This window comes from Phaseolus vulgaris, chromosome 4 (genome assembly GCF_000499845.2).
Source record: "Phaseolus vulgaris cultivar G19833 chromosome 4, P. vulgaris v2.0, whole genome shotgun sequence".
NCBI classification, from domain to species: domain Eukaryota; kingdom Viridiplantae; phylum Streptophyta; class Magnoliopsida; order Fabales; family Fabaceae; genus Phaseolus; species Phaseolus vulgaris.
Window position 1 is genome coordinate 41099724 of NC_023756.2, and position 72089 is coordinate 41171812.

Consider the following 72089-nt stretch of genomic DNA (forward strand, 5'->3'; position numbering starts at 1 on the left):
TCTAACTTCTTTTCAAAAAAAATAGTTGAAAAGCTGTTATGAAAACAACAGATTCAGTTTTAAACTAAACAAATTTATTTTTGGAAAAGTGCCAACTCAGCTAACTGAAATAACTGACTGAGTTGTACCTTTGGTGCCCTAACCACCTTTCGAAAATCCTTTCAGCACACCAAAAATAAACCTATTCTTTTACAGCGAAACAGATTTTTTTTTTTGTGCAGTATCCTGATTTTTGGAGAGAACTCTAAAAACCTTTTGGAAAATCTTTTAACCACTTCAAGTGCTTGATCTATGCTTGGTTCGGCATCTAGGATAGGTCATGTAGCAAAAGGCAACCTTGAATACACACAACCCTAGAATACAAGATCATCTAAGACACATTGCAACCTACAAAGCAAACTAGCTAACATCTACATCAAACACACTAAGGCTAGGTAGAGATGAGCTTCATCCATCTTCAACAAGAGGTACAAATTTTCAATATAAAACAAATGTTATTGAGAAGCGAGGAAGAGGTGAAACCCATGGGAGAAATTAATCCCGTGTAAGAAACAAAAGCAAAGCCAAAGGTCGTTATCAATCTCACACAAGAACAACAATATCCTATTATTGTAGTAAAAAATATCATAAGAGATTTGAATGCAGATTTCTAAAGAGAGACCAGAAAGTCGGAACTGTTCATCTAGACTTAGTTGATGCAAAGAAGAAGGAGTGTACTCCAATCACAGTCGTTGTCGTAGACGATGATGTTTTTCTTATTGGAGAAGACAATTACCTAAATGTTGCATATGGTGATTCCTCTTGGATCGTTGACTCTGGTGCCTCTTTCCATATAACTCCACATGAAGATTTCTTTTCAAATTACAAGAAATGTGAATATGGTACTATGAATATGGGAAACCATGTTACAAGCAAGATTGTAGGTATTGGTGATATTATGTTACTAATAGACATAGGAAACAAGATTGTACTGAAGGAAGTGAGGCATGTTCCAGAAATGCCTCTCAACCTTATCTCAACGAGTAAGTTGGATGATGTTGGTTTATAAGCCACTTTGGTACTGGAAAGTGGAAACTAGCAAAATGGAACCTAGTCATTGCCAGAGGTTCAAAGGAAGGATCCCTTTACATTATGCAAGGAAGAATTTTTTTTCTGGAGAATCAAATGTTGCTACAGATTCCAAATATCCTTAGCGGAGACGATTGGGGCATATGAGTGAGAAAACACTCTAGATGCTCGCCAAAAATCACTTGCAAGGTATAAAGGGTCAAATCTTGGAATCCTGTACTAATGGCATTTATGGTAAACAATGTAGAGTCAGTTTTTATAGATCAGGCGATCCCTCAAGGAGACAGAAGGTACTTGAACTTGTGCATTAGGGATGGCAATGCGAACTGGTATGCCCCGCATTTGGCCTGCAAAATGTGGGTTGGGTTGGCTGATGACTTTTTTCGGCAAGTGCACCGTTGTTGGAAGTAATAATTTGTCCCTAAGGACAGATATCAAACCCACAAGGAATAGTTGAATAATCAAGTAAAAGATTCACTAAATAGAAAATAAAATAATAAAGTTTGTTGGAATTTGTTTTGATGGCAATGATTAATAAGAAAACAAGTTAAAGAGTTTGTTGTTTCAATTGGAAAAATATGGAATGAGGTTCATCTTTCTCAATCTTTTGTATTTTGATTAGCATGACAATATTGTGTCCTTTTATTGATATTGATGCCCATATAAAAATCATTTATATCGATTCATCGCATATAAAATTATTAAGATGCTTCCTAAATATCGATTCCTCGCATATTTATAAAAAATTATTATCGTTAAGATCAGACATTGATAGCAATTAACATTTCAAATTTATTCCTAACATTGAAATATGTTAAGCATTATTGTTTGGGTCAGAAACTTAGAAGTACTTTCTAGTCAAATCTAAATCTCGAGATCATGGTAAACCAAGCATTACAAACAAAACAATTATACCTGTCATAAATCAAGAACAAAATATTATGTTTAGATATCACGTCAATAGATAAGAGTTTGAACAAATTACTCCTAATCTCAAATGGTAGAATTAGCCACACATGATGGTTGTTACAAACAGGGAGAGCGAGAAAAGAAGATTTCAGATGTTTCTCCTTGACGGCTGCCTCTTATAGGGTTTCTAAAACCTTTTATTCTCCCAATTGGACTACAATTCACTCAATGGGGTTTTCCTCTCAATCTTGCACACCTACGGTTGTGCCTCAAGCCTCCTATTTAACCTAATTGGCTTGGGCTAAGTGCCTTCTCGCTTGGAAGATTGAGCGAGATCCTCTGGGGCGTCTGACTTAGGCGAGTTTGGGCGAGCTTTGGTGAGTGCTGGTGCGTTCCAGCTTTACCTTTTTAACTTTGTATATTCTCTTTTTGCCCAATTATCTCCATCCTTCCCTAGAATTCTGAAATTAAAACAAATTTGGGATTAAATCGTTCTTATTGAAATTAAAATCACAAAATATGTAAAAAGGTAGAAATTCATAAATTAGGAGTTATTTTATGTTTATTTTATCAATTAATACTCATAAGTGCCTATATTTTAATATAAAATATTATTAACATTTGGCACTTATCATTGGTCTGCCCCACATAGAATATGTGGCCTGATTTTACTAGTCCATCCCGCATAAGGGTTGGCTCGTGGGTTTACGAGTCAACCTACATAAGAAATATTTTTAAAAAAATAATAAATAAATAAATAAATAATTTTTTTGAATAAATTTAATTCTTTTCATTATTTAGATGCATTATACAAATGGTCTCACAATATTATTCTCATGACACAGTCGTAATAAGATGTGAGTAAAAATTTTGGAATGTGAAATATGAAGTTACATGAAGAAAATTTGGGGGTGCAGAAAGAAAATTCTAGATTTTTTAGTTATGCAGGTCATGTGGGTCAACCCGTCCCATCCCGCACTTGGTCCTCGCGGACTGCGGGTTATGTGGGATGGGCCTAAGCGAATGAGTGGATTGGAATATGTAGCCCGCCCTGCATTTTTTTCAACGAGTCGCACATCCCTCTTTGTCATCCCTATTGTGCATATAGATGTTTGTGTACCATCTGAAAAATCTCTTGGTGGAGCCTACTACTTTGTCTCATTTATTGATGTCACTCAAGAAGAGTATGGGCGTACTTGCTGAAAACCAAAGATCAGCATTTAAAGAATTCCATGCTCTAGTGGAGCATGAGAGTGGGAAAAAACTTAAGTGTCTGAAATCAGACAATGGTGGAGAATATGTGGTCCTTTTAAAGCCTATTGCAAAATGTATGACATCAAAATGATGGAAACACCACTAAAGACTCCTCAACTGAATGGAGTAGCCGAAAGAATGAATTGTACTATTGAAGAGAAAGTCATATGCATGTTACAAGGTGTTAACCTCCCCTAGTCTTTTTGGGGTGAAGCAATAAAGATTGCAGTTGATCTCATAAACCTAACACCTTCAAGACCTCTAGATGGAGAGATTCCAGAGGAAGTGTGGTATAAGAAGATTGTTGGTTTGAAGAACGCTTTAAGCAAGTCTTTTGCCATGAAAAACTTAGGTGATCAAAGATCACTCCAAGAAGTTGATATGGCTATCACAAGAGATGTACATTGAGAAAATTCTCAAAATATTCAACATGGATAAGGGAAAACCTGTAAGTGTTTCATTTGCCGAACATTTCAAGCTAAGCACAATGCAATGTCCAACTAGTGAAAAAGAAAAGAAAGAAATGAGCAGAGTGCCTTATACTTCTGTAGTAGGAAGCCTAATGTACGCCTTGATTTGCATAAGACTAGATATTGTCCATGTAGTTGGTGTTGTGAGTCGATTCTTGTCCAATCCTGGCGAAGAGCACTAGAATGCAGTGAAGTGGATATTGCGATATTTGAGGTGAACTACCAAAAGATGTTTATGTTTTGGTAATGAAGATCCTAAGTTGGTGGGATACACAGATGCACACATGGCTAGAGAAGTAGCTTCTAGAAAATCCAATCAGGATATCTAACTACTTTTGCAGGGAAACTGTATCTTGGCAATCCAAGTTACAAAGATGTTTTGCATCTTTGTCAAGAACTAAAGTAGAATACATTATCGCATCTGAAGTTGGAAAGAGATAAAATATAAAAAAAATCTCTTGCATGAATTGGGTTATGTTCGAGAAAGACATGTTCTCCATTGTGACAACCAAAGTGCAATCCACCTAGCTAAGAATCCTACATTTCATTCTCGAACAAAGCACATTGATTATCGTTATCATTGGATATGACATGCTTTGGAGGATGGAGAGTTGCATCTAGAGAAGGTTCATACAGATGACAACTGGTCTGACATGTTGACAAAGGAAATTTCCGCTAATAAGCTAATAGATTGTTGTAGGGGAGCTAGATTATTAAAATCCTTCAATTAAGAAAGGAATGGAGAGATTTGTTGGGAATTCCTCCTTAATTTAATGAGACTGTGACCAATGAATCTTGATAATTGATCCATTGAATATGTTCAATGATGGTCATTCCAAAGTTTTGGAATTATATCTTGAAGACTATGAAGTTCAACCTAGAAAAATGTTGATAATATTTTCAAGGTATCTTGAAAATGTGACAAGCATTAATTATTCATTATCTCTTTATGAAGAAGTTTTTCTCTTCTTTCCTATATATAAAGAGAACCTGTGAGGAAGAGAAATGCAAGCAAGTGAGAAGAGAGAGTAAATAATAGAGTTAATATTCACCATAGTGTGAGATTAAAAATCCTAATAAGAGGTTAGAGAGATATTGTATTTCATCTTGCTGGGTGAGATTAAGAGTTATTCTCATAGAGTGAGAGAAACAAATATTATAATCCTACTTTCATACTGAGACATTCTTTTTAACTAGTCCGTAGGTTTTAACTTAAAAAGATTTTCTCGCATAAAAAAATTTCGGTATCATTATTCTATTTTCTCTATTTAATTATTGCTTCCTCAAATAACAATTTTGTATCTATACCATATAACAAAGAATAATTAGTTCTGAATTCTTCAACAAGAATCATATTGTTTGATTCTGGTAAAAGATAAAAATGAGTTTTTACTGTTGAAGTTGACAGTGTTCCACATGCACATACAGAGTATTCCACATGCACAAATGTATGAGTTGTGTTTAAAGCTGGCAATTCCATAAAAATATTAAAAACAAAACACTGATATATATCAAAGTAAGTCAGAGTCTCAGAACAGAAAGCTAACGTTCTAGTGTTCCACACCGAACAAAATGGACGTCGCCGGCGCCGGAGAAAACTACGACCGTTTGCAGGAACTAAAGTCCTTCGACGACTCCAAAGCTGGCGTTAAAGGCCTAGTCGACTCTGGCGTCAACAAACTCCCACGGTTCTTCATCCGCCCGCCAGAGGACCTCGGCGACGGCGACCAATTATCAGGCGGGAAGCCCGGTGCACAGTTCATGGTCCCCGTGATCGACCTCGGTCGCGTCGCAGGAGACCGCGCCGACTTGGTGTCCGAAGTCCGGAGGGCGGCTGAAGCGGTGGGGTTCTTCCAGGTGGTGAATCACGGAATACCCGTGAAAGTGCTGGAGGAGACGCTGGTGGCGGCGCGTGAGTTCCACGAGCTGGCGCAGGAGGTGAAGGGAGAGTATTACAGCAGGGAGGTGATGAAGAAGGTGAAGTATGGGAGCAACTTTGATTTGTATCAGTCAAAGTATGCTAATTGGAGAGACACTCTTTTCTGTGTGATGGGTCCTGAGCCTCTTGATCCTCAAGCATTGCCTCCTATTTGTAGGTAACTTTGGACTTTCATCGTCCAAAGCTTCTTATACATTCATGAACTCAAGTTTCAGTGGTATTTTAACTTGGTTATTTAGGTAACAAAAGTTTATATTAATTATGAGATTAGAAATTAATTCTGGTCAACTAAGTATGGCTGAATTGGTTGACTAGAGTGTTTGAATTGTTGTAAAATCTTACATGTGTTTAAGTCATTTGGATAAAAGAAAAAAACTTTAGTTTTGAAGGACATAAATTGAAAACAAAAGGATTTTTTGTTATTACATTATAAACCAATCAAAACTTACTCTTAGTATGTTTTTTTAGCAGATATTGTAAATATCAATAAATTTAGCATATATAGCAGTTTATGATTTTAGGCAAGCCACATACACTGTTTGCTCACATTTTTTACCTTAAAGGTCCCTTTTTTGAGTCATTTGATCTGGTTTGTAGGGATGTGACAATGGAATACTCTAAGCAAGTTCATGTGTTGGGTAAAGTTTTATTTGGGTTGTTATCAGAAGCACTTGGACTTAACCCTGACCATCTTGAAGGCATGGATTGTGCAAAGGGTCACTCAATTTTGTTTCACTATTATCCAGCGTGTCCTGAGCCTGAACTCACTATGGGCACTACCAGGCACTCAGACCCTGATTTTCTTACAATTCTGCTGCAAGATCACATTGGAGGGCTCCAAGTTTTGAGCCATAATGGATGGGTTGATGTTCCCCCTGTTCCTGAAGCTCTAGTAGTTAACATTGGAGATCTGCTGCAGGTCTTCCTTTTCCTCCCTTTTAATACTCCATAAATGAAATATACAATGAGTGTGGTGCATAAGAATTACTTTTCTTCCTTAATGATGTAGTTGTAGGACCTTAATTCAGAAATGGGAGGATGGGGGAGAAGAAAGAAAGATGGTGATGAAAATGTATTCCATTTGCACCCTAATGAAATCCTATATGATTTGCATTTACGACTAGTACTTAGCCTTCTTTTAGATACCATATGACATTGTATAGTTTGATACTTTGATCATTTTAAACCAGTTTGCCATATAATATGGATGCAAATTTGTTCCATCACAACTGATAAGGAATTTGATATTTCTTTTACAATTCATAATCAAGATTGTCTTGAGAGTTTACATAAAGTTGTGAAACTTTACCAGAAACAGTTAACTTGTTTTCCTTACTTTCAAAAGTTGTTTAGAGTTAATTCAAAAGTTTGAGTGGTTTGTTCACAACTAGATTAGTACATTTCGTGTATCTAGGCTCTATTTTTCATTTTCAGCCTAGAGCATTAAGCATATCCTTACCTTATCAGTCAGATCCTCAACTTGATAAAATAAAATTTTGACTATTACTTGCAGTATATCTTCACTGTTTTTCCTATGAATTAATGTTAAGGATTAAGCAAAAACTGGAATGACTGGATAATAAGGTTCCATAGGACAGATGTGCATAAACTGGAAGTCTGTTAACATAATTTGCATGCCTAAAGATTGATCATTTCTTTCTTGTAAGTTTATCAGACACCAACACAACTCTGCCTTTATATGTTTGCACGTGTCTGATTCTGAATTTAGTTATTGGTATGAATGAATGATGAGTGGATTTTATGTTGCAAAATTAATTGCAGCTAATATCCAATGGTAGATTCAAAAGTGTGGAGCACCGTGTGCTTGCAAATCGCATAGGGCCAAGAGTATCAGTGGCATGCTTTTTCACTCTTCACCTTTATCCAACAGCAAGAATGTATGGGCCCATCAAGGAACTATTATCAGAAGATAACCCCCCAGTTTATAGAGAAACATCACTCAAAGATTTCATTGCTTATTATGATGGCAAAGGACTTGATGGAAATTCAGCTCTAAACCATTTTATGATAACACAGTAAATATGAAAGTGTAAGTCTGATTATTGGCTTTAACAATCAGTTCCTTAGTTGTCATAAATTGCAGTGAACATGAACATGAGGAGGAGAAGACCAACCAGGAAAATCCATTTTTGGTTATGAATTTTCACAAGAAAATTATGAAATAGAAACCAATTTTTAAAAACAAAAAATAATTAGTTGTTATAATGACTAAATTAGAGACTATTTTATAGATAAAAAAAAAATTGGTTTCTAAATTAGTTTCTATTATTGTTAAATAGTTTTTAAATTTGTATCTAAAACTACCAAGATTTTAACTTATAAATGTGGTAGCAAAAACTTTGGTTGCTAATTAGATACCAATTTAGAAATCATTTAACAATAATATAAATTAATTTAGAAATCAAATTTTTTTGTCTCTAAAATAGTTTCTAATTTCTAATTTAGTCACAATAACAATTAATTATTTTTTGTATTTAAAAATTGATTTCTATTTCATGATTTTCTTGTAATGAAAGATATACATTTTCAAGTCAATGAAAAAAGACTAAAACTAAATTATCTTTGTTAAATGTAGGGATTAAATATATTAAACTTTTATAGAACTAAAACCAAATATTTGATCCTTTGTAGTTACAGAAGAAACTATCATATAATATCTAAATATGATGACTATTTGGGTAATCTGTTTGCTCTATCAATTAATAGTTATAATTAAAGAGAGAATGTTATGACATTCTTATTTAGGTGATGGATTTTAATAATTAAGAGACTCAATGAAATTTTTTTTCTTAAATCATAAGGAGTTTCGGTCCCAAGCTTTTTGTTGCTATGCTATGGATATTCGTAAGAAACATTTTGGTCCGGAGCTTTACACTATTTCATTATCAAGAAAACAGTCTATCAAATTAAGTCATTTCAAACTTAATTTGCACAAATTTTTAAAATTTTTCAAACATGTCCAAAATAATTTCTAGTGAATACGAATTATCGGCATGTAAGCATGCAATTAGAATTTATTTCTTTAGCTTCAATTTTAATAAAAAGTATGTGATCATATAGGTATTTTTGCATCCTTCTTTACTAAAATGAGCCTACATGTGACTTTACCTTTGGAGTTTGCTTTAACTCCTAAACATATTTTTTTTAATGAAGTTATCCATTCAGTATATAAGTTATGAATTTTGAATTGTCATCTACAATCAATAATATTATGATATCATGTCTTCTAAGATGAACAAACATTTTCTTAAGTCAAGATCATGTCTTTGTTTATATTTTTTCTTTTTTCTAACAAGTGACATAAGAAATACAATCAAAGATTTTGAAATGTTCAACCACTAATTTTTGTACACTCCTAGTTTCCTTTGAAATCTTGTTTTGAACAATAAAGGTAGGACTTATGTTCAACACATGAATGCTCTAATTTAGGCATGATTATCATAAGGGAACCTGGATTTCACCACTTGTTTGAGCAACCTTGGATCAACAATGGAGTTCTATAGAATTCCAAAACCAAGAATGTCATTGCCAAGACAAATTGGGTTGTTGAGAAGGGAGCCTAATCTACTGTGATGGTTCAATATCTACAGCAGCTCACTTTGAGAAAATGATTTATTATATTTTTGTGTTTATTTATATTTAATTTAATTATATTAAACTTAGTTATTCAATTATATCTTTTCATTAAATTTATGTAGACTAAGAAGCCTGAACGACAACCAACTTCTTGGAAGGTTGTAGAAAGAACGACGAAATTGGAGATCGGACAATGGGTCAATGACAAGACCCGTGACCTTGCGGTACGTTTAAACTTTAAGTTATAATTTAATTTTTACTATATTTTTTCTTCACAATAATAAATTTGACTTCATTTTTAGGAAAAATATAAGCAACGCCGAGAAGAAGCCCAACAACAGCAGATACTTGAAGACTCATCTTCATAAAACTCTCATGTTGCCTCCATTGATGACAATGAAATATATATTGATGTTGTTAGAGATGCAAATACAAAAAGAAAATGTCTATGGACTTGGTGTATTGAGCAAAATGTTTAATAGTTTCACAAGTGCTCACTCCGCTATAAGCCAAACTCCAATAGTCCATCAAATAGAAAGAATGTGTGAGACTATTCAAAAGCTAAATGTTGAACTTATGGCAAAAGATGCCAAGGAGCAGACAAATTGATGAAAATATGAACAATTGATGAAAAATTATGAACAACAAAGTGAACACATGCGTAAAGAAGATGAGCAAATGCAACTCTTCTTACAAAACATTCAAATGAATAATCTCATGTCAGACCCTTCAGATCCTACTACCAGTTTGGACATCATAAAGGAGATCACATTACAGATGATAGTGCAAAAGAAGATTATTTGTCTGTTGAATTTTATAACAAATTTGACTCTTTTAACTTGTTTACAATAATTTTCGTTGTGTAATATGATTTACTTTTAATTTGTATACAACTATTTCTTAAATTATGTATTGGAGTTCATTCTTATTTAGCTTGATTGAATTTTGAGTATTTATAAGAAGGTTTGAAAATTGTTTATAAACAGTTCGAAATACCATTTAAAATAGGTATTGATAATACATATAAAAATAGCCACCGAAACAGATTTGGTGGTTGATTCTAAACAGTCGTTGTTTAGCAACTGAAATAAGATTGATCGTTGTAATTAAAAAAATATATTTAGCCATCAAAAATAAATTTGGTCTTTATAAGTCTCCAATTTAGCCACTGAATTAGCCACCACAATTTATTTATTTTTAATTAATTATTTCAACCCCTTATCGATCGAAAATGGTGGTCACTATCACCTTTTACTTTAGCAACCAATTTAACATAAAAAAAAAATTGGTCACAAATTTGGCCCCTGAAATTCAGGTGACCAAACTTTCTGGGACGGAATAGCAACCGAATTCGGTCGTTAAATGCTTTGCGACTAGGGTTTTCGCTTCTATCTTTATTTGGTGTCTATTTGGATCGCAAATGTGCTTAGCGATCAATTGTAGTGTTTTTAGTAACCGATTTTGGTTGTCGATAAAAGTGATATTTTTGTAGTGACACATGAATGCTCTAATTTGTTACTTTCACGAAAAATCTCTTCATTTTCCCTTTTGCTAATATATTCCTCACAATATTTATAATGGTTTGATTTTTCATTTTCAATACTCTATTTTGTTGAGGAGTTTATCAAGTTGTGAGTTCTCTCCTAATATTGCAGTCATTAAAGAAAATAAATTTTGTTGATTAATACTCACATTTATTTTCAGTTTTAATGGTTTTTCCTTCTTTTTTTTTTAACACACACCTTTATTCTTTTAAACAAACTCAAAGTTTTGAATTTTCTTGTAAGAAATAAATCTAAGTGTTTAAAGTATAATCATTAATGAAAATAATAAATATTTTTTACCTCCATTATATGTATTATATGTGAGATTCATTAGTCCACAACTTACAAATGAAATTCAAAAGGACATATTTTTATTTTTTGTGACTTTCCTTGTGGGAATTTGGGATGGATTGGATATTGGTGAAGATACCAATGAAAGACCTTTCATCATATTCTTTTTGTTGATAATTCTTCAATCCATCAAAATTCAAGTGATCATAATGAAAATGTGAAAGTCACGAGAAACTTTTCACTTCAATCATCAAGCAAGTTTAAGCACTTTGAACTTTCAACAAAAACATCCTCTTAGAACTCATTGAAACAACAATATGTTAATAAGAGACACTAAACATAAGTATCATTAGCTTGAAACAAGGTTGAGTTAGAAAGTTTATACCTTTGAAACCGTTTTTCTTGGGCAAGGTAGAGAGATTCGATTTCATTGATAGAGTAAGGATTATTACAATTAGTAAGAGTGAAGATATCTCGTCCTAGGTGACGTTCCAATGTGAAAAAGAAGTAACCAAGAGAAAGCGAAAGAAAAAGATGAACCCTAATCAAAACAGAAATGGTGACGATAGCGTAAAAGGGATAGAAAGATTATGAGAGAAAAGAGAATATGAATGAGTTATATACACTTATGTGTCTAATAGTAAAGTATAAAGGTGTATATATAAGAAAAAGGATTTTCCTAATACAAGTGGCAATAACATAAAAAGAAGAAGTTTGGCTAAACGGGCCCAACAACTTTAAACAGAAAATAAACAATTTAAACAGAAACTTAAACATAAAATAAGTTATGTTAACACCCCCACTCAAGTTGGGGAGTAGATATTTGTCATGCCCAACTTGGGCTTGAGAGTGCAGAACTGTGTGAAAGCAAGGGGATTGGTGAAGATATTCGCGACATACATAGCAGAGGTAAGGAAGCAGTTTGAGTATACCAGAATTGAGTTTCTCACAAACCAAGTGGCAGTCAATTTTAATGTGCTTGGTGCATTCATGAAAAACTTGATTGGAAGGAATTTGAAGTGCAGACTGGTTGTCATAGTATAGAGTGGCAGGCTGAGAAAGAGGGAGATGTAAATCCTGAAGAAGATAAGTCATTGTAGTTCACATTGCTCTATACTCAGGTTCAGAAGAGCTATGAGAGATAGTTTGTTTCTTCTTTGATTTCCATGAAATTAGATAGTCCCCTAAAAAGATGGAATATCTAGTGACTGATTTTCTTGTGGCAAGGCATGTGGCTCAGTCAGATTCGCTGAAACCACGGAGTTGAAGGGTGTTGGTACGTGAAAAATAGAGGTCATCACCAGGATTTCCCTTAAGGTATCACAGAAGACGAGAGACAACTTGTTGATGATGAGTTGTGGGTGCGGAGATGAACTGGCTGAGATTGTGGACATCGAAGAAGATGTTTGGTCGAGTATTTGTTAAGTATATGAGGCAGCCAAAAAGTCTTTTCTATTAAGAAGTGGCATCAGCATCAAGGGGTGTGTCATGATCAGGAGAAAGACGATAAGTGTGAGTCATTAGAGTGGCCACAGGTGCAGAGTCAAGCATGCCAGTTTGTTGGAGGAGATCAAAAGTATATTTGCGTTGTCTGGGATGAAAACCAACACTATTACAAGCGATTTCAAGACCCAAAAAGTATGTGAGATTACCTAAGTTTTTAATCTTGAAATGGTGATGAAGAGATGTTGAGATGACATTGATTTCCTCCATGTCATCACCAGTTAGTACCAAGTCATCAACATAAACAAGAATGTCAGTGAGTTTATTATTAGTGTATTTAAGAAAAATAGAATGATCAGCAAAAAAAATAAAGTAGATGTTAGATAAAAGAAAAGTGGACAGTTTGGCATACCATTAGCGACCAGCTTGATGAAGACCATATAAAGAGCATTGAAGCTCGCACACATGTTGGGGATAAGGAAGAGGTAGGCCAAGGAGGGAGTCATATAGACTTCTTCATGAAGATCACCATGAAGGAAGGTATTATTGACATCAATTTGTTTTAAAATCCAGTTTTTAGTGGTGGCGACATCAAGAAGTAAACACAGGATTGTGAGTTTAGCAACAGGTGCCAAAGTGTCTAAAAAATTTAAACCTTCTAGTTGGGTAAACCCCTTTGCAACTAATCGAACTTTATGACGTTCAATAGTTTCATCAAAATTGTGTTTGATTTTATATACTCATTTGCAGTCAATAGTTTTCTTTCCTGGTGGAAGAAGGGTAAGTTGTCAGGTATTGTTAGTGGCAAGAGCTTGAAGCTCAGCTTGCATGACAGATTGCCAAGAAGAACTTTTGGAGGCCTCAGTGTAAGACTGTGGTTCAGGGTAAAGTTAATAGAGGAGATAATAGTTTTAAAATTAGAAGATAATGAATTGTAAGATAAGTAATTGTGGATTGGGTATCGGGTACTTAGAGTATTGTTTGCAGTTTGAAAATCTACAGGGTAGGCAGGTTGTCTGCGAGGACGAGTGGATCTTCTTGAAAGATCAGGTGAGGTGCTAGGTGGAAGAGCAAAAGATGGTGGCTCTATTAAAGATGCATTGTTGGATGCAGAAGTAGAGACTGATGGCTCGGGAGGAGGTGTAATATCAGAAAAAAAAAATCATAAGCAGAATTATATGTGTTAGAAACAATGAGAGATAAAGTGTTGGGGTCCCTAGTTAGGCCATAATCCAATTTATATGGAAAGTGGTTTTCATAAAAGATCATATGTTTGGATATCTCTATGCTATGATACTTCAAATTTAAGAAAATATAACCTTTTGGAAAACTGAGAAAAATACCTTTAACAGATCTATCATTCAGTTTCTTTCTATATGCAGTAATGGTACTAGCATAACAAAGACAACAAAAAACTTTTAAAAAGGAAATGTTATAAGGTTTTCCAAAAAGCTTTTCATAAGGAGTAATGTTATTTAGCAATGGAGTATGAATATAATTGATTAAGAAAACAACATGATTGATAGCAAACTCCCAAAAAATAGGAGGAAGATTAGCTTGAAAAAGTAAAGAGCAGGTTACATTTAATATGTGTTAGTATTTACGTTTAACAATGTCATTTTGTTATGGTGTTTCAACACAAGAAATCTGGTCTGTAATACCTTTTGAAGCAAAAAAAAATTAACTTAGCAAACTCTACACCGTTATCAGTTTGAATAGTCTTTATGGTGGTTTTGAAATGATTTTGAACAAAAACTGTAAAATTAATAATGTGCCGACGAACTTTAGATTTATTATGCAACAGAATAATCCAAGTATAATGAAAGTAATCATCAACAATAGTCAAGAAATAATAAAAACCTTGCATAGAAATAATGGGACAAGGTCCCCAAATATCTAAATGTAAAAGATCAAAAACAACAGAGGTAACAGTAGCACTTGAAGTAAAAAGGAGTTTTTTATGCTTTGCAAGGTTACAAGTGTCACAAATATGAAGTTTATCAATAGTAATAAAAGGATATTGTTTGCTTAAGACATGCAATCTTTAATGTGAAGGGTGTCCCATTCTATAGTGCCACAGAGTTTTGTCCTTAATATTACAACTAATAAAATGAGCAAAATTTTGTGGTGTAGAATTGCAAAAAACAGATAAAGAAGTAACAAGATACAAGCCAATAGTGGCCTTAACTATACCAACCTTCTCTCGGGTTAGATTGTCTTGTATAATGCATTGAGTAGAGGTGAAAGTTAAAGTGCATCTAAGTTGTAGTGAGAGTTTAAAAACAGATATCAAGTTTAGTTGAAACTAAGGCACATATAATACATCAGACAGATAGAATTTCATAAAAAAATTGCACTAAACCAGAATATGTTGCATAAACAGTTTGACCATTTGGTAAACTTATTAAAACAGGTTTAATTTTAGTGCAAGTAGTAAAAGCGTTTAAGTTGTGGCAAACATGATCCGTGGCACCATAATTAATAATCTAAGAATTTTTAATTGTAGATAAAGAAAGAAACTTACCCATTGAAGATTGTTCGGTGTTGGTGATCCCATCTGCAAAGAAGGTGCTAACTTGATTAATTTGTGCTTAAGGAGTAGGATCTCCAAGGTTTTGTTAACGTAGAATGTCAGTCAAAAATTGACATTGTTGTGATGTAAGATTAATACTCTTGACATCCTGTTCTTTAGAAAAAGACTCAAAAGAAGTATCATTAGTGGTAACCAGATTATGAACCTAAGATGCCATGTTAGTAAACTTATAGCCAAGAGGGAAACCATATTTTTTATAACATGTGTCAACAGTATGACTAGTGCGATTACCAAAGGTACAAACTTTTCTAGTAGAAGAAAATTTTGAAGTTTTGACATCAGTAGAAAGAAAGCCAACTTAGCAAAAACAAACAGCCTCAGTGTGATAATATTTACCACAAAAAGTGCAGGTAGTAGTGTGACTATTGTTGAGACTATGAAGATTAAGGGTAGGCACAACACTGGATAATTGTCTCTTGTTGTACAACCAAAGAAAAAATGTCAGATATTGGCGAAGTGGGGATCCATGAGTAGAACATGAGAACAGATATTACTATATTGATCATTTAACCCTCTTAAAAATTGCATAGCACAATCCTCACATTTTCATTGATTTTTAATAGAACTAACAGAGCAAGAACACTTCACAGAACATGTACATACACGATTAGGTCTGAAATTCTTTAATTCATCCCAAATAACACGTAAATTTGTAAAGTACTTAGTAACAGACAAATCACCTTGGCTTAAAGAAGCTCTCTCAAGTTGTATATCAGAAATACGAGATAAATCTTCTTGTGGATATCTAACTTTTAAATCATTCCAGATATCAAGGGCTACATCCATCCAAATAACACTTTGCCTAATAGGGATAGAAACAGAGTGTACTAACCAGTAAACAACCATATTATTATAGTGTGACCAAACCAAGAATGTGAGATCATCTTTTTGCGGGCATGGGTGTGAACCAAGAATGAACTCCACTTTGTTCTTGGCACTGAGAGCGACAAAGGATCGACTCCATGAATGATAATTTGTAGAATCAAGAACAGGTGATACCAGTGAAGCAGCGAGATTCTCACAAGGGTGCAGATAGAGGTACTTGTTTGCTAGTTGCTCCGATGAGGAGGCCGATGTAGGTTTCTTATCATACATTATCTGCATATAAACAAATAGTCAAAATTTGTGCAAGAAAACAGAGAAGAATAGCAAGAAAATCAAGAAGAAAAGGAAAAATCAGAAAGAGGCGCATCTGAGCTTTTCATTCAAAGAGCTCTGATACCATATTACATCAGTGAGAGTGAAGATGTCTCGCCCTAGGTGACGTTCCAATGTGAAAAACAAGTAACCAAGAGAAAACGAAAGAAAAAGAAGAACCCTAATCAAAACAGAAACGGTGACAGTAGCGTAAAAGGGAGAGAAAGATTCTGAGAGAAAAGAAAAGATGAATGAGTTATATTCACTTGTGTGTCTAATAGTAAAGTACAACGGTGTATATATAAGAAAAACAATTTGCCTAAAACAAGTGGCAGTAACATAAAAAGAAGAAATTGGACCTAAACGGACCCAACAACTTTAAACCGAAAATAAATAATTTAAACATAAACTTAAATATAAAATAAGTTATGTTAACAAGGATCACTTTGGGACGTGACAACAACAATAAACGCATTGTAATCTTTTGGTAACCTTTCAAGAATACTTTCAATGTGATTTTCAGTAGTCACTAGGGCACCAATTGCAACAAGCATGTTTACAACCTTCTTAATATCATGAACATAGGCAGAAACCGTTTTGTCATTCTTGGGAGTCTTTAGCAGCAACTTCATCTTCTGAATTTAAGCCCAAGTATGAGATGCATATTGATCTTCAAGACATTTCCAAATTTGCATTGAAGTATATAAACCCATAACTTTTGTAAGAATCTGTATTATCATTGAAGCAAGAAATCGGGCTATGATAAGCTGATCTTGTAGTTGATATTGAAGAAAAGCATCTGAAGGTTGAGAAGTAGAAAATGGAGATGAAAGAAATTGAGAAGGAACTTGATTTTCTTTAACAAACCTCAAGAGTTTAAGGTCACGGATAGTGGCAAGAACCTGATGATGCTAGAGAATGGAATATATCTTCATCAAGTTTGAGGCTTATGGGAGTTGTAAATTGTTGAACAAAGGATATTGTGAAGGAAGATGGAAGAATAGCAGCATAATAAGAAGAGAAAGACGAAGGCATGAGTCAAAAAAGTTGGTCATGATACCATGTTAATAAGAGAGAGAATGAGTGAAAGGCATGGAGAGAGAGAGAAAAAGGATAAAATTGATGTATTCATCTATCTTACAATACTAAAATAGAAACGTGAAATATAAAGGCAGAGCATGATAGTTAAATAGTAACCAATTCAAGTAATATGGTTAACACAATAATAATAGTTTCCTTACATGGATCATATATCTCACATGCAACACTTTTTGTATGGTTATTGTATAACCTTTTTTTCTTTAGTTGTCTAGTAGTCAACAAATTTCTCTTTAAATCATAAACATAAAATACATTAGAAATGATTTTCACTAAACAATTTTTAATTTTTATTATAATATATCCTTTTATCAACACATTTATAGTTTAGAAATCACCAAAACTCACTAGATATCCAAAATCTTCCTTTAAAATAGGAAAAAAAATACTTACTTAATGCATATGTTTGTTGTGATCAATATCAACGTACCATAAATCTGGATGAAACTTCTCATGAATTATTATAAACAACATTTTTTCTTCTTTTTGTTATTGGTAATCAATTTAGTGTAGCATTCATAGGCATAATGTTCAAGCTTATGACAATTATAACAATCTATTTTTGCAATTAATTATATTTTTTTTACCTCTACCTTTACCCCTTCCCTTCCGCTAAAGTTATTGAAATGGGTATTTGTAAAAGCCTTTAATGCTTCTTCCTTTATTATTGAATGGACCTTTTCAGAGCTTTAAAGTTCATCAATGAAGAGTTATTTAATGTTGTCGTTAAAATTTTATGAGAACTCATAACATAATCATATTTTGGTATTAGTTAGTGAAAACTTTTTATACCATGGTTGTCTCCTATCTTCTCACTATGAAATCACATGTTATTTTGCAATTTCAATAGCTTTTACACAATAACTTTACTTTCTTTCAAAACGATTAAAGTTGAGCACATTTGACTCATGATGAGCCTTGATATTTTTTCATTAAATCTCATTTATATATCTTTTTGTGTCAAAGAATAGTTTCTAAGATAAATTATAAATAATTTGAAATGAGTAATTTTTGGTTTTCAAGTCTTTCAACTTCATCACAAGAAGCTCTTTTTGTTGTGTAATAGTAATATCAACTCCTTTTTCTAGTGTTGGTACACCATCTTCAACACAATAAACATAGTCCAATGGATAATAAACATCAAATCATAGAATTATGGTTCTTCAAAGTTGTTAGGTATCATCTATTTCTTTTGTTTTACTCGTAAAAAGAAATAAACACAAAAAATACATAAAAATTACACTCACTTTATGGATTGATTAATTCTTTAAATAAACTCTTCTTAACAAAAACATTAAACAAAATAATCCTTTTGTTGGATATCTTACATTGACTAGAGATAAGAATATTTCATTGTATATAAGTGGGTGCAAACCTCATCCCATGAGTCGGTTTTATGAAATTGTGTTAGGCTTAAGTTCACTTAATAATATGGTATCAGAGTCATTTAAAGTCTATCCTAACGAGTGTTTGTTGGACCAACATCGCCTAAAACTCATAATTATAAGGTTTGATATATATGGTTAATTTTTAAGTAGTTATTTCTATGATTTTTAAATGTCATTTAATGTGAAATCTCACATTCCATAAAGAGTAACCACGTCCAATGAATCTCACATCAAAATATGTACATTTGATGTTACGTTGATCATTTTCAAGTACATTTATGATATTAGACATGAAATAAATAAACATCCTTTCTAAACACATGCAACTCAAGACGTTGAAGAGATTCATGTGACTTATGAAGTTATTGCAGTGAAATGTGGAAAATGTATATTTTGTTTTACATTAAAATTAGGTTGATTTGAAGTGTGGAAGTGTAGAAGAAAGGGACTAAGATTGAATAAACTAATATAAGTAGTTCATTTTTAGTAAGCACAATTAAAAACTTGAAAATGCAGTTAAAAACTAAAAAACTAGCTCATAGTTTATATAATGTTTAACTTTGAAGGGAATTGAAATATCCACAACGCAATGATTATATGTCCATTTTGTAACATGGACCACAAATAGACACTATGATTGATGATATTTTCGAACAATTTTTTTTAATAAAACTATTTATTATTATTCGTCGTGCAAAAGAAAGTAACTATTGCGTCTTCACATTCATTCACATAGCACCGGAAAATCACAACCACCATGAGTCTTGCCGGCGCCGGAACTTCAATGCAAACATCCTTCGACCGTTTACTGGAACTGAAAGCCTTTGAAGAATCCGGAGGCGGCGTTAAGGGTCTCGTCGACGCCGGCATTACCAAAGTCCCTCGGATTTTTGTCATGCCGCCGGAAGACCTCGCGGCCTCCGGCGATCGGAGCCATACCCACTTCAAAATTCCCTTCATTGACCTCAAAGATTTCGCCGGCGATCGCTCCGTCGTGATCGACAGAATCCGGCAGGCAGCGGAGAAGGTAGGTTTTTTCCAGGTGGTCAATCACGGCGTGCCAGTGAAGCTATTGGAGGACATGCTGGCGGCGGCGCGTGAGTTCCACGAGCTTCCACAAGAGGTGAAGGGTGAGTACTACACTAGGGAGAAGACGAAAAAGGTGAAATATTGGACCAACTTTGATTTGTATCAGTCTAAGTATGCAAACTGGAGGGACACTCTGAATTGCACTATGGCACCTGAACCTCTTGATCCTCAAGAATTGCCTCCTGTTTGTAGGTAAATTTTGGTATACCAACATTGGAAAAAATGTTCTACCTGTGTCAAGCTTCATACACAAATTCCTTAATATAGAACATTTTTAATCTAATGAAAAGAAAGCAGGAGATTGTTTGTGTACTGGGATCTGAAAGGAAGCAGTTGCTAAATGCATTTTATTACTGCACAGTGCACAGCTTCCCTTGCTTACATTTATTGTTACAATGCCAATGTAAGACTACATATGTATGAAAATGACATCATCTGACCCTATGGATATTATTATTTGATTTGATACCATGATTTAAGGCAATGCATTCAGAAAAAACTGTTTCCAATGGTTTGTTTTGGTTTAAAAATCTCCATTAGTTTTTATATTAGACCTTTTGATTCATTTTGATTGGGACATGTCAATGATTCTTTTCATTTGATCTTTTGATTGAGTCTCCGTGATTCTTTGCAAATTATGGATACAAGACTTTGTTTGTATGGCGTAAATGGCAGTCATGGTTAGTATATGAAAAATTGATGACATTACAACTTCGTAAGATTGAGTGGTTAGATTCTGTGAAACAAGGGACTTCTTCGTAAGATTCTGTGAAAAGGACATTGACCAGCACTAGATTTGTTGAAAGTTTGTTCTTGCTTTTGTCATCTAGAATCGCTTGAAGATGTCTGAAGGAAAAATTGTTACTTTTGCAGTTTGACAATTTTCCATTACTGATAGAAAGCACTATGCTGCAACTTATAATTTTTTTACTTGAGTATACATATATTACCTAGAGAACAGGGTATTGTTTGAGAGTTTGTGAACTACAATGATTTGAGCATAGCATTTGGAAGAATGGATAATTAGCCACTCTTACTGTATAGGAATTATTTGTGTGCTAATCTAATTTTCAGGGATGTAATAATGGAATTCTCAAAGCAAGGTCAAGTATTGGGGAGCCTTTTATTTGAGTTACTATCAGAAGCACTTGGGCTGATGCCTAACCATCTTGAAGACATGGATTGTGCAAAGGGACACTTAATTTTGTCTCACTATTATCCATCATGCCCTCAGCCTGAACTGACTATGGGCCTCAGTAGCCACACAGATCCTGATTTCCTCACAGTTTTGCTTCAAGACCATATTGGTGGACTACAAGTTTTGGTCCAGAATCAATGGATTGATGTGCCCCCAATTCCTGGAGCACTTGTTGTAAACATTGGAGATCTACTGCAGGCAAGTTACACACAAATAGTTTTATCTAATTCTTTTACTCATCAATGTCAATTTGCTGCACTGCATAAAGATGAATAACATAATCACATCACTTAGAACTGTATATCCATGTTGCCTTAAATTTTGAACATACACATCTTTGTTTTTACTTTCATGTTTTTCTTTTCTCAGTTCATTCCATTATGTTTTGTTGGCTATCTTCACGTGCCTAACTTTAAAGACTCTAAATGACAGATAGTTAAACCTCTTCCGAGTTGAAGCATCAAAAGCAAATTACTTGCTGTAAATGGACCCCTTGCATCATCATTTGAAGTTATTTTAATAAGTGAAGTTAGTTCAATAAGATCTCATTCTCTGATACTTTTATATGATAGTAAGAAAAATAAATCTAAATCATGAAACTTATTTAAAGTTACGTAGTCTCATTTTACTAAATTATATGGCTTTTATGTTTAACCTTTTACTTTTCATGATATGATATAATAATGATACTTATTCCTTTCACACTTGTAAAAAAACTCATACTGCATAAAAATCTTTAATAAAGTAATTTTCGTTCTCTCCTCACGTGTTGTAAAGCTTGCAAATTTTGATATTCCTTGATAACCAAAATATAGATGGCTAAATGAATCTTATGATACAACACAAGTGCAGCTTCTTTCCAATGACAGATTCAAAAGTGTGGAGCACCGTGTGATGGTAAACCAAGGACAGGCCAGAGTATCAATTGCATTCTTTTTCACTCATGATCATTGTCCATCCACAAGAATGTATGGCCCCATCAAGCAATTACTCTCAGAAGATAATCCCCCACTATACAGGGAAACAACATTGCAGGACTTCAATGATCACTTTTATAAGAAGGGACTCCATGGAATCCCAGCTCTTTCCCATTTCAAGTTATTGAAATAAATACCAAATATGAAAAAACTTTCATGCAGTATTACATGTTGTTTGATCAGACTTAAAGTTACTGTATTAAAGTTTTTTCCTGTGATAATATGTGGGGTAATTATCACTAAGTTGGTTTTGTAATAATGAGTCTGACTCAAACTCTCTGATCAACAATTAGTTTGAGAGGCTTGTACAATGTAAGCATCATGCACATCCAAGAACACTAGAGAGATGTTTGCATCTTTAAGACAATTCTTCCAAATTGGACAACAAATTGCTATTAGGAGGGCAATTCTTCCTGCATGGTCATAAAAATTTATTGTGGCATTTTTTTATAAATTCTGGAATCAGTATTTTGAAAAAAAAAATTACATTTAGGATTAAATATTCCATAATGATAAAAAAACGTAGAAAGAGATATTTTATGTCGAAAGGAACAACCTTATGTTAAGTAAAACTAGCAACAAGACCCTAAATATTATAAGTTAATGACTTGTTGGAAAAAAAAAAACTTCAGTTAAATAAATGAAAATTTGAAAGAAATTTAGGGTCTATGTGAAGATGTTTTGTACATTAATTTGGAGTTTTTGGCATATCATTGCAACAAGGGAGTAATTATCAAGTTTCTTTTCAAACTTCTTAGATCTTACATCAAATCCAGCATAGAAAAATGTCTTGGTTAACTTAAAGGGCATTCCAATTAAGTTAAGAAATACAAACAACTCTCAAGAAGTTTGTTTATATTAAAATAACTAATACACGCTATACTTACTAATTAAAGTATAATTTTTTTAAGTAATTAAAAAAAAAACACCCTAAAGATCATTTATTTGTGCAATGAATTCCATAGATAGTTGACCTTGATGAGAGCCATATATTTCTTAGGAAAAGTCCAAAAAGGATTAGTGATAACAAGAAGCAATGCACTTAATTTTGGGCTAATTATCAAATATAATAAACTCAGTTATTTCTCAAATAATTGTATCTCAAATTTTCAAAACAACAATAATGATACACTCTTAGGTCAATGTGTGGAAGGGTTCAAATTAAGAGAATTTCATTTAAACTTTTATATGTATGATAACGTATTAGAAAGATAGCATGATGATAACGTATTTTATTTAAACTTGTATTCCTATTTTAAATGTTAATTAGCATTTATAATTTTATATTTTATTTTAATTTCTATCATAAAATTATGATATTTTATATTTTAAGATTACTTTTATACTTTTAATTATTAAAATAATTTTACCAAACTCAGTTCTATCTCAATTGAACTATTAAATCTTTGAATCCATGTTTTAACTTGTTAAATATAATTTTAAAAATATTAAAAATATAATATTTATAGGCTTAATGCATGCATGAGATCATTCTTCTTATCTTCACAATAACTTCTCTATGCTAAAAAACTTCAAAATCTTCTTTCTTCTTTTAAACACCTATCTTAGCTTAACTTCTACTCTTTCTATTTCGTGTTACATGAATATATTTACCATAAAAATTGAAATTTAATGTTACCCTAACACATAAGCTAAATTTTCTACCTCTTTAGTAATAACAAAACTTTAATCTGATCATATTTCTCATCAAGGTATAAAATATAATTTAATATCATCTTATATTTAAATAGACCTATTTTACTTTTATAAAATCGTATCTTTATTACATATATCCAAGCATTCAAATCTACCTAATAATTTCTTCATGTTTACACCAATTCATTGATTCAGATTTTGATCACTGGTTATTGAAAACGTTTAATTTATTGAATATACCACACATTTTTAATGTCAAAAACAATCAATGAATCTAAAAATTCTGAGTTCCTTTTTCTCCCTTCATTTGATCTTAGTTATGATTACAAGAAAAATGACAAAATAAATTGAGAAACCTGACAGACTGGCTTTTGACTAAGGGACCATTATTGATGAAAATGTTTAATACTCGTTTTACAAACAGTTGAATAATAATATGTGATGAATTTTTCTTAGTTTTCTCAATTTTCAAGAAACGAAACATGTCTTATTATATAATTCAATGATTTGTAATTTGGTCAAAATAGTGGCTAATGGGTTGATAAGTGATATGATAAAGTAAAAGTATATGAATAAAGCGTCATTTTTATTGTGTAAATTTAATTAAGTAGATATAATTCGAAAAAAATCAAATTAGTTTAGCAATTTGGATTATTTTTTTTAAGTAGTATTTAAACCAACCCAACTTATTAATATTATTTCTATTCGGATTAATCGAGTTTCTTAATTGTTGGAGATCCCACATCGACTAGAGATTAGGACATTTCATTGTATATAAGTGGATGCAAACCTCACCTCATTGAGCCGGCTTTATGGGGTTGAGTTAGGCTTAAAGTCCACTTCGTAATATGGTATCAGAGCCATTTCGAGCCTATCCTAGCGAGTGTTTGTGTTGGGCCTATCGTGCCACCCGCTATCGGGCCGCTATCGGACCACCCATAATATATAGTCCCACGCACGAGTTGGCAGTCTCGACGTGAGGGGGGTGTGTTGGAGATCCCACATCGACTAGAGATTAGAGCCTTTCATTGTATATAAGTGGGTGCAAACCTCAATCCTATGAGTCGGTTTTATGGGGTTGAGCCATTTTGAGTCTATCCTAGCGACCGCTATCGGACCACCCATAATATATAGTCTCACGCACTAGGGGGTGTGTTGGAGATCCCACATCAACTAGAGATGAGAACCGGTTTTATGGGGTTGAGTTAGGCCTAAAGTCCACTTCGTAATATTAATCTTTGAATATAAAAAGAGTATATATGATTTTATTTAAAAATTCACATTTTGTCATTAAAAGTATAAACAGTATATTTTACTGTAATTCTCTTCAATCAACTTGATAATAATAAAAATTACAATAAAAATAATAATTAAGGTTTCGACCTCAAGTACATTGAAATGGTATCACTAACGTCACTTACTGCATTTAAGGTATTATCTGCTTTGGAGCTTTGAGTTCCGTCATATATAGTTTTGTCTTTAAAAGGGGTTTTGGATGAGTTAAGGAAAAAAATGTGTATTTAAGTTGTCATTAGCCTCAACTCCTAAGTGATATGAGATTATAGTGTACTGGAACAAACATTCTAGTCAAAGATTAAGAGAATAAGAGTTCGTCTTTAGAATCATTTTTCCATTCCTACATAAGGTGTGAATTTTCCGACATCCGATATATTGTCTACTTTAGAGCTCTTGAGAATAAAATTGTGATAAAACTTTGAACTTTAAAATGAATAATACTTCGAATGCGTTGATTAACTATAATATAATGACATAATCTCAAAAGATTTGAAATCAAAATAATTAATAATATAAAATTCATTTGGCTCAAATTCACCTAATTTTGTATAAGTTGTAAACCAAATATTAAAATCAATTGAAATAAAAATTTGGTTGGTTTGATTGAGACTTAATGGCTAAAATTGTGAAGCAATTTGTTGGATTTAAAATTTTAAATTGATGGGCTAATTCAAATTGATAAACAACCCTAACCTCCCATACAAACTTCAAGGTAAATGTTGAAGTGTATGAGGAAAATGTATGTAAAATCACATATTATATTTTGAAATATTAGATTCTAGACAGAAATTATCTTGAATTTATAAATAATAAAGTATATATTATGACTTTTTTTTTATTGCGAATGTTAATATCATAATGAGATATTTTTGTTGACAACTATGAGAACAACTAATTAGAACATAAACTAATGCTCTTGTAAATAAATACTTGATCAAATAGAACATGATACTTATGTGAGGTTAAATAATTAATATTCCGTAAAATTTAAAAATGTAACCATGTGTGCTTCTCGATTTGCCAACTATTAACGTACTTCATGTGGTTTCATTTTAAACTCCTAACAATAATCTGTCAATAACTGTTAACACGTATTTGTATATTATAAAGTTGTTTTTATAAGGAAACATATATAAAATATGGGATCAAGGTTGATATGAATATTACGAATATTAAGGTTGTTAATTATGAATATTATAAAATGGGAAAATCTTTGGCAAGTCCCATGGTTGTAATATTTTAAATGCAGGTGAAGTGTAGCACTCTTCAACCTTGATCTTCAAAGATTTCTATTCAAGATTCATATCTCTAACCACTACAACTTAAGACTTTTTGTAGGGACAAGAACAAACTCTTAAGTATTAATATTGAACTCAAGAGAGAAATAGTACGGAAAATAAAGACAATATTTCAAAACTTCTCATATTTTGCTTCTAGGTTAATCATATGGGATGTTGTTTTGTTTATGTGAATGATTATGAGTCATAAGTTTAGTTCTAAAATATTTTGGTTTATGGATCACATATATTATTTTTATTGATAAGGCAAGTTTTAATCCAAGGAGAATTAATATCACTTCACAAATTGGTGGCTCTTTTTAAAGGTATGAATGGTATAAAGTTTGATATTAATTTGTATTTAATTAGATGAAAATTTAAAAACTAGTTTATAATTTTTATTAATAATAGAAATTATTTTAAATAAAAATATTTTTTTACTTTACATAATAGTATCTAATTTAGTTAATATAGTAATTAATTATTTGTTATCTTTAAATTTAATTTTTATTTAATGGTTTTTTTTAATGTGAATGGTGGTTTAGTATGTTGATATGTATTGTTATATGCTTATATTGCTTTATGAATGATTTGAAATTAGAAAAAAAAATCTTATAAATGTTGAAAAATCATTAGGAAACATTGTGTAATCTGAGTAAGTTGAATATATTTCTTGATTAACGTGTGATCACTCAGGAAAAGTCTAAATAGTGTGTAATCATTAATGTCGTTTGATTGCTCAAACAACATGGCGCATAACTCAAACGTTGGTTAGTGAATGAGATACTGAGACAATTCTCTCATTTGAAATAATATCACTAAAATATTAGAGGAAACACTCAAAGCGATATAGCTTATGGCTCAAACATTAATTTCAAACACTTAAGTATGACCTATGTCATGGACACTCAAGTGCCCTAGGACAATGGAGGTGTTTTTAGGAACTTTTGTTGGATTAATCCTAACAAGTAGTTATTACTCGAACATTAATAAGATGTTCAACCATTAATGAGAACATTTAAGCTGTGTTAATGAGAATGTTCAAATAATAATATGGTCAATAGAGTGAGAAAAATCTTGAGAGCACATTACTCTCAACTTTCATTCAAACGATAAGAATATCACTTGATCAAAATGAACATTACTTTATTTTTATTGATGGTGTTGCTCAAATGAAAAGAGTTTGTTTAAACTTAAATCATCAATTCAATCCAAACCTGGTTGAAATATATTCTTTGAAAATAAAACCTTAATAAAAAAAAGTTTGGTTTTCACTATTTACAATTTTTCAAATCGTTTTTCAATTTTTAAATTTAATTTGGTTGGTTGATTTTAAACAAAAGAGAGAAGCTAGAGAAACATAAAAAGAAGAAATGCTAAATGGCAAGAGGAACATAAAGAGAAAAGGAAATGGTGGGACATGAGAAATTGACCTAAGGTGACAACTTATAATTATGTGATACACTCAAGAATAATTCTTTTGGCTTTGATCAACTTAATGATAATGTTTACGGAAGTCACTTAATATTAGGAGTCAGAACTGACCAAATATTTTAATATTCATATAAATAACTTCTTTATTATATTATAATAAGATCATTTTTTCTATTAGTATCTAACTTTTTTTTCTTATAATAAGCTTTATTGGAATATAACTTCCTTATTGTTATAATAAGATTATTTTTCTAATAGCTTTTTAAATTTTTGATAGTAAGTTTTCTACCTTATTTATCTGGGGAAAAAATTAGATACGATAAATTTTAATTTGGATTTTGATGCATATATAAAATAAATATCATTCACTAGTCTATTTTGCTTAGTTAAAATATGTTTAAAAATATGATTTATTTAAAACAATGTTATGTTATAAGAAACAAGTTTTAAAAGTATACTTTCATCATTTATAAATAAATTTAAGGAAAAATATTATGATAAATTAGTTAAAATAATTTGAATCGATTAATTATTATAAAGATATGCATTAAATTTTTAAAAATAATATAAATGAATAATTAACCATTCATAAAATGGAAAAGGTAAATTCAATTCAATTTTTATATATTTGTAATTAATGAATTTAATAAATTTACTGGTTTGACAATAAGAATAATAGATAATTAGATTATTTTCTCATCTTAATATCAAGTAATTGGTTTGTTATAGTTGTCAAATATTATAGATGGTCAACTATTAAATTGTGAATATTACTCATAGTCATCAATAATAGTGGTATTTTTATGAATAAACTTGTGATCCTCAAAGAATTTGTCTTTTTTTCTTCATTCATGTAAAATACATAATTTTGATAATTTACTTTCTTATAAAAATTGATAATACTTAACTCTCCAAAGTGGCTCTTTTACTTTAAATAAAAAAATTAAAACATAAAATAAGATAAAAAAATATATACATTATGTCACAGTATTTAATAACATAAATTCGATAATATAAAAAGTTTATTATGTTCTTATTTATTTTTAAATCGATACATTTCTATTATTGATACGATAATTTTATTATACTTTAACTAATGATATCTTAATTTCGTAAAAAAACTTTCAAGACAATTAAATTTATTTATTTTTTAAAATAAGAAAATTTATTCTCCTTTCAATTTCTTTCTATTTTAATTTCTTATATTCTCATCTTTCTACTGAGATTTTTCATAATTTCAATAGTCTTTTTTTTCAAAATTTATGAACTAAAGTGTCAAATTTCATACAAAAATTTGAAAAAATGTCTCTTAAAACTTCAATCTCTTATTTAATAAAATCTTTCAAAGTTTATCAAATTTTCATTGTAAAAACCTCTTAACATGCTTCAGTACAAAATTTTCATGTGGGTAAAACGATAAGATTACTTAACTTTTAACTTTAAAAGTGAAATAGAAAGAAAAAGAAAATATAATCACAAAAAATGTAAACTAAAAAAAAAGTTTTATATTTTTCTTTGGGACATCTTTTATATATATATATATATATAATTATTAAATAGAAACTAATTTCAAAAATAAATAATAATTAATTATGTGTTGTCCAAATGAGTCTGTTGTCCAGATGAGTCAACCAAGTTAGCCAATTGATCGATATATTATCGAATAAAATAATTAATCAACTCGACACAATAAAGTGACATGAATGCATGTTCGACTAGTTGGTATCATCCCAAGAAGGAACATTTATCAGAAAAAAGAAAAAAAGAATAGTGAGATTTTTTTTTTAAGAGGAATCAAATAGAAAGAGAGAAAGAGAAAAAGAGAGATAGAAAGAGAATATTAGAATGAGAGAAAACATGAGTTAATATTCAATTTGTAAATTTTTAACATAGTCAGATTAAATTACTATATTGAATAAGTTATATATTATTTTATAAATTTATTATTTAAACTAGTTATTATTATTAATAAAAATTTATAAATTAGTTTTTAAATTGTTATTTAATATTAACTATTAAGATTTTAACCATTAATCATTTTATATTTTAAATTAATCTTATATATTATATACTATTTTTTTTCAAGTGGATTCATCCGAGTGTGATGGAGTGAGACTGGAGGAAGATGGGGGCACAGGATTGACACCTATGATATAAAATGAAACAATGCCATAATTAATAAAAAGTTCTCCTTTCTTATCAAATTCTTGTTTTCATCCTCAACACACTATCTTTCATGTTAATTATACCATAATAGTCATTAATTCGAAAACAATTGAATTAAAAATATTATTATGGTTGAAAAACATGTAATTAAAAACAGAATTCTGATAAGCTAATGATCGATAAAATTAAAGAACATTTCACATCAATTATAAAATAAAATAAAAAGTATTGTTGGTGTTGCTTGTTGTTTTGAGCGAGAGAGGAAAGTGCAAATTTTGTAATTATTGTGATTTTGACCTAATCAGCAGTTTTGTTGAGAAATGAAACCTATCCTGAATGCAATCTGTTGCCTAGTCAGCAGGTATGCTGAGTCAGTGCCAGGTATGCATAATTTGTTCCTCCACCAACACACACCAAAACTTGTGGATCTCATCTCTCCAAAAACTCATTTTAAAACTAAATTCCTAAAGAGTAAACCAACTTCTACATATTATTAATTAATCTCCACTCATCTCCAAATATATTAAATATACCTTCAAACTTTGTGGCTTAAACATTTTCATTTATAAAACCCTTATTAAAGTTTTATTTTATTTTAAAAAAGTGAATAAAGCTACACCTTTTACCACCATAATTCACGTATAAATAACTAGTTATTATTCTCTTCTCTATTTTAAAGATTTAGAATTATTTCACGATAAGAAAATTATTAAATAAAAACTTATTTTAAACATCAAAATAATTAATTATTATATTGATTAAATAAAAAATTTATTAATATTTAAAATAATTTTTATTATTAATATAAAATTATAAAATAATTTTAAATTAGTAATAATTATTAATTATTAAAATTTTAGTAAATAATTACTTTATATTTTAAATTAATAGTTATTAGTCTTTTGAGAATAATTTATAATATAAAATATTAGTAATTAAAATCTGATAGTTAATTTAAATATTAATTTAAAAATTATTTTATAATTTTTTTAATAATAAAAATCACTTTAAATATCAATAATTTTAATTTTTAAAATAATATCTTAACAAAGATAGTCACTGATTATTAATACATTATTTCATGTTTAAAAAAAGAGATATAGTTAACAAAATTCATAATAATTAAATAACATAACATAAAATTATTTTTATTTTGTTAGCTTGGATTTTTTTATAATATATTTCAATTTTCTATGTTTAGAATTTGTAGTTAGGGGGTGTTGGTTGTTTTTCTATGAGTTTGGTTTTGTCTTCGTAATCTTGTAATTTGTTTTCTTTTATATTATAATTGTTGAATTTTGAGATATGATATGAATATATTTTAAATATTAGGATTTATAATAATATCTAATATTTTATTTTAAAATAACAGAAAAGTAACATACGTCAAATCAACATGAGTTAGAGGTTGAGAGTAAACTAGTCCTGTACAAATTACAGAACTTAAGGTAGCGAGCAAATTGAAATTTTTTATTTTTTTTAGTTGATAGATTTACATGATCTACACTATAAAAAATATTATTAAATAATTTTTTTAAAAACTAACTTCTATTTAATGATATTTCGAAATTATTTCGTTTTATTATTTTTAAATTAACATACTTTTCAATTATATCTTTAAATAAAAACTTATCATATAAAAATGTGCAAATGTGATAAAAAATTATATTATTCATACAATTATATATGAAAAAATAAAATTTAAAACATCAAATTTACTTTTATTATATATTTATAGTTATACTTTTAAAATCAAAATAATTCATCTCTTATTTTATGTATTATATATATATATATATATATATATATATTAAGTATAAAGCATTAAATGAGAGACACAAATTTAAAATTAAATTGTGTTCGCACTCATTAATAAATTAAAAAGTCTAGAATAAATTCAAATAAATAATATGATTATTTATGTATCATTGTGTGGTTTAAAAGTAATTTCATATATCTATTATTGAAGGAAAATAAGAAACCAGATATAATTTAGTAAATAATAAAGTTCAAGTTTTAAGAATTTAAGAATAAGAAGATGTTATTAAAATCAGTTGATATAAGTGGTGGTACATTGTTTTTCTTGTTAAAGTTTAGAGGGGGAAAAGAGAGCCATAGATTAAAGAAATGTTCAAAAAATAATAATTAGGGTTTGGTTTAGTCTGATTGACCCATTCAAATAGTTTGTAATATGGATTAGATCATACTGAAAAATTTATAACATAAAATAAAAAATAATATTAGTTTATTAAAAGACATTATTTTTAGGTCCCTTTTTGGTGCTGTACCCTCTCTGTGTCTAAGGACAAGATGGGACCATCAATTCTTTTATTTATACCAAATATTACTATGCTTTTACGTTCAAACAAACATTCGATGTTTTATATATTATTTAAATGAGTAAATGTGTTCTTTTTTTATGTTGTTGATTGACGTAAGAAGGAGCAACAGTGTATGTTTCTTATGCCTGGAACCGAAAGTGGATAAGATCGATTATCCACGGCCCACAAACCAAACAATTTAATTTAATTCAAGCTTCTTTCATTATATGCTGAATATAAATGTAATTTCTTTAAAAAAATATATATAAATTAAAAAATCTTTTATTTTATTACAAGATATAAAAGAACCCTTTTAACATGGCTGAATTAAGGAGATCTTATATTATATAATCTTTTATATCAGTTTCATAATATTAAGTTAGATTTAAAATTTATATTTTTATATAATATCAGACTTATTTAGAATTTATTCTATTTAAAATTTATATTTTTATATAATATCAGACTTATTTAGAATTTATTCTAATAAAGTCGGTTAGTATTATTAGACCGATAATATAATATACTAACAAATTTTGTTATGATAAATTTTTCTCACACAAAGATCCTCTAATTCGTGTATATTTTATGAGTGATCGAATTATTATTAGATCACTTATAAATATGTATGAGTCAGAACATCTTGATTTAGGTTTAGGGTTTAGTATTATCATATCACCTACTATCTTCGATCACTCACAAATACACACACGAGTTAGAAGATCTTTGTGTGAGAAGAATTTATCCCAACAAAATTTATTAGTATATCAGATTATCAATTATCGAATTACTATTACATCAAATATATACGAATCAGAAGACCTTCATCTGAAAAGTATGTATTAAAAATCACGTATCGACTTATTTGTTTATATAAATTTATAATATCTTAAAACACTTATTTGCAAGTGAATAATAATCTAAAATAACAAGTTTTGGTTGATAAGCTCAAGAAAGGCTGAAATTGATTTTATAGTGAGAAAATATTAGTAATGAAATGATTTTGTTGAGCATCGAAAACGAGAGTTTGCAAAATTAAAATTGAAAATCGAAAATGAAACCATTGAAATGAAGCTGGGACGTTGATACCACACCAACTCATAAACCCGAGAGTTGGATCTTAGATGGGACTTTGAGTGAGTGCTAATGGATTTAGTTCAATCCACTTTGGATAACATTCTCCCCTTTCTTTTCCAAACTATCTTTTCTTCACCTCAACAACATTCATACCAAAGTTTAATCATATTACAAACTAGTTTATTCAGTTACAATTTACTTATCATAATCATTTTCATTATTTTATCTATCAATCTTCATATTAATTTTAAATCTAGTCCACTTTTACTATATATTTATCTATAGGTTGTTTTGTTAAATTTGAAACACTTTTTAAATTATTTCAATTTAACATTAAAAAATTATGAACTTACAAATTAGAGGGGAACCAATCAAATTTGAGAAAATAAAGAACTTAAAAGTAAACAAATAAAACTATCAATTTGTATTACAAAATAACTTTAAACTTAACTTAATTTTATAAAACTAAAATTATTATATAAGGTGAAGTTTTAAGAGTGTATTAATAATTAATGTAATATTAAAATCTTATTTATAAATTAGTTTTGTTTTATAAAATTAAATTAAATTAATATAGTATTAAAATTAATTTTATAAAATTAAATTAGACTTAAAATTAACTTTTTAATAATTTAGATATTTATTTCAAAAGGAGATAAAAATTAAATATTCAAGAATATATTGAAAAATAAAATATAAAAAAAAAACTCCTTTAATATAGATTTATAAGTGAGTTATTAATTCCTTTGATTGTTTGACTGAAAGTTTCCCGAACATTCTTTTTAATCAATGAATCAATTGACGAGTTTATTATACATTTTATATATATTTTAGATGAAAGGTCTTTGTTGTGTGAACAAAGCAAAAAAAAATAGTTATACTTATTCTATTGGGTTATTTATTTCATCTGCTGTGCCTTTTGTGTTCTTCTCCAAAGATGATTAATTTTTATTTTGGTCTTTTTGACTCTTACTATATATTCCTTTTGTTTATGGGTGGTGATTTAGTAAAGTTCTTTTAAAATAATATATTAATATTTTTCTTTTCTTTTCTCCAATGGTCAAAGTTCATGTTTGTAGTTTTTGTATCCTACATACGAATAATTTGATTCAAAGAAAGTGTATTTAATTGAAATGAGAAAAAGCGTAGAATGATTCAAAAAAAACATCAACAATTCTTTCTTTAGATTTTTTCCAATATCTTCATGTCATTGTTCCAAACAAATAAATATAGAAGTAGGTAATTTATAGGTGGTTCCCTTTTAGCTTTTGAGTAAATGTTCTAAATGAAAATAGATATATTCAAAACAAATTACAAAGATGAAAAGTTAAATTAATTGATATAAATTAATAATATCTATTTTTGTAGTACACAAATAAGAACTATTATATTAATATCATCCATTCTTTTTGAATAATTAACACAAATAATCAAAACAACATTCAATTACCATTTAATGACAAGTCAATCAAATTATATAATTATGACATAGTAGTGTCAATTTATATTATCATTCACAAACAAGACTTTTCCACCAAAACTGAAAACTCAATCTTAATAAAAATGAGAAAAAGTTCAGAGGGATTTTTAATGTCAATGAATACCATATTCTAGAACATATCCACAAGAACATAATATAAAAGTCTAAAAATGGAAAAAGAAATTCATGAAATATATATTAGTGCACAAACTCTCTCCACACATAATATATATATATATATATATATATTATGATGCAATTAATGAACACCCCATATGATGATATTCATGCACACTCATGGACACGTCCACTTTTAATCACCAATTGCTTTTTTTTCATGTTCCAAAATTAGAAGAATGGACCAAAGAAATTTCCCTTTTATTATAAGTTTTGCCTCCAGCTTCCAAACCACAAAAGTGCCTTTCTTATAAGCCAAAAACTCAGCTTCTCACAACCCTTTCTTTAATCCAAACTCACAATAAAAAACATGGAAACACCTTCACTTTCTCCTTCTTTCCCTCTTGTGCTCTATCAGCTCCTCCTTTACCACTGAACTAGCACAACAACAACCACAACCACATCAACATCAACAACACCATCACCAACAAACCCTTTTCACCATATTCTCCAATTCTCCAATCCAAACTTCTTCAATCACACACCATTCTTTTGCATCATGGGAGCTGGTGTTTCCAGAACTTCTGCCACAGAAAATGATGAACTTGGCACCTTTTCTTTCTCCTCCTCACAGACTACTACTACCCTTGATGATGTCCCTGAGAATTGCATCTCTTCTCTGATGATGAGTTTTGATCCACAACAGATTTGCACATTGGCAAGAGTGAACAAGGCCTTCCACAGAGCTTCTTCTGCTGACTTTGTATGGGAATCAAAGTTGCCCTCAACCTATAAATTCCTTCTCAACAAAGCACTTGGTGAACACAATCTTTGCTCCATGACCAAAAAACAGATCTATGCCAAACTATGCCGACCCAATTTCTTTGATGCTGGCACCAAAGTAAGTTCATCAATAATCTTCATAGTTCATAGTGGATTCATTTCCTCACCTCACCATCAATATCTGTGATTCATGATTCATTCATCTGGGTGTGGTTTTTTTTTCATCTTGTTTCCATTTTTTCCTCTCTCTTCATTGCATTGACTAGTTTGATTTGTTCCTTTGTGGTGATGATTTAGGAGTTTTGGCTGGACAGATGCAGTGCACAAGTTTGTTTGTTCATTTCTTCAAAAGCCTTCAGGATTACAGGAATAGATGACAGAAGATATTGGAATTATGTTCCAACAGATGAATCCAGGTGAGATATCGCTATTCATATAATCAAGATTAAATCATATCTAGTTTGTTCTATTTTTATGTATTTCATATGAAAATTTGCCATAAAAAAGTGTGTGTATAATTAAAGCCAACTCAAGAAACCAAGAACATGGAACTGAAACTTCAATATGTGCAATTAAGGTTGTAAAATGCTTCTGAATTCTGATCATGGTTGAAAAATTGTGTATTTCTTTGAGTATATAATTTATTTTTGTTATGGTTCTTGTTGCAATAAAAATTGAGCCTCTGAGTTTCTTCATCGATGAGGTAGAATAAAAAAATGGAACTTTTTCTTTTTTGGTAAAAGTCATTTTCGAATTTTCGAACAAATCCAAAGCCAGCACATGGAATCGAAAGTCTTTTTGTTGCCGTATGAATGCATTTGGCGCCTCCTTCGTATAATAAAACAATTGAAAAAAAAAAACATATAATAAACGTTTATTTTCCGAGGAATAATATATAGCTGTTTTAGTTGTTTCAGGAATGAAAATTTGACTATTTATTCAATTCAAAATAATCAAACCCTTTTTTAAATACTTTCATCACAAAATTTGTAATTATTTTAAATTTATCAAACAAATTAGTACTTTGAGGTAAACATATATAACTCATATTTTAATTTAATTTTCTTCTTGTTTTATTTGAGTGTGTTGCACTTTATACATGTCATAGAAATTTCTCATTTTCAACCTTTTTAATACAAACCGGAAACTTTTAGATTTTAGGTAGAGGCGTAGAGTGTACATATAGTGTGATTAAGGGACGAAAAGGATTTGTTCATTCAAACTATTTGATTGATGAAAATATTGATAAAATGTTTATGATTTTTGGAATATTTCACATAGTATTTAAATTATTTAAATTTTTTCTTATTTTATTAGAACTATCGTGTAACTATTACACGGACAAGTTTTGATATATAATTTTTTTTTAAAAATGCTTTTTGGCAATTTGCTTTAAAATATTGAGGAAAGCTATTAGTCCTAGTCATTCATTCACATCTTATATGTAAATTAAAGAAAAAAAGTGGAAGCAATTTGCACTTAGAGAATGCATAAAAATAGGTTGATAAGGACTTGTTTGGAAAAGTAATAAATCAATAATTAAAACAGAGTATTGTCAACTAACTTTTCCTAGTCAGCATCTTTTAGATAAAAAGAACAAGCAAGTTGCATTTATAAAATCTCTTGCAATAGCTGAAAAGGACTTCTATTAATGGAAAAGTAATCTTAATTAATTAACATTGTAACCTAGGGTTATGGTAGTTGAACATATCTTCAATAAAAAAAATCGTTTATTTTTTTACTAGTAAAATGTCTTCTATCATAAACTATGTTTAACATTTTTTAATTATGCAGGTTCAAGAGTGTTGCATATCTTCAACAAATGTGGTGGGTTGAAGTAATAGGGGAGCTAGAATTTGAGTTTCCAAAGGGAGACTATAGTGTATTTTTCAAGCTTCAATTGGGGAAGCCCACCAAGAGATTGGGCCGAAGAGTGTGCAACCTTGATCAAGTTCATGGATGGGACATCAAGCCCGTCAGATTTCAACTATCTACATCCGACGGCCAGAGTTCACTCTCACAGTGCTATCTGCGTGGGCCTGGAGAATGGGCCCACTATCATGTTGGAGACTTTGCAGTTAAGAAGCCCAATGGGCTAACAAACATCAAGTTTTCTTTGGCCCAGATTGATTGCACGCACACCAAAGGTGGCCTTTGCATAGATGGGGTAGTGATTTGCCCCAAGGAGTTTTCAGAAAGACTGAAACACTTTTAGGGGGAGAAATGTTAGGAACAAATTCTTTTGGACACACTCTCTTATTGATTGAAATTTATTAAAAAAAAAGTTGAAGCTATTTTATTTAATGATTTTTTTCTTTCGATTTTTGTAGTTTTCAAACCATTAAGAGAGTAAGTTGAAAAGAGGGTGTTGCTAGCACTTTTACTTTTGGGAAATTATACTTCACATTGTGTTTTCAGTTAATCACTTTTGTGAGAGCAAAATTAGGTCTAGGTTTGTTTAATTATCTTTTTTTTTCTGATAATTTTCTCTTTTATTTAAAAGAAAGGAATATTTTACTTGGGGCACCCTATTTTTGTCAAAAAGGAAGTCCTGAAGATGAGGTGGGAAGAGGAGTGGTGAGATTTAGTAAAAAAGGTGTGAAGAGTAATGGTGATGAATTTTGAGCCCACGCAATTTAGGGGTTGCTTGTACCCAGGCTTTTAGGGTGCCCTTATATTGGTACAGTTGTGAGTGTTCCTTTTTGTTCACTTTTTTTTTTTGTAAAGAAATTTAAATATGTGAAATAGTATTCAGGTTACATTTACTGTTACATGGAGTAACTTGTCATAATTTTGCTTCCTCTACCCTACAAATTTGAACCTATGTACTTAAGAGTTGAAATCATGTATAAATATTTTTGGAAATTAATTATGAATTTCAAAATTGGAGGGTCTCTACTTAGAAGTTCTTATTAACTAAAACATTGATATGATGTTAGAAATTTTACCTGTATTTATAAGTGTTTGATGGAGTTACTTTGTTATTTTCTTTGTAAGTATATTGTCTTAAGAGAAATAGGAAACTGAAATGGAGAGAACAATATTTTTTTATAATTAAACTATGAATTTTTATCATTTTAGTGATTATTGTTAGAAAAATAGGGAGTCTGTATTAGAATATTAAACTTTGTTGATATGCAAATTGTTTCCCTTCGAATTAGATGTGTTAGGTATAATTAGAATTCAGAATGAAACTGTTTTTATTGAATTAAGTAGGGATTTTAGAAAAGTAGAGGTTGTTTTAATAGAAAAATATGATGTGAACTTTACTTAATTCCCTGTAACTAGACTACTTGAACTTGATTAGTATTTTTTAGAGTGATTAGTATTTTTTAGAGATGGTAAGTGATTCTGGTGAGATCGTTAATCCGTCTCATTAAGATGAGATGAGTTAACCTTTTTAATTATCTGTAATTAAAAATGTATGATTGAATTTTATTAGTATTTTTTAAGAATGGCAAAGTGGGTCTGGTCCGGTCAGGCCACTTCATTTAAGTGAGATGAGTCAATCTTTTGAATTTACTAGTTCATATTGGTCTGGTCCATCTAATCCGTCAACCTGACGAGAACAGACTAGCTAGCCAATCAGTCCGCTCTTTTTTACTTTTGGTACCTTTAAAGAAAAAATATCATACTTTTGGAATTAAAATTAATAGTAATCAATATTATATACAATTTTATTTACACTATTTTTTTTATATCATTTAAGTTATTTAAATATTGTTGTATTTATTTTATTTTGTTAAAAATTAATTTTTTTTATTAGAATAATAAAATTTAATTATTTTTATTTTTATTTTTTATATTTTTATTGTTAAAAAGTAATAATTACTAGAATCAAATAAATAAATAAAAAATATAAAAAAAGGCGTGTCAGTTCAGCAGCCCACCAACCTTTCTATAACAAAGCGTTTTTTTGGAGCAATGAGGTGCACAATTGAGTGGATGTAACCCCTGATATTTTTTTCTTTAGGTTTTAATATGTAGGGAGTAATTACAATTTAGTATGAGTTAGAAATATTTTTAATACATTTTCTTTTTAACTGCATAGGATAATACAAATTTAATACAAATTTATTTAATTCGTTATGCAAGTAACTAAATGTTGATAATAGTTTAATAATAAATAAACAAGTGATTTTCGTATTTTATATTATATTTAATATCACAAAAATAATTATTACAATAACAAAAAAACGTTCATGTACATGTACATGGATATCTATATTTATATATAAAATGAGATTTTTTATTATAGCTGCTTTTTTATACACAAATTTATTCTTATTTTATTTTTATTAATATTTTATTTTAGTTATTTTTTTTTATTATTATCTTGACACTTTTGGTATTCATTTTTATTTTTTTAATTTTATTATCTAAAAACTAAAAGTAACTTCATTCAAAATTTCTCACTTTTCTTCTTAATCCTTTTTATTTTTCTCCATTCTTCTAATAATCAATTATACTCTTAATTAACCAAAACAAACCATTCATTCTTAAGGTAAATTCCTACACCTTAAAACTCGTGATATACATCCATTTTTTTTAAATTACCATTTATTTCACTAAAAAAAATAAAAATAGAATAAAAAAATTGATAAAAATAAATTGTATATTATGTATTATAGTTTTTTTTAATAAAAAGACATACACATATAGTAGTGATAAAAATAAAAAAATACGAATATATAATAATGATAAAAAAAATGTAAATACTCATGTTAATATTTAAAAAATACATATAAGTTTACAATAAATTAGGATATTACAATATGAAATTATAAATTTATAGTTTATTTTAATAAATACAAATACACATATCATAATAATAAAATTAAAAAATACAGATATGCAATTTGATATTTAAAAAGTACATAAACACATAAATTTATTATAAATTAGAATGTTTTAAGTATGAATTTATAATTTATTTTAATAAGTACAAATATATATATATATATATAATATAAATAAAGGGGATTCCCCTCTTTAACTGCTCTTAATCTTTTTTCTCATTTTATCCTTATATTAATATTTAATTTTATTATTGTTTTATGGTTATTGTGTCATTTCTTATTTTTTCTACCATATTTGGTATACGGGCGGTTTTGAATTGTAAGAGAGGTGGAAGAACGGTTTTGAATTGAAAGAGAGGTGGAAGAGCGGTTTTGAATTGAAAGAGAGTGGAGAAACAATTATGAATTAAAAGAGATGTGAATGAGCGATTATGAATTGAAAGAGAGGTGGAGGAGCGGTTATGAATTGAAAGAGATGATTTATTTTCAAAATCGGTTACATAAAGAAAGGGAGTTTATTTTCAAAATCAGAGTTTATTTTCAAAATTAGTTGCATAAATAAAGGGAGTAACTATTCAAATTCTGAGAAAAAAAAATATTAGAGAAAATAACAAAAAAATACAAAGGAAGTGTTGAAAAAAAAAAGAGAATAAGGAACAGGAAGAAGCATTGGTCGCTTTTTATCCTTGCACCCTTCGATCCCACCAATGAGTATCAGGTAGCTTCACGTGTCTTCCTCACAACCCATTCACGAAAAATGTGATCATTTTTTGTAATACATTAATTATTTTTTCTTTGAGTATTTGGGAAATGCAACATTGGTACAAGGATGAAAAGTCCAACACCACCAAGGTGAAGGATCGAGGGGTGCCCTGCCTCTTCGATCAATAAGGCCATTGGTGAAGCCTTGAAGCTTTAAATTGGTTCCTCTCATCCCGTAAGATCTTTCTCTCAAGGTTTACTCTTTCATTGCAAAGTGTTTTTTTTTTATGTGACTGTACTTGATAATTGCTTTGATGGTTTTACAATTGGGATTATGGAGTGCAAATTGCGAGTTGGTTGAATGATTTCAATGTTTAGTGCAAATTTCATATGCATATTTTTAGTTTTATTTATGGGTTACATGGTCAAATACTATAAAATACAAATACATTGTCAAATATTATAGAATACAGATACACATAAGTTTATGAAAAAAATTAAAAAATATGAATACACATAAATCTATATTTCATTTAAATAAATATAAATATACATATATAGTAATAATAATAAAAAAAATAAAAATATAAAAAATGCGGATACACAGGCGCGAGAGCGCCTGTGTTCCCGCTAGTATATATAAAAGAAATTATCATTTTTAACTTCTCTCAATTATTTTTTTATTTTATCTTTATATTAATATTTAATTTTATTTTACTATTATGGACATTGTGTCATTTTTTATTTTTATAAAAAATTTAAAATTTTAAATTTTAAAATTTTAAATTTTCAAACCTTAAAACCTTTTCGAAACACTCTAAATTTCGAAAAATTCAAATTTTCAAGAAATTTTACATTTTTTAAATTTCAAAAATTAAATTTCAAAAATTTTAAATTTTCAAAAATTTAAAATATATTAGGTAAAAAATTGAAACATTTTTTTTTTGAAATATTTTATGAAAAATGTAAGTAAGAATAGTTTTCAAATTGATTTAAGAAGCTGTATTTAATCTCTATTGGATCTAAATATTTTCACTATGCATAAAACTCACGTACCTACCCTACTTCCCATTTTTTTTCTCTTTCCTTTTCTCTTTCATGTAAAAACATACTTTCATTCTCACTTCTCTTTCTCTTATGTTTTGATTAATCTTTGTGAAATCCTAATTTGACCTTTGTCTTATGAAATTGTAATTGAAGTTTGTGACTAGATGGAGGGGAAGAACTTAACAAAAGGAGTTACGAGCATCATCACAACAATCGGTAATTCTCTATATGTGCATTTCAATTTGTTAAACACTAATTTGACATTTTTCTTATGAAATTGTGATTGAATCATGTGACTGGAGGAATAAGAAAGACTCAACAAGAGGAGACAAAGGGTAAGTGATGAAAGTCCTTGATCTTAAGATGTTTTCTGGATTTAAATAAAATTATACAGAATAGTGACTAAAATATATTATCATTTCCTCATGTTTTACGCAAAAGTTACTTCCAATCTGATTTACTTATTCACAATCTTGAAACATATAGAAACTTCAGTTAGAAGAATGTAGAAAGAGGAAGAACATAGAATGAGCAAGACACTGAACCCCAAGACACTATTTCCCGTACGCGTTCATATCATTGTCGTGCTTACCCCCAAGTGCAAGATTCCAATGTGAAGGAACATTGTTAAGAGCGATGTGTAATCTAGATTCGGTGCGTGTTGCATCCTTGAAAAAAAGTTGCATGCGCTTCTACATCCACCGGAGAGTGTAGGGAAAGGTTGGTGATACAACCCAAGTAGCTACGAAGATGACTAAGGAAATAAAATACAAAGCACATGGTGAACTGTCATCTCAACGACCAATTCATAACTCCACAAAGGATCACATGGACCTCACCAGAGGAGTTGAGCATAAAAGCAAGAAAGTAAGGGCTGAATTTTAAAGTTGCTTGAATGTAAAAGCAAGAAATTAAAGGTACTTGAATTTAAAGACAAGAAATTAAAGGTGTTTGAATGTAAAGAATGTAAAGTGTCAATCAACTTAAAGAAAAATAAACTCCAATTCTTGTCTTTATTTTATTTTGCTTTGAGTTGATTGACACTTTACATTCTTTACGGTCAAACACCTCTAATTTCTTGTCTTTAAATTCAAGTACCTTTAATTTATTGTCTTTAAATTCAAGTACCTTTAATTTCTTGCTTTTACATTCAAGCAACTTTAAAATTCAGCCCTTACTTTCTTGCTTTTATGCTCAACTCCTTTGGTGAGGTCCATGTGATCCTTGGTGGAGTTATATGAATTGGTCGATGAGATGACAATTCCCCATGTGCTTTGTCTTTTGCTTCCTTGGTCATCTTCGTAGCTAATTGGGTTGTATCAGTTGGTAGTTTTGTTTGTTAATAGAAAAAAAATGGCTCGTTTTTGGATTTGATTGGGAGGGTTAAGTATAAGGAAGTGGTGGTGATGGAGGATATGAAGGGAAAGTGGTTGACGGTGGTGGTAAAGGATATGAATGATTTGACTAAGTCTCTTTGTAGGTCCAAGAAAAAGAAAAGATAAGCATATTTAATTATCTTTTCTTCTTTTGTATATAATATTTTTCATGATTAATGTTGATTGAAGATGAATTTTTTGTTTATCGCTTAATGGTGTCACATATGTTGTAATGATAAAAATAAAAAATACAGATACGCGCCTCTGTTCTTGCTAGTGTTAATATCTATACCTATATATAAAGGGGATTCCCCTCTTTAACTTCTTTAAATTATTTTTCTATTTTATCCTTATATCAATATTTGATTTTATTTCATTATTATGGACATTGCGTCATTTTCTTTTATTTTAAATTTTTCAAAAATTTTAAATTTTCACACCCTAAAGCCTTTTCGAAACACTTTAAATTTTAAAATATATTAGGTAAAAAATTGGAAAAAAAAATTATTTGAAATATTTGATGAAAAATGTAAGTAACAATAGTTTTCAAATTGATTTAAGAAGTCGTCTTTAATCTCTATTGGATCTAAATATTTCACCACGGATAAACCCATGTTCCCACACTACTTCCCACTTTCTTTTCTTTTTCCCACTTTCCATTTCTTTTTCTCTTTCATGTAAAAACATACTTTCATTTTCATTTCTCGTTCTCTTTCTATGTTTTGATTAATCTTTGTGAAATCCTAATTTGACATTTGTCTTATGAAATTGTAATTGAAGTTTGTGACTAGATGGAGAAGAAAGACTTAAAAAAAGGAGTTGCGAGCACCATCACAACAATCAGTAATTATCTTTATGTGTATTTCAATTTGTGAAACACTAATTTGACATTTTTCTTATGAAATTGTGATTGACACATGTGACTAGAGGAATAAGAAGGACTCAACAAGAGGCGAAAAAAAGTTGCATGCACTTCTACATCCACTCGAGAGTGTAAGGAAAGGTTGGTAGTTTTGTTTGTGAATAGAAAAAAAAAATGGTTCGTTTTTGGATTTCATTGGGAGAGTTAAGAATAAGGGGGTGGCAGTGATGGAGGATATGAAAGAGAAGTGGTTGACGGTGGTAGTAAAGGATAAAAACAAATTTGAGTAAGTCTCTTTGTGGGTCCAAGACAAAGGAAAGATAAACATATTTCATTATTTTTTTTCTTTTGTAATTGATGATGATTTTTTAATTTATTGCTTAATGGTGTCACATATATTATAATGATAAAAATAAAAAATGCGGATACACAAACACGAAAATGTCTATGTTTCTGTTAGTATATATTAAAATGATGATAAAAATAAAAAAATATAGATATATATTAAAAATTAAAAATATACATTCATAACAAAAATAAAAAATTAAATATATAATATAAAAAAAAATACAAATATATATTAATAAAAAAATAAAAAAATACAGATATATAGGTGCAGCCGGTGTTCCCGTATAAAGAAGTTTTGTCGTATTATTTTATGCATTATTTTCTTTGAAATAATCATACAAAATTTAGAATAGATTATTCTATCCCAAATCTCTTATCTTACCTGCAATAGAAGTTTCTAGCTATTATTTTGTTCTGAACAAGTTTTCATAAAAATCTAAAGTGGTCTTCACTTATCCTCGTCTGCAACTGCAACACTCTGTCCTTTACAAATAGCGGTTCCAAAACTCATCACCATTTTCATCCTTCTATCTCCTTTTTCTTCTTCAATCCGCAATCAAGGGTCCCTCTCATATCTTCAGATCCACACTCTCTTTGCAGAGAAAAAGGTTTCTATGTTTTTCCTTTCAGACTCCTCTCTGTTTCATGTTTTCAATGTTTCGTTATTTGGGTTTAGCTTTATTTGATCATCAATTTAATTGCTTGAGAAAAGTAACCATCTTTCCTTTTCTGCTTTGGTAAACTGCGTGACAATTAAGATTGGTGGAACGCTTATTGGAAGAATATTAGTGAGTTAGGAATACATATTTTTAGTAATTTTTCATTTTTTTTTTGAAAATATTTTTGGTTTCGGTTTTGGTTAATTTTGTAGTGATGTAATTTTGTAAAGTTGAAAAAAAAATTCTCTTTGGCTATCTGTTGACCAGGCTTTTGGGTACCCAAAGTTTCCACCTTCTTAATGTTCAGTGCTTTAATCCTGATAGGGTCCGTGGTTGTTAATGAAGAAAATAATTTCAACCTGATATGTGGAATGTTCCTTGCATTCTTTCAAGGCTAGTTGATTTTCGGTGTAATGCTGATGGCTTGAAGATTTTTTTCTTTTCAAATAACCAATTTTTGCAGTTTCTGTTTTGTGTGGTGGTATTGATGATTGACCATAGCTGTTCTGTTTGCTATCAGACTTCGATTTTTGGAAATGTCTGAAGAGAAAAACAAGGTGGATTTCATTCAATTGCTTGGACCTGACGTGTCGATCAAGATTCTGACCCATTTGGACGCCCCTTCTGATCTTATTCGGGTTTCTGCTGTTTCCAGTTCTTGGCACCGATTTGGTAAGCCATCTGAGTTTAATTGGTGGGAGGATTTTCTAGTACTTTGAACTTTTTTGTCCAAAAGGGGCATATTTTGCTACTCATTTGCTACTCATAGTATTGATATGCACTCTAAATATTATGCAGTTATTGAACATGGCCTCTGCAAGCAACTTTGCTTGGCAATGTTTCCTGAAATATCTGGTGTTGCTCATATGATTGAGCTTGACAACATTATTGAACCACTAGGTAACACTCTTGGCAGTTATATAAATTGGGAGTATCTTAAGAGAAATCATAAAGTCTACGCATTCTTGTCCTCTGGTCTTCCACCTGTGAGAAAAAATTGTATCTCTAAAGCTATAAGTGCATCCAGCACTGATAACTACCCTGAAGAAAGCATTCGACATACATTGGAGCCTGGTGATAGAACTGAGTATAGAGCATCGTACTGGTCAAGCAAAGGGGAAAACGATCCTTCTGTTCCGGAGACTTTGGTTTATAAGCTTGTTTCAGAAATGTGTCTTGTTTCAGAGATTCATGTCCAACCGTTCCAAGGTTAATAACTAAATTAAACTCCTTTGTTTTGTGAATTAGGCATGTTGAGGATCATGAACTTTTGCTTAATCATCTGACAAATAATCTATGTTTACTTGTCAGCATTTTTTCAGCATGGCTTCCCTATATATTCTGCGCAGGCTGTCCGATTCAGAATGGGCCATACGAGATACCCTATTGAATCAGAGAGTGCTGTAGATAATATCACTGCTAATGAAGTCTTGGGTGATAATCAGTTCATATGGACGTATACTTCACCTGAATTTCCAATGTGTCAAGTGAGTTGCATTTTGAAATGCATGTGTTGAATATTCTTTTATCCATGTTTTACCTGCTGAATATAGCAAGTGGGGATTTAACATTTATCCATTTTAGATTGAAGCTGCATTGTTTTTTACAACACAGTATTCTGTGCACGTGTTTGACACTTGAAATAGTTTAGTAACATACCCACTTTACAGGATAACAGCTTGCAAAAATTCAAGCTACCTAAACCTGTTCTGTGCATTGGAGGCATTCTGCTAGTTGAGCTGTTGGGTAGAGTTCAAAAACAAGATATGGATGAATTATTCTACATATGGTTTGTTTCTCAAGCCTTCTCTTTTTATCTCATGTACTCTAACTAAATTGACATAAAGAACTTTATTTTTCTCTTCCAACTTCAATTGGACACTGCTTCTTTCATGTCTTGACAAGGTTTTTGTTGGAACTTCAGCGTGAAGATGGAAAGTAATGTAATAAAAGATAACATTTCATCAAAAAGCCATACGTCTATTCTATGTACCTTGGTGGATGCTGCTGAATTATTCAGCATGTTCTCATAGTGGCATGAAGAACCTTAATTTATTTCCTTGAGTTCTTTTTGTTAGTTCGTTGCCTACATTTTTCTGTAGTGTTTCTTTTCCAACTTAAGGCATGTTTGGATAAACTTCTTCATAACCACTAGAAGAAAAAATAAGAAGAAAAAATTGAATAAACTTCTCTAGAAGTTAAAATTAGCTGATGTATAAATTGGTTTGTAGAAGTTACCTCATTTAATTTAAGCTCATTTAATTTTTTTTCCTTTCCTTTTAGTGTTCATGAAAGAGTTTGTATTCACTTTGCTATATCAAATGTTCTTATATTTTAAGAATGAACTGGGATCTGTCTGTTTATCTGTGTTGTATTACTATTTTGCAGCATCTCCCATGTTCAAGTCATGGGACGGCCACTTGCACCGGCATTTGATGTTAAAGTTCATCATCCATCAGGGAAGTGTACCCTGAAATACCATCCTCCTCCAACAGATCCTCACATGTCTTCTTCAACATCTTCACCAGAATCGAGCAGTGCGCCACGCCTGCGCATAATAACCTCGAGTATAGTGCAGAGGGGTGTTAGACGATGGGAGCAAATTCTCTTGGGTGCACTGCTTGGTTCTGGTCCTGCTGTAGTTGATGATTGATGGAAAATTGCAAGGAATGAAGAACCTCAATCCTCAAATTAAAGAGGTTTGGATAGCAATATGTTGAGCATATTAGTTAGTAGGGGCTGAGGCAAGGTTTCATCTTTATCTTTTTCTGTGTTGCATGAGTCTTGCCTTCTTTTCTAGTTATCAATTGTATATGTTGTAAAGAATGTATCTGCTGTGGTTTGAACTGATAAACACAGACATTTGTATCGATGATAAGAATGCTGATGCACACAATCTTTGAACCTTTGATGATGCTTTCAGATCAGGCTTCTGTGAAGTTAGAGTAATATTTTAGAGAATAAGATATTTGCTATGCATAATAATCGGTTGAGACTATGATAAAATATGTGTTTATTTATGTACAATAAGTTTTGAGGTTAAAATTAGATTTGTTGATTTTACTTCATTTTTCAGAGTGTATTAGTATTTTAAGAGTTAAATTCATGTCATTCACTACTGGAATTGGAGGGGATTTGGTTCTGAGAAAGATATTATTATTTATTTTAATAAGTAAAAATAATTATCACAATTATAAGAGTTTGTTTTTTATAACTACTTTTAGAAACAGTTAAATTATTATTATTATTTATTTTAACTAATCAAAACATTTGTCCCAATTTTACGAGTAAAATCGTATAAAAATGTGTAAATATCACATTATTAATTGTTATAGATATTGTATTAATTTATTTTTTATTATGTTTTGAAGTTATATACTTGTTGGTTAATTGAAAGGCTCAAACTTGTTTACCAAATATAAATACCATTCTATTGAGAAATAAGTCGGTTATCTATTTAAAAGATTTTAATGCAAAATGAACTTAAAATAGATGTTTAGGTCAATGTCTTTCAAAAATATTAAGGTACCAAAAGAATAATACTTTACAAAAATTATTTGGAAATAAGTTATTTTTTAAATAATCACTTAAGCAATACGTGATTATTTTTTAAAAAATAAGCTAAAGCACGTTGCATTAAAATGTATAACAAACTAGAAGTATATCTAATGCAGTTAGATTCATTAAATTATTTATTAATTCAATTGACTTTATAAAGATTATACTAGCTTTATAACGCAGCATTTTTTATTATGGATTCAACATTTAGATTATCTTTTTGTCCTTTTCTAAAATGCTAACACTATGAAAGAAAAAACAACTTCATACAATAATTTGAATAATTAAGCTCAATAAAAAAATCAAAGAAAGAAAAAAAAAACCTCTCAAATAGAATTGAACAACAAAAATTGATTAAAAAACATAAAGGAAGAGTGTAAACATGAGATTAAAATAATCGGATCCTTAATATTTAAATATAAGATCATTCTATTATAATCACATCATTAATAAAATAAATTCATTTAGTTTAAATTTATAAAAATATTATCAATTTACTAAATTATTCGTCCTTATTTAAAGTTTTATTTTTGCTATTTATTAATATAAAATACAAATACTTATAATGTTTATTATAAAACGCCTTATAAAAAATATAATTTCTTTCCAAATGTAACTTATAACACGTATGGTAGGAAATATTTCCTAATTTTATTACCTTTTTTATAATGTCATCATGTCATGATTATTTTGTCGAATCAAATTAATGAAGTAAAGCTAATAATTTATTTTTCAAATTATTTCATAATTAATTTTATTCATTTGTAGTTTGTAAAGTTAATATTTTATCTTTAACATTCAATTATTAGGCTTCCCAAAATGCAATTTTGATAAAAATTGTATAATATAATGAGAATAATAATTTTAACACCCTCTTCAAGCTGAAAATTATAAATGGTATGTAACAAGTTTGAAATATATGAGTATATTTTCTCTGTAAAATTACAACATTTCTTTTATCAAGTTATTTTAATACTTTTTAATACTTAAAAAGTATTTCAAATAACTAATATTTTTAGTTTGAAATTGGTGGAATAAGTTCTCCTTTAATTTGAGAGATCCTAGTGAAATTGTTGTTTGTAATGACTATATTATCAACATATACAACAAAATCTTATTTGTTTCAATCCAAAATCATGTTTTGAAAGAATTTTACTATTTTTCCAAAAAAAAAATAATCTCATTAAAGAAGCACATTTGAATATGAAAAAAAAAAGTTGAGATTTATCTTTCATTAAATAAAATCAAGTACCACGAATATTTAATAAAGATAACAAAATATTTACAATCAAAAGATGTAATATGATTAGGTTCTCAAATGTCTAAATGAATAATAGAGAATGGAGTTACATATTTTTTTTAGTTTGTTTTGGCAATTATGACCAAATAGGTTCTATTTGATATGATTCACATTCTATCACTTGAAGTTGCTTAAAAATATGGGCTATTATCTTCAACTTTGGCTAGAATGAGATTACTCAAACAAATGTAAAAGTTTTAAAGTTGAGGATGAAAACAAGACATAGGTGGACTTATTATTTTTAGATGATAAAGTCCTTGTGATTCATGTCTTTCCTCATATAAAGTTCTTGTATCCAAAGTTTACAGAACAATTTACAGATTGAGTTAGTTGATTGAAAAGAGACTAAATTATAAGAACAATGTGGAATATATAAGACCAAAATTAAGTTTTAAAGAAGATTAGGGAACTTGAACAATTGCTTCATATTTATCTTTGAACCTATAGACTAACAAGTGGAGAATTTTTGGACGAGAGATAAATGAGAGTAAAGAGGTATTATAAAAAATATGACCAGAAACACTTCACTTAGGTTGAAGCATTGCAAAAGAAGATTGACCTTAACTACATTAAATTCAATATCAATTTTTCACTTATTTCTACTCTTTTTCTTCTTTCAATCCAAATTGTACTATTTTCGACCCTCTTTTTCTTCTTTTCTTTCCTTAAAATTAACTGATATTACCACTTGGATTCATTTCTCCCGTAATGCATCCCACATTGATCTCACTTTTATTCATCTGTTTTGCAATGAGTATCTGAAACGCTGCAGAGCTTTATAGTTATAGATGACCAGTCTAATAACTTTAGCAGGACATCTAGCTTTGTGTTATAGCAGATAAAGGTGCTGTCAGTGGCATTGGATTAAGCTTATTAGATAAGAAATGTAAGTGCCGTATAAAATGATTACTGTCATAGTCCAATAGATTACACTTGCAGGACAAAAAACCCTCAAATAAAATCATCTCTAAATACCTACTCAAGTCCAGGTCCAAACAAATTCCATCAAGAAAATTATGACACTGAAAACCAGGAAAAAAAACAGCATCTATTGAAAGTATCCTGTACAATGATAATAAAATAAACACTTAAAAAAGATATGCCAATTACATGGCCATGTTGTGTTAGTCATGCCTTCCAGCCAAAACCCATGTTATCATCAAGATCACTGTTAAAGAAGGCGCTATCCGCGAACTCAGGGCCAATATCCTGACCCATACCTTGCAAATGTAGACTTTGTGGCATATCAGATGTTCTTGGGTTGAATCCATTGTTGCCACCAGCTGCAGAAGAATCACTGTTTGAAGCTGTTTTGAAGCTATTATTCCTTGAAATGGGTCCATTGTTTCCTGGAACATTGACAGGACCTCCACTTAAGGATGGAGTATGGCCCCCAAAACTCAGTGCATTTTTTGCCATATTCCCATTTGCATTGGGTCCACCAAGAGACTGTGATTGCATTCCCCCATTGTTATTTGACATTTCCTGCACCAGTTGGTGGATCATCTGCTGCTGCTGCAGAGATTGATTTCCTTGGGACCCCTGTGAATGATTTTGTTGCAGTAAACCATTTGCACTTAATGTGGGCTGTTGAAGGAGTTGCTGCTGTGGTGGTAAATGGGAACCTGGGAATCCACCAACAGGCGAGTTTTGCATTGAGCCTGGAATTAAAGAAGGACCAGCTCCTTGCAAAGCGGAAGAGGGACTCAGGTTCGAATTATTGAATGAGGATCCTTCTCGCTGAAGGGATCCAGGGCTAGAATTCATTGAATTTTGCCTCATGAGAATATTTTGGTAGTTGGTAAGAGCTAAATGGGCTGTCCCACGATTAACCATATTACGAGTACTGTTTATGTGGTTGTTCAATCCAGGATTCATTGCCATCAGCTTATTGAGTGTGTTTCTATCAGTTGGCAGACCATGAACATTTGCCATCTGCTCCATTTCCTGCATCTTTTGCATCTGGAGCTTTGAGGCTGTTGTTAGTAGAGGATAATTTTTCAAACACTCTGCAGGAAAGGCCAATGGCAATGTAAAAATATAATTCCAAAAGCCCAAATTAAAACAGCTTCGTACAACTAGATTAATTGAAAATAGAACACGATAGGGTAACCTCATCATAAAAACTACACGCAAATTACCTATTGCCCCAACTCTGTGTTCTGCACAGATATCTATTAGGTCTTTCATGCTGTTGACAACCTCCGAAATCTGTCAAGCATTGTAGCAAGTAATATAAGGGTTGAGAAAATACATAGCATAACAAATCATAGGTTTTCTCTATAGTACTCAACACTGTAAAGAAATTTTGAGCTAGAATTTAATAGCATACCTGCAAACATCTCACATATCTTTTAGAAAAACCCAAGTCATTAAGCGATTGCAACTCCAAAATCTTTGCAAGCTGGCGTCCTGCTGTCAATACCCTGATGCAAAATAAACATTACATTAAGTTTTGAAGCTTGAGTCCATTTTCATTGTAATTGTTTGTTACCTAGATGTGACGTAGACTGTTATAACCAGCAGATACTTTTTAACCAAGCATTGTTATAAAATGCTCAAAAAGAGAGTGTGGATGACAATAGGGAATCAGAATCTCAATTTCTAATCTATATTTAAAATACCACGAGATGCTCTTAATTTTGAATAACCTCATTGTAAAAATATGAATGCGTGACTTTGCATCTCTATATGTATAAAAAAATGTTATTTCTGTGATGCAGGGCACCAGAATGCAACCAAACATGCCCACGGGGTAAAATCTCATACTACAATATGATCTTTCTGTTTCCAATTTTACGGTTAATGATTTCCAACAATAATTTTTTCCTCTCATTTTGCCCCTGGTTATACATTTGGATAGGCCTTCAGTAAATCCAATAAATATGAAGAAACATAGTTTGCACCATATCCTTTCTATAGAGCTGTTTTTATCCATCTATATACCAAAATCACAGTATGCACCATTCCAAGAATAAAAGATCACACAAGCTGTGCAGCAAAGGGAAATACATAGACTGAGAAAGATTTGCAAAAAACACCAAACATAAAGGAACAATAATGCATTAACTTACATGTTGCTGTTAGCTTGCAAATCTTGCTGAGAAACCCCATCGGCTCCACTTTCAGCAATTGTACTCTGGCATTTTTGAGCTACATGTACTAATTGGTTGACCTGCAAATTTGTGAATCGTACAAGTTAGCAGCCAAATCAATACCTCTATACTGCCATACCAATCAACCTTCAGACAAGTGAGCATTTCTTTCTATGCCTTACCTAAGGCATTTAAACCTTTCAACTTTAATTTCATTGATCTCCCCTTCATGAAATAAGAAGGGAAGTTTCATTAAGGCCTATCAATTTCCCTACCAAAATTTCAATATTACTACTACAGTCAGGTCCACCAAATTTCACTTCAGCATTCAGTCCTGACAACTATGATGGTAGAATTCAAGCATGTAAAGAGTTGATTATGCAACAATCATGCACATTCCGAATTTTTTTTGCAGAAATATTTTGACCATGCAAAGTAAACCACTCTACGGTAGTCCCTACACTCCCAACTACCAAACAACAAATGTACACAACAGAAATATTCTACCAAAAAGCACCATCATCTATTAAAACCAAAGAATGACGCAAAAGTGAAAAGCATTCTAAAGGAAGCAGAAACATACCGGTGGTGCAACCAACCTTCGAGGGAGAAGCTCTTCATGCCGCCTTGCACAGAACTCCCAAGATAATATCTGTGCAAATTAACAAGAACTTCAGGTCATTATTACATAAAAAATATTCAAATAGAAAATATACTCGACTATAATAACAATTTTGTAACCTTCAAATCTTGAGTGAATATGATGCGTAGTTGACCTTCACGAACAACTCGAAGCTGCTCATATACACTCTCTTGAACTGCTTTTGCATATTCTAACATCATCGCACCAGAAGAAAATCTTATTTCACGTGGCAAGTCCAGAAATAAAAGTTCATCAATCACACCACCGCCAAATTTGATTTCATTAAGTCTCGGTAATACTTCATAAGTTGCCTCTGTAATAAAATCCATAATGGACATATTAGTCTCTGAGATTTACATCAGAAATTAAAAGAAATATCCAATGCACAAATTGTGTATCTAACACTACTGCACGCTAAGAATGGCTCAGTTATTTGACCAGCCTATTAAAGGTGGCAGTTACAGTTAATTTTTTCAGACTTCAAGGTTAAACCTAAGTAACAAAAATTAAGAATGTGAACACTGACCAATGGTCATCAGTCAGAACTGACTTCACAAGGAAAATTAAACAAATGATATACATATTGGAATTGTACAATGAAACTAAATTCCCATAATAACATACTATAGAATCACAACACAAGGGCCAGTTTTGTTTGTTTGGAAGTGAATCTTGTGTGATTACTTATGACAACAGGAATAAATGAATTAAAAATCCAACCATACAGGCTCCATTATTTCCTTATATAAATACTTACCAAATCCCCTTCCAGATTTACAACCACATATGTCACATTGCCATGCATCCTGAACAAAGAAAAAGTCCATGTCAATGTATGCACGCATCAAACATTCAATAGCACTAACAAATTACAAAGGAAAATTTGCGTAGACCTAAAATAGAAAAGAATACAAATGAAATAATTTCAAATATAACTCTGCTTTGGCAAATTGCAGGCATTCTTAGAGTTGTCAACCATTACATGATCAGGTGATACAATCAATTAACAGTTTGAATGGAAATTTTTATAAATGATTATCAGCAAATATTAAGGCATCGCCCTATTTATTATGAAAGCAAGACACAATAGTCAAGGATAAATAAATAGTGCAAAGATTTACCGTAGCTGCTTGGGGGAAAACACCAAGTGCATGATGCCCAACATTGTTATATAACGACAAGCACCACCGTTTCTTTGCACGAGGAGAGTAGTATTCAGCCACAAATTTTCTCCAATAAGCAATACTATTATCCTGAAAGAAAAAAAATCAAATGAGAGAAGTAACTAAGATAGAAATTCAAAAATACCCAAAGCATAAAACAATGTTCTCACATATAATTAAGCTCCTGAAGCAAAAAGAATAGACTTTATAAAGAAAACAAAAACTAGATAGATGATATAGTGAATATAGATTTGACACTATGGTCATCACATGCAGCAAATAAACAACTCACATTTGGCCGTTGCCTTTGATGATAGAGATACTGCATCAGTCGACGAGCACAAACCCCACTGACACCATTGTCACATGGGCGCTTGACAGCAGAAGAGGGCTGCATCACTTGTTGCTGCAATTGCTGCCTCAATTGCATTTGTTGTTGTTGTTGTTGCTGCTGCTGTTGCTGTTGTTGCTGCAAGTGCACTCGCTGTAATTGGGGCATTGACTGAAAGATTTGCTGTTGTCTCAGTCTCTGCTGTTGTTGAAGTAAAGCCTGTAACTGTGGATTACGACCCTGCAATTGCATGGAATCTTGTCTCTGAAGAATCTGTTGTATAACCTGATGCTGCTGCATTATATCTTCCTGTTTGATATCCAGTCTAGGTTTCTTTGACAGCTGAGATACATTATTTGGATCATGCATGAAAGACCCAGGGACATGTGCACCCATATGGAGGGAAGAGGGGCCAGTTTGAGATGCAGGCAACGATGTAGCACTTGAAGCACCCTGCAGCTGCTGCTGATTCTGCTGCAATTGTTGAGGATTCTGATCTTGATGAGTGCTCTGTTGCACTACAGAGGACCCATCAATCACTGATGAGCCAGAAATACTAATATTATTTGATGTAAATGACATGGGTGAGGCAGGTAATCGTAAGTATGAGTCCGTATTAACACTGGCACTTCTCTGCAAATGGGGGCCACCAGAGAGGGCAGAATTTGCATCTGTGACTAAAGAACTAGCTCCGACACTTGGTGCTGAGTTCGCCACACTGTTCAAAACTGCATTATTAATATCCCCAGAAACTGGACCCAGGTTTGTTCGACGGGCTCCCGTAACTGTGCTAGACGAGTTAACAATTGATGAGCTTAAGTGAGTGTTAACTACACTCTGTGACTGCCCATCTCCTTGAAAGAAAATTCCAGAATGTGAAGATGATTGGGTTAACCCTCCTGTCACCCGCGAAGGTGTCATTGGGGGCATCCCCCTTTGGTGACTGCAGTCTGTGTAGCTCTCCAGAGCCGCACTGGTATTTAAAATATTCTAAAATAGCTCATGAACTCTACGTAACAGACCGTGAGAAACCCCTGATAGTATTGCTTCAATGTCTTCTTAAAACTCCAACCTTCACTGTATTCCAAAACCTTTTACCAAATCCATCAACTCCCGTTCAACCAAATGCACCCAGAATTGTTCTTCCCTCTGAACACAACCTAACGAATAAAACACATATACATATTCATTAGTACAAGGAACACTTCAGCTAAATCAAATAAAAAACGACCAAATCCAACAATTGACCAATACCCTTTTCCAGAAAGAAAAATCACAAACCAACAATCCCACACACCAAATTCTCCTTCTCTTGAGAGAGGAATTCGCTTCAAATAGAAAAGTGAGGTAACAGTTAAAACTATTAAAATATGTCTAAATTCACTTGGTTTATTTTCTTATCAGAGCTATGACTACTCACTTTTCCATCTAAAATGAATCAAAACCCAAATCCATCAAAAGATTAATATCACAGTGATAAAATAAATTCCGATACTCTAAATTTACACATTCAAAAGACCTAAACCCCAAAATCAAATTCAAAAAACTTAACAAAGGAACCAAAAAGAACAAACTGGAACCCCAATTTCATTCCTGACATGCACAATAATTCAATACCATCAACAAATTGCAAAGCAACCAAAATACGAGAATGTCCCCCAAACAACAGAAAAAGCAAACCTTAAACCTAACACCACAAAAATCAAAATTAATACAGCAAATAATTTATAGTTCTCTACACGAATTTAAAATACAAAAAATAATATTCACTCCAAGATCGATCAGTAACTGGAAAATTGAAAAACCCCAATGAAGCTTTGAGAACAGTTCAGTGCCAAAACAAATTGTTTGGAACTACTCACAGAGAAACCGCGAGCTGAAAAGAGAGAGAGAGGAGGCGAACGGAAGCGCAATGAATTGGAATCGCAGAGAATGAGAAAGGAAAAAGAAAAAAGATGCAAAAATCAGAGAGAAAAGAGTTTATAACAATGTGAGAGTGACCGGTGAACCGATCACGCGCTATCTTTCACCTGCAGTGGCAGGTCACGATTGAGACACGTGTCGCGAAAGTGACTGTGGTGATTAGTCGGTGAAAAATCTGCAGCCGCTTCAAGACCAGATTGCTGACGTGGCTAGCTTCAATTGGAAGAGAGACTTTAGCATGAGAGAAACTGTGTGTAGGTAATTTCACTCACCATCCATTGTTTAGTTTGTATAATTTGGAGTCTAAAAGTCGTTTAGTGTCTTATCTTTACTGGATTTAAAAAAAAAAAACAGATTAGTTTTCAATTATTTTAATTTGTTTAATTTTTTTCAAAATAAATTTTAAAGCTAAAAAATATAAACTCGGGAATTTGTTCATTTTAGATTAAGTGATTATATGTACATATTAAAAAAATACCCACTTAATTATATCATTACAGATATTTTAATGTAGATTTCGTTTGCTTAAAAATCAAAACTAATTAATTTAAATATTTTTGTTCAATTTAGAGTTTTTTTTTTAATTTAAACCGAGACAAAGTATACGTCTAAACTCATTATAAGATCAACTTTAAAGTATACTTTTGTTTATAAATAATTATTGTAAACCAAGTGGTATTTTATATGGAAGATCTTGTTATAAACGTATGAGTAAATAATTAATTTAGTATAATGAATATAAATATCATTTATTTTTCATATAATAAAAGAAATTATATATTTATTATAATAATTTTAGTTTTGTTAATTTTATTGAATTTTTTTAATAATTAATATAATTTAGTAAGTATTTTTTTTTAGTAATTACCAGGTATATTTATTAAAGAGAAAATAAAAATTTATATACAATCAAATTTGAAAAAATTATGAAAAATTTTAAATGTATAAAATAAAAACCTCTTTTCAATATAATTAAATATTAATAATTTTTTTAAAAGATAATTACTAAAAATCAAACAGCTCTTCAGTTATCATAATTAAAAGTCATTATAAAGTTTTAATTTTTTTTCCCCATTTATTATACTCATTGACTATTTAGCCTAAAAGTATTTGTAGTAGACCGAAGTGACTGTCTACACCGGTCACACAGTACCAGGTCACCTGCGGTGGGCGGTCACATGTGGTACGTGGAGTTTAACGGTGACGGATCCGCACGCAGCAGTTTATAGACCTGATTGATGACGTGGAATTTTTTTTTTTGTCGGGAAGCTCTTTGTAATATTAAGAGAAACTGGTGTAGGTGATTATCGCTCCGAAAAGAATTTGGTTCTAAAATTTTAGGGGGAAATTGAACTTCAACAATTACTTTTTAGGTTATCCAAAAATAATTCCCCTAATATAAACATAAAAAAAATATACTTTGACAATCCTAATATTTATATATAATCCGTGATGTAACAGTTAAAAATATATATAAGAAAAAATAAATTTGTAATTAAATAATATAAAAATTATTAAAATAATAATATTAGGAGTGAAATGGTGATGTAAAACAAGTGATTATCAATATATCATCCTCTTAAATATAAATACTTGTAACCAGCAGAATTTTTTTTGACCTTATCTACAATTAATGCTTTATTTAAATTTACATATAGTTAACAAATCAAGATTAAAAGTTATTGTTTAACAGTTGAATATAATTATTTTATATTTAAATATTTATTATTGTAATTTTAATATACACAGTCTTCATGTGACTTTCTTTCGGAAATGGTATACTTCTGGGAATTAATTCTCCTTAACAGCAGTATTTCATATTTAATTTCTGAATAACACTATTTTTATTGATGGTGAAAATTCAGTTTTTAGGAAATCAAATTCTTACTTTTATTTTTTATTTTGTAAAAAAGGTTTTCAAAATTTAGTTTTTGGAAAGTCGAATTCTTTAGATACTTTTTTCGATAAAAAATCGGAATGGAGAAAGATCGTTTAGTAGTGGATCATTGAAATCCAATTCTTGAAAAATATAATTTTAACTTTTAATTTTTTATTTTGGTGTATGAATTCATCCAGAATTAATTATATAGTAACCGACTTTTGAAATACTGTTTTTGGATTATTATTTTTTTTGCTTTATTGGAGTGAATGGAAACAATAAAGGAAATATAAAATAAATTTAATAAATAATAAAATAAAATTGTACCGACCAGTCCTCGAACATCGAAGGGATCGACATCGGACCTCATCAACAGAAGGACAGATCGGACATAGGTGGTCTAAACGGCTATAGTGGGTCACGTAAGGTGAGGCTTAGAATTACACTAGTTAGCAGTTAAAACATCAGATATGAGAGGAAGCCCTAAGACACGAGGGATCCATGCAGGTGGTGTATATAGCGCTTTCAGGCGCGGCACGAGTAAATAGTTCTTGGAGGCGCTAAGGCCCGTTAGGGTTAGGGTTTCCAAGGGAAGACTGCATGCATGGCACGTGAATACTTAGGGCACCCATAGAACAGATGGCCCCAGAGATTTGGTGCACAAGTTGGTACCCATGCCATTTTGTTAATCATTGCACTCCAGTTAAGGGAAGTTCTATGTGCCAGATTATCTTAAGATTGTGTAATAGCGGCGCAGGGACGTTCTCCAAGGAACCCTAGACATGAGTAACAGAACAAAGGTAACCTTAGTTTCAACCTATATAAAGGGGACTAAGAACCCTAACAAGGTACACAGTTTCTAAGACTGAAACTACTTTATACACTTAGTGTTTCTTTGCCCTAATACTGACTTGAGCGTCGGAGTGCAAACGGCCGCCAAAGCGCCCTTTGTCTTTGCAGGTGAGAGATTCTTCAACCAAGGAAGTTCGTTTCTTAGGCGAAGATAGGAAGGTCAGGGACTGTCGTTCGAGTCAACTGGCGAGCGAATCAACCGGCGGGAACAAAAATAAAATAATTTTAAAAAAAAATTGTAAGTAAGAAATATTTTGAAAATTTTAGTTAAAAATTGGAAGAATTTGAGGGGATAAAATATTAAATTATGTAAGGTTAAATTATTAAATTTTATTTTATAGTGAATTTAAATATTTATAAAATTGAAATATAAGGAAATATAAAATTTGTAAATTAAAAATTAAGAATATTAAAAAATTTAAAGGATAATACTAAAGAGAATGAAATAAAATATTTTATAGTTATTGTGGGAAAAATAAATAATTTTTTTTTGTTTTTATTTTTATTTTTATAATAAATTTGAATTGTGGAGAATAAGTTTTAATAAATTTGTAAATATAGTTTTATAATAAAATTCAAATTGACTAAAAAATATATAATAAATTATAATATTGGTATCAAAATTAAATATTTGTATATTTTTTGTCAAAAATATATCAAAATAAGTAATAGTAAAAAGAAAATAAATTTTTTAGGATATTTTATAAAAAAAATATTAGTTGTATGGTTTAAAAAGTTTTTGATAAAAGTTAAGTTATTCACTATTGATATATGTATGTAATGATAAAAAAAATTAAGTGGATAAGTGTATCATTAAATTTAAAAGAATAAGTGTATAAATTATAAATATAAAATAAAAATAAATTATAATTAAAATGGAAGATGGTGTAAATAAATAATGAATTATATATAAATATATTATAAAATATAATAAGAAATATTATGTAATAATATTTTATTATAAATATACATATAAGAAAATATAAAGAAAAATGAAATATGTGATAATAATTAATTAAGATGTTATCAAAGAATAAATATGAAATGGTGTTTTCCGGGAAATTAATTCTCAAAAGCGTGTCATTTACGGAAAAAAAGTATCGGCATGTATTGTTTGAAATATCATAAATATATTGAAATTACTGCTTAAACAAAAATAACTTATTTTAACTGATTTATGTGTTTGTAGTGGGTATTTGTATTTTACATTTTTTTTAAAATGAACTATTTTTATATTATAAGCTAATAATTTAATTAAAATATATAAATAATGTACTTTCCTCGACCAATCTCAAGAATCAAAATAAATATTTCTTATTTTTTTTTCTTGGATCTCAATAGTTTTATTCAATATCTTTATTAATTATTAATAAGTTCCATTAGTGACTCTTTAGATAAATTACATTCCTTAAGTTTACTAAGAGTACATAGCCTCCAACCCTAAGTCGATTCAATTTTTTTTTTCTCTTATCGTTTTGCATTGATTTAAATTAAGTTGTTGTTCAACAATTATCAAAGTTAGAAAATAAATCTCTTTGTTGAATTGTGTTATGTTTTAAGCAAATGTCATGATGCTAGATAAGATAAGTCTCCAATGTTTCTTAATAATGTCGGTTTGTCGCCTGATAAGGTCGTTCGTTGTTAATGCCACCTGATAAGGTCAGGTAGTTGCCTAATAAGGTCATGTCTCTACCTGAGCTTGTGACGATAAATGTTTCAAGTCGAGATGGTGACAATAAATGTTTCCAATCGAGATGGTCGTGATAAATGTTTCATACCGAGATGTTGACGATAAATGTTAACAATTGAAATGGTCTCGATAAATGTTTTCAACCAAGATGATGATGATAAATGTTTCCAACCGAGATGGTGACGATAAATGTTTCCAATCGAGACGACAACGATAAATGTTTCTAGCTGAGATGGTGGCGATAAAATATTTCAGGCGAGATGGTTAAGATAAGTGTTTCACACTGATATGGTGGCGATAATATTACAAGCTAAGATGGTAGCGATAAAGTTTCCAACTGATATGGTGACGATAATGTTTCCAACCGAGAAGGTGGCGATAAAGTTTCCAGCTAAGATGGTGGCAATAAATGTATCTAGCTGAGATGGTGGCGATAAATGTTTCCAATTGAGATGGTGGAGATAAATGTTTCCAGCCAAGATGGTGGCAATAAATGTTTCCAGTCGAGATGGTCGCAATAATGTTTCCAGTTGAGGTGGTTGCGATAATGTTTCCACCCGAGATGGTGACGATAATGTTTCCACCCGAGACGGTGCCGATAATTTTTCCAGTCGAGATGGTGGCGATAATTGTTTTCAGCTAAAATGGTGGCAATTTTTTCAATTGAGATGGTGATGATAAATGTTTTGAGCCGAGATGGTAGCGATAATTTTTCCAACTAAGATGGTGGCGATAATGTTACCAATGTGGCGATAATGTTTCTAGCCGAAATGGTGTGATAAATGTTTTCAGCCGAGATAGTGCCAATAAATGTTTCCAGCTGAGATGGTGGTGATAAATATTTTCGACTGAGATGGTGGCGATAATGTTTCCAACCGAGATGGTGGCGATAATATTACCATTCGAGATGAGTTACATTCCCTTTTAGTAGGAGATCACGCTAACTAACGATACATATATTAAACTATTTGTTAAAATATATTTAATTAATTTATTGATAATAAAATATAAATTAAAATAGTAATGTTCAAAGAGAATAAACTTTGAGGTCATTCTTTGAGGTACATGGTTTTAAATTTAGATGGTGGTGATAATGTTTCCATCGAAGATGGTTGTGATAATGTTTCCATTCGAGATGATTGTGATAATGTTTTCAACTGAGATGGTGGCGATAAATGTTTTCAATCAAGATGGTGCGATAAATTTTTCCAACCGAGATGGTGACAATAAATGTTTCCAACTGAGATGGTGACACAAAATGTTTGTGTTGAATTAAGGGGAAGCTAAGTTCAAAAGGGGGGTGAATTAACTTAGAAAAATTTTCGCAATTAATTGTTTACAACAATTCAAATAGAGGAGTACACTAACTAAGAAAATGAATCTATTTTATTAAAAAACAATTGATTAAATTCTTTAATACATAATCTTAAAACATAAACTTGTAAACTAGAAACACAATTTGAAAAGACTTAAATTTGTTTTAAAGAAACAAATTTATGAATTAAATTTAACAGGTTATTTTGGAATTAAGAGATTATTTTTCTGATTAAGAAACATAATAGAGATTTTACAGATTCCAAGATAAGTCCAAAATTCAAATATATCAAACATTGTTTTTTTAAGAAAACCTTTGTTTCAATTTAACTTGTTTAATCAATAACAAATTTGAATGAATACAAACAATATTAATATACAATGTCACACTTGATATTGCTTATTACAATTGTTTTAGTTATTACAGAAAAAAAAATGCAGAGAACAAAGATCACATATTGATTTTTACAAACAACCGATTGATTATACCAGTACAAAATATTATGCAGAAAAATTATAAAACAGTGATAAAGAAAGCATAAAAGACATCAAAATTTTATACGGATTCACTTACAACAAAGCGACATTCGGTCTCACCCCACACCAAGGTGGATTTCCATTGAAGCAACAAAATTTTTTTACAAGAAAAGCAAAAATAGTTCTTGAACACTACAAGAACAACACCACTCATTGCAACACCCTGTCATAGTAATGATACACACCAAGAAACTCTATCTTGGTCCCAACAATTACAAAATTACAAAACAATATATAAGGGAACGAATAAACCTTGACCGTGAACCAAGAAATGCAACAAGACCTCTCAAATCCATAGCTACAATAAAGAATCTTTGACCTCTACCTATAGACCGTGAAGTTTTTGCTCCATGAAAACTCAAATATCTTTCAAAGACTAATTCTTTCTAAAACTTTTCTCACTAAGGTTCTCACAGATGTAAAATTGTAAGTTGTATGAGTAATATTTTTCTGAAATAATGCAAATTCGTTTATTGAGATTTAACATAAACGATTTTTAAATAAAAGGGTGCAAGTAAAATCAACATGTTCGAAACAATCTGTTGATTTTACTTTAAAAAAAAATCTAATATGCATGAAAACTATTTTATTTTTCAAATAGAAAGTATTCAAATTAAAAACATTTTTCATGTTACGTATTAAAACATGGTTTCGAGTATATAAAACATATTACAGAAAAACCTAAAGCATCTCAGTATTTTCAATCAATTGATTTAAAAGATAACAAATTGAAAAATTGTAACTTTCTAGAAAACAAAATTAAAACTAGTTGAAAAACTTTTAACCAGATGAAAAATAATTTGTTCTTGGATTCATCACATTCCCAAAGGCAAAAGATAAATCAAGATATACAAAATAAAAATAAGGCAGAAAGTCTTCATCATAGCTTCATCAAACATCAAAGTTGGATCCTTGAGATGTCCAACAGTTTGAAGTCGAGATTGTAGTGTTTTGAGTCAAGATAGTGACGATAAAATAAAATAAAAGTTTTTGCAATTTTTAGTGATAACTTTTATCCTTTGTGCTTTGCTTATTCTTAAAAATCATAGCTCAATTATCCTAAATGATTTATTTTATTTTAAAGAATTTCATGCAATTATTAAAAGTATAATAAATCTTTCACTCACATTTTTTTTCTCATAATAGATGGTCATAAGCCTTGTCTTATCACTTTTTAACCACTTAAAATTTTCACCTTTTGGATTTAACTTCTTGAAAATGACAAGAACATTAAAATTCAATCTCAAAATCAAACCAAGTTACATTTTTAAAAGATCAATTAAGAAAACACCTCATTGTGACTAAGGGTGTCAAAGTGAGTCAACCTAACTCACGTTGGTTATTGGTTGGTTCTCCATAGGTTGAACTAAAAACAGATTAGCTGAACCTGACTCACTTTAAGGTAAGTTAAAAATTTTACAATTTTACTCGACTCCACCCTCCTCCTCCTTTGAGACCGTAGATTGGTTTACTTAAAGAAGGTTTGTTCTCCTAACTTATTTTATATATTTATTATATTTTACAATCAAAGTGAATTGACTCAAATCACCTATTTAATTAAGTTTAGAAATGTTGCTAAATTTATTAAGAAGACTCAAAATTTATATAGAAATAAGTCACAAGTTAACATACCTTAAACTCAATCCAAACATGTTTAACCCATGAGCCGAATTCATTTTTAACATATATTAAAAAAAAAAAAATTTCAACTCAACCTTGAACCTTGAATTGAACATATAGTGAGGTAGGTTGACTCACGAGTTTAAAATATTTTGACACCACTAACTGTAATCCACTTCAACTTCATCAATTGGAATCTGAAGTTCTTCAAAATTTTGTCCATCATCTTCATAACTATGCTACTAATTAAGGCCCTTAAATCTATTGCTTGTCATTTTATTCTTCATAACATTTCATTGTTTGATAGCTTGATAGCTCAGTTTCATTATTTGGTTTACAACCATGACCTTCCTTCTCATTCTTTGTAAATATGTCTTCCTTAGTAACTTTCATATCCATAAGGAGTGTGACTTGTAAACTTAACTTGAGGAGTCATATAATCAACAAAAAATCATTTTCTCTTCACCTAGATGCTTAGCTCCTCCATTAACATATTCTTATCACTTTCCTTTTTATTTTCCATCATCATCTTCCTTATCCTTTTGCAATCCGTGAGGAACCTTTTTACCCTTATCATTTTCCTTTTTTTATTCATCATTAACCTTTTTCTATTATTTAGGTCAGCATCCTCAACCTCTATAAATTGGCTCAACTTCCTCTTGCAACAAATTTATCTTTTCTTGGTCATTATGTATAACCTCATATGGCTTTATCGGCCTGTGCATAAAGTGCATAAAATCATACATCTAATTAGAAAATGAAAACCAATAAATATATCATCTCTATGAACGATCAGAATGGCTAAAAGAAATTGAAAGAAGCAACAAAAACTTAATAACAAAATGTCATTACCCATCATTCAACTAAAAAGTTCAAGGACTGTACTTTCAGACATTTCTCGTGCAACTTACAAAGCCAAAATAATCTTGTCTTCCATAAACTAGCCACCCCGAAAAGTTTGAAGGAATGGGAGAAGGAAATAAGAGGAAGATAAAAAGATAGAGAACAATTATGTGGAAAATTTTGTGCATTAAAAGGCTTATGCGAATTTTTGTAGATTAGTATGTCACAATAACCATCACTAACTATGTATAGCACTTTCCTTCCTGTGTTAACGTGTTTGAAACACTTCTGAACCTTATAGATGACCAGTTTAATAACTTTAGCAGGACATCTTGATTTGTATTAAGGTTATCCAAAAAATTAAGTTCCGTATAAATAGTTTACTGCTCTTTTCAATAGTCCAATAGATTACACTTGCAGGACAAAAAAGTCAAATAAAACCCTATAACACCTAACGGAGTCCAAGTCCAAACGAAATCCACGAAGAAAAATGACAAGAAAATCAAGAGAGAAATAGCATCTACTAAAAGTATCCTGTACAAAGATAAAACACTTCAACAAGATATGCCAATTACATGGCCAAGTTGTGTTAGTCATGCCTTCCAGCCAAAACCCATGTCATCATCAAGATCACTGTTAAAAAAGGGGTTATCCGCGAAATCATGGCCAATATCCTGAACCACATCTTGCAAATGTAGACTTTGCGGCATATCAGATGTTCTTGGGTTGAATCCACTGTTGCCAGCAGCGGCAGAAGAATCACTGTTTGAAGCTGTTTTGAAGCTATTATTCCTCGACATGGGTCCATTGTTTCGTGGAAGATTGGCAGAACCTCCGCTTAAGGATGGAGTATGGCCACCAAAACCCATTGCATTCTTTGCCATATTCCCATTTGCATTGGGTCCACCAAGAGGCTGTGATTGCATTCCCCCATTGTTATTTGACATTTCCTTCACTAGTTGGTGGATCATCTGCTGCTGCTGCTGTAGAGCTTGATTTCCTTGGGACCCCTGTGAATGATTTTGTTGCAGTAAACCATTTGCACTTAATGTGCGTTGTTGGAGGAGTTGTGGTGACTGCTGCGAGGTTAGATGGGAACCTGGGAAACCACCTACAGAAGAGTTTTGCATTGAGCCTGGAATCAAAGAAGGACCAGCTCCTTGCAAAGCAGAAGAGGGACTCGGGCTAGAATTATTGAATGAGGATCCTTCTCGCTGAAGGGAGCCAGGGCTAGAATTCATTGAATTTTGTCTCACGAGAAGACTTTGGTAGTTGGTAAGTGCTAAATGGGATGACCCACTCAAAGCACCACGACTAACCACATTTTGACTGTTGTTTATCTGGTTGTTCAATCCAGGATTCATTGCCATCAGCTTATTGAGTGTATTTCTATCAGTTGGCAGACCATGAACATTTGCCATCTGCTCCATTTCCTGCATCTTTTGCATCTGGAGCTTTGAGGCTGTTGTTAGTAGAGGATAATTTTTCAAACACTCTGCAGGCAAGGTCAATGGCAATGTAAAAATATAATTCCAAAAGCCAAAAATTAAAACAATAGAGGGTAACCTCATTATAAAAACTACACGCAAATTACCTATTGCCCCAACTCTGTGCTCTGCACAGATATCTATTAGGTCTTTCATGCTGTTGACAACCTCCGAAATCTGTCAAGCATTGTAGCAAGTAATTATAAGGGTTGAGAAAATACATAGCATAACAAATCAGAGGTTTTCTCTATAGTACTCAACACTGTACAGAAATTTTGAGCTAGAACTTAATAGCATACCTGCAGACATCTCACATATCTTTTAGAAAAACCCAAGTCATTAAGCGATTGCAACTCCAAAATCTTTGCAAGCTGGCGCCCTGCTGTCAATACCCTGATGCAAAATAAACATTATTTTAAGCTTTGAAGCTTGAGCCCAGTCTCATTGTAAATGCTTGTTACCTAGATGTGACATACTGTTGTAACCAGCAGAAACTTTTTAACCAAGCATTGCTTATACATTTGGATAGCCATTCAGTAAACCCAATAAATATGAAGAAACATATTTTGCACCATATCCTTTATAGAGTTGTTTTTATCCATCTATATACCAAAATCACAGTATGCACCATTCCAAGAATACAACATCACACAAGCTGTGCAGCAAAAGAGAAATACATAGACTGAGAAAGATTTGCTAAAAACACCAAACATTAAGGAACAACAATGCATTAACTTACATGTTGCTGTTTGCTTGCAAATCTTGCTGAGAAACCCCATCTGCTCCACTTTCAGCAATTGTACTCTGGCACTTTTGAGCTACCTGTACTAATTGGTTGACCTGCAAATTTGTGAATCTTGAGTTAGCAGCCAAATCAATACCTGTATACTGCCATACCAATCAACCTTCAGACAGGTGAGCATTTTCTTTCTATGCATCACCTCTAAGGCATTTAAACCTTTCAACTTTAATTTCATTGATCTCCCATTCATGAAATAAGAAGGGAAGTTCCATTAACGCCTATCAATTTCCCTACCCAAATTTCAATATTACTACCGTCAAGTTCACCAAATTTCACTTCAGCATTCAGTCCTGACAAATATGATGGTAGAATTCAAGCATATAAAGAGTTAATTATGCAACAATCATGCACATTCAGAATTTTTTTTTGCAGAAATATTCTGACTATGCAAAGTAAACCACTAGGGTAGTCCCTACACTCCCAGCTACCAAAAAACCAAGCACCAAATGAAGATCTACATAACAGAAATATTCTATCAAATAGCACCATCATCTACTAAAAACAAAGAATGACTGCTAAAGTGAAAAGCATTCTAAAGGAAGCAGAAACATACCGGTGGTGCAACCAACCTTCGAGGGAGAAGTTCTTCATGCCGCCTTGCACAGAACTCCCAAGATAATATCTGTGCAAATTAACAAGAACTTCAGGAGGTCATTATTATATAAAAATGATTCAAATAGAAAATGTACTAGACTATGATAACAATTGTGTAACCTTCAAATCTTGAGTGAATATGATGCGTAGTTGACCTTCACGAACAACTCGAAGCTGCTCATATACACTCTCTTGAACTGCTTTTGCATATTCTAACATCATCGCACCAGAAGAAAATCTTATTTCACGTGGCAAGTCCAGAAATAAAAGTTCATCAATCACACCACCACCAAATTTGATTTCATCAAGTCTAGGTAATACTTCATAAGTTGCCTCTGTAAAAAAATCCATAATGGGCATATTAGTATCTGAGATTTACATCAGAAATTAAAAGAAATATCCAATGCACAAATTGTGTATCTAACACTATTGCACGCTTGACTCAGTTATTTGACCAGCCTATTAAAGGTTGCAGTTAGTTCAGTTAATTTTTTCTGAGACCAAGGTTAAACCTTAGTAACAACAATTAAGAATGTGATCACTGGCCACTGGTCATCGGTAAGCACTGACTTCACAAGGAAAATTAAACAAATGAAATACAAATTGGAATTGTATAATGAAACTAAATTCCCATAATAACATACTATAGAATCACAACACAAGGGCCAGTTTTGTTTGATTGGAAGTGAATCTTGTGTGATTACTTATGACAACAGGAATAAATGAATTAAAAATCCAACCATACAGGCTCCTATATTTCCTTATATGAATACTTACCAAATCCCCTTCCAGATTTACAACCACATATGTCACATTGCCATGCATCCTGAACAAAGAAAAAATCCATGTCACAATGTATGCACTCATCAAACATTCAATAGCACTAACAGATTAAAAGGGAAAAATGGCGTAGACCTAAAATAGAAAAGAATATAAATGCAATAATTTCAAATATAGCTCTGATTTGGCAAATTGGCAGGCATTCTTAGAGTTGTCAACCATTACATAATCAGGTGATACACTCAAAAAACAGTTTGAAAGGAAAATTTTGTAAATGATTATCAGCAAATATTAAGGCATCGCCCTATTTATATGAAAGCAAGACATAATAGTCAAGGATAAATAAAAAGTGCAAAGATTACCGTAGCTGCTTGGGGGAAAACACCAAGTGCATGATGCCCAACATTGTTATATAACGACAAGCACCACCGTTTCTTTGCACGAGGAGAATAATATTCAGCCACAAATTTTCTCCAATAAGCAATACTATTATCCTGAAAAAATAAATCAAATGAGAGTAAGTAACTAAGGTTGAAATTCAAAAATACCCAAAGCATAAAACAATGTGCTCACATATAATTAAGCTCCTGAAGCAAAAGGAATAAACTTTATAAAGAAAACAAAAACTAGATAGATGATATAGTGAATATAGATTTGACACTATAGTCATCACATGCAGCAAAGAAACAACTCACATTTGGCCGTTGCCTTTGATGATAGAGATACTGCATCAGTCGACGAGCACAAACCCCACTGACACCATTGTCACATGGGCGCTTGACAGCAGAAGAGGGCTGCATCACTTGTTGCTGTAATTGCTGCCTCAATTGCATTTGTTGTTGGTGCTGCTGCTGCTGTTGCTGTTGCTGTTGTTGCTGCAAGTGCACTCTCTGTAATTGGGGCATTGACTGAAAGATTTGCTGTTGTCTCAGTCTCTGCTGTTGTTGAAGTAAAGCCTGTAACTGTGGATTACGACCCTGCAATTGCATGGAATCTTGTCTCTGAAGAATCTGTTGTATAACCTGATGCTGCTGCATTAAATCTTCCTGTTTGATATCCAGTCTAGGTTTCTTTGACAGCTGAGATGCATTATTTGGATCATGAATGAAAGACCCAGGGACATGTGCACCCATATGGAGGGAAGAGGGGCCAGTTTGAGATGCAGGCAACGATGTAGCACTTGAAGCACCCTGCAGCTGCTGCTGATTCTGCTGCAATTGTTGAGGATTCTGATCTTGATGAGTGCTCTGTTGCACTACAGAGGAACCATCAATCACTGATGAGCCAGAAATACTAATATTATTTGATGTAAATGACATGGGTGAGGCAGGTAATCGTAAGTATGAGTCCGTGTTAACACTGGCACTTCTCTGCAAATGGGGGCCACCAGAGAGGGCAGAATTTGCATCTGTGACTAAAGAACTAGCTCCAACACTTGGTGCTGAGTTTGCAACACTGTTCAAAACTGCATTATTCATATCCCCAGAAACTGGACCCAGGTTTGTTCGACGGGCTCCCGTAACTGTGCTAGACGAGTTAACAATTGATGAGCTTAAGTGAGTGTTAACTACACTCTGTGACTGCCCATCTCCTTGAAAGAAAATTCCAGAATGTGAAGATGATTGGGTTAACCCTCCTGTCACCCGCGAAGGTGTCATTGGGGGCATCCCCCTTTGGTGACTGCAGTCTGTGTAGCTCTCCAGAGCCGCACTGGTATTTAATATATTCTAAAATAGCCCATGAACTCTACGAAACAGACGGTGAGAACCCCTGATAGAATTGTTTCTATCTCTTCTTAAAACTCCAAGTTTCACTCTATTCCAAAACCTTTTACCAAACCCATCAACTCCCGTTCAACCAAATGCACCCAGAATTGCTCTTCCTTCTGAACACCGAACAATTGCTGATTTAAATCTAACGAAAAAAGCACATATACATATTCATTAGTACAAGGAAAACTTCAGCTAAATCAAATAAAAACGACCAAACCCAACAATTGACCAACACCCTTTTCCAAAAAGAAAAATCACAAACCAACAATCCCACACACCAAATCCTTTTTCTAACCGCTTTACCTGCTCTTAAGGGAGGTATTCGCTTCAAATAGAAAAGAGAGGTAACAGTTAAAACTATTAAGATATGTCTAAATCCACTTGCTTTATTTCTCATCAGAGCTATGACTGCTCACTTTTCCATCTAAAATGAATCAGAACCCAAATCCATCAATATATCATAGTGATAAAATAAAATCCGATACTCTAAATTTACACATTCAAAAGCCCT

The 72089-nt window shown here is 31.1% G+C and overlaps 6 protein-coding genes across 8 annotated transcripts in view; 4 read left to right on the plus strand and 2 right to left on the minus strand.

Annotated features, from left to right (window-relative positions):
* Nucleotides 1-5180: 5180 nt before the first annotated feature.
* On the plus strand, nucleotides 5181-7785 carry LOC137837675 (1-aminocyclopropane-1-carboxylate oxidase homolog 1-like). Its single transcript, XM_068646771.1, has 3 exons — nucleotides 5181-5797; nucleotides 6238-6559; nucleotides 7423-7785. Exons 1-3 carry the CDS (start codon nucleotides 5274-5276, stop codon nucleotides 7678-7680), a joined length of 1104 nt encoding a protein of 367 aa, XP_068502872.1. The 5' UTR covers nucleotides 5181-5273; the 3' UTR covers nucleotides 7681-7785.
* Nucleotides 7786-19335: 11550 nt separating this feature from the next.
* LOC137837674 (1-aminocyclopropane-1-carboxylate oxidase homolog 3-like) lies at nucleotides 19336-22425 on the plus strand. The gene is made up of 3 exons (XM_068646770.1): nucleotides 19336-20012; nucleotides 20895-21216; nucleotides 21871-22425. Exons 1-3 carry the CDS (start codon nucleotides 19489-19491, stop codon nucleotides 22126-22128), a joined length of 1104 nt encoding a protein of 367 aa, XP_068502871.1. The 5' UTR covers nucleotides 19336-19488; the 3' UTR covers nucleotides 22129-22425.
* Nucleotides 22426-34966: 12541 nt separating this feature from the next.
* On the plus strand, nucleotides 34967-38373 carry LOC137837676 (F-box protein PP2-A13-like). The gene is made up of 3 exons (XM_068646772.1): nucleotides 34967-35720; nucleotides 35900-36018; nucleotides 37397-38373. Exons 1-3 carry the CDS (start codon nucleotides 35379-35381, stop codon nucleotides 37815-37817), a joined length of 882 nt encoding a protein of 293 aa, XP_068502873.1. The 5' UTR covers nucleotides 34967-35378; the 3' UTR covers nucleotides 37818-38373.
* Nucleotides 38374-45071: 6698 nt separating this feature from the next.
* On the plus strand, nucleotides 45072-48317 carry LOC137837677 (F-box protein At4g00755-like). The gene is made up of 6 exons (XM_068646773.1): nucleotides 45072-45344; nucleotides 45916-46067; nucleotides 46194-46604; nucleotides 46707-46882; nucleotides 47066-47184; nucleotides 47784-48317. The coding sequence occupies exons 2-6, from the start codon at nucleotides 45932-45934 to the stop codon at nucleotides 48046-48048; spliced, it is 1107 nt and encodes a 368-aa protein (XP_068502874.1). The 5' UTR covers nucleotides 45072-45344; nucleotides 45916-45931; the 3' UTR covers nucleotides 48049-48317.
* A 2806-nt stretch (nucleotides 48318-51123) lies between these two features.
* On the minus strand, nucleotides 51124-57483 carry LOC137837678 (probable transcriptional regulator SLK2). Of its 2 annotated transcripts, none has more exons than XM_068646774.1 (10): nucleotides 57348-57483; nucleotides 55447-56645; nucleotides 55113-55244; nucleotides 54749-54797; nucleotides 54090-54304; nucleotides 53932-54000; nucleotides 53328-53428; nucleotides 52586-52679; nucleotides 52395-52464; nucleotides 51124-52262 (listed from the first exon to the last, which is right to left on the minus strand). In XM_068646774.1, the coding sequence occupies exons 2-10, from the start codon at nucleotides 56413-56415 to the stop codon at nucleotides 51382-51384; spliced, it is 2580 nt and encodes an 859-aa protein (XP_068502875.1). In that variant the 5' UTR covers nucleotides 56416-56645; nucleotides 57348-57483; the 3' UTR covers nucleotides 51124-51381. The 2 variants fall into 2 exon arrangements, with proteins under 2 accessions (XP_068502875.1, XP_068502876.1); XM_068646775.1 differs by having other exon boundaries at nucleotides 57275-57442.
* A 9025-nt stretch (nucleotides 57484-66508) lies between these two features.
* Nucleotides 66509-72089, minus strand: part of LOC137837680 (probable transcriptional regulator SLK2) — a 6088-nt gene continuing 507 nt past the window's right edge. For both annotated transcript variants that reach the window (XM_068646777.1, XM_068646776.1), the window contains exons 2-10: nucleotides 70502-71720; nucleotides 70169-70300; nucleotides 69804-69852; nucleotides 69147-69361; nucleotides 68986-69054; nucleotides 68370-68470; nucleotides 67930-68023; nucleotides 67738-67807; nucleotides 66509-67638 (exon numbers count right to left, since the gene is read on the minus strand). In XM_068646777.1, coding sequence (XP_068502878.1) covers nucleotides 66737-67638; nucleotides 67738-67807; nucleotides 67930-68023; nucleotides 68370-68470; nucleotides 68986-69054; nucleotides 69147-69361; nucleotides 69804-69852; nucleotides 70169-70300; nucleotides 70502-71473 — 2604 coding nt within the window. In that variant the 5' untranslated portion in view covers nucleotides 71474-71720 and the 3' untranslated portion in view covers nucleotides 66509-66736. The remainder of the gene's footprint in view (nucleotides 67639-67737; nucleotides 67808-67929; nucleotides 68024-68369; nucleotides 68471-68985; nucleotides 69055-69146; nucleotides 69362-69803; nucleotides 69853-70168; nucleotides 70301-70501; nucleotides 71721-72089) is intronic.

Bases quoted from the DNA above. Each gene is read 5' to 3' on its own strand.
- LOC137837675 (XM_068646771.1), top strand. From the start codon at position 5,274: ATGGACGTCGCCGGCGCCGGAGAAAACTACGACCGTTTGCAGGAACTA. The intron at 5,798-6,237 runs GTAACTTTGGAC...TCTGGTTTGTAG, and splicing joins GCATTGCCTCCTATTTGTAG to GGATGTGACAATGGAATACT. The intron at 6,560-7,422 runs GTCTTCCTTTTC...AATTAATTGCAG, and splicing joins ACATTGGAGATCTGCTGCAG to CTAATATCCAATGGTAGATT.
- LOC137837674 (XM_068646770.1), top strand. From the start codon at position 19,489: ATGAGTCTTGCCGGCGCCGGAACTTCAATGCAAACATCCTTCGACCGT. The intron at 20,013-20,894 runs GTAAATTTTGGT...TCTAATTTTCAG, and splicing joins GAATTGCCTCCTGTTTGTAG to GGATGTAATAATGGAATTCT. The intron at 21,217-21,870 runs GCAAGTTACACA...ACACAAGTGCAG, and splicing joins ACATTGGAGATCTACTGCAG to CTTCTTTCCAATGACAGATT.
- LOC137837676 (XM_068646772.1), top strand. From the start codon at position 35,379: ATGGGAGCTGGTGTTTCCAGAACTTCTGCCACAGAAAATGATGAACTT. The intron at 35,721-35,899 runs GTAAGTTCATCA...GTGATGATTTAG, and splicing joins TCTTTGATGCTGGCACCAAA to GAGTTTTGGCTGGACAGATG. The intron at 36,019-37,396 runs GTGAGATATCGC...TTAATTATGCAG, and splicing joins GTTCCAACAGATGAATCCAG to GTTCAAGAGTGTTGCATATC.
- LOC137837677 (XM_068646773.1), top strand. From the start codon at position 45,932: ATGTCTGAAGAGAAAAACAAGGTGGATTTCATTCAATTGCTTGGACCT. The intron at 46,605-46,706 runs GTTAATAACTAA...TTTACTTGTCAG, and splicing joins TCATGTCCAACCGTTCCAAG to CATTTTTTCAGCATGGCTTC. The intron at 46,883-47,065 runs GTGAGTTGCATT...CCCACTTTACAG, and splicing joins CTGAATTTCCAATGTGTCAA to GATAACAGCTTGCAAAAATT.
- LOC137837678 (XM_068646774.1), bottom strand. From the start codon at position 56,415: ATGCCCCCAATGACACCTTCGCGGGTGACAGGAGGGTTAACCCAATCA. The intron at 54,305-54,748 runs GTAAGTATTTAT...ATTTTATTACAG, and splicing joins TAAATCTGGAAGGGGATTTG to AGGCAACTTATGAAGTATTA. The intron at 52,263-52,394 runs GTAATTTGCGTG...CCTTTCCTGCAG, and splicing joins ACACAGAGTTGGGGCAATAG to AGTGTTTGAAAAATTATCCT.